Here is a 71,579-nt window from a genome sequence, read left to right as displayed (position 1 = left end):
GATTTTGTTTTACTAATCAAGGATAGGAAGATTTTTCTTCATTTTAGGTTCTGTTTGGGACTTTTCTTGTATTTTTAAAAGTGTTTTTTTATGGGTAAGTTTATTATTTATCTATATCTTTCAGTCTGTCTACCTATCTATCCATCCATCTATTTTTTTTTTTTTTTTTAATGTGTCCGACTCTGGGCATAGGGTTCACAGCCTGTTCCCAAGGCCCAGTAGTCCTCCTACATACCATACACCTCTACATGTCACCACTTCGGCGCCAACACCCACCGTCCAGATCGAATACATGCTAGGGCTGTCTTATACAGGAATGGTGTATTGGTATTAGCGGGGGTATTTTTATGACATGTCGGCGGGTCTCCTGGTAGAACAGTGAGCCTGCTGTTATGAAATTCAAATCCTTAAACTGTTCCCTGCCCCAGCGGGGATTCGAACCTGGGTTCGGTAGGACTGCAGGCCACCTCATTCATCAGGCCATTCATTCATCAATACCTATTGTCCCGGAAAATGCTACAATTTGCCTTGACCTGGAGTATTTAATACCAGGTAAACGCAGTACACGTATATACATGTTATATTCGGTATAAAAATAATTTACGTGTACCGGTAACGTGTATGTTTAAAATCCATGTTCATTGTATTCACATGAGAATTGATGGTGAGTATGAATATGTATCGCAACAAACCGAAGACGTTTTAAGTAGATTTTTCTCACGCGTCAAGCAGAATGTCTTCTTAACGATGCAGGGATTTTAATAGCTTTGACGGTAATTCCTTTTAAAGCTTCCAGTTCACCATCAGAAGAGTTTGCCCAGAAAAAGACATCTTCCAAATTCGACGGGGGGGGGGGGGAAGGGGGTGGCTGCCATCCCCCATCCCCTCGCCTCGTACTCCTAGGCTCAGTCCAGATATTTAAAGCAAGGGTGACCAGCCTTACTTATCCTTGAGTAGCGTTATATGAGCAATAAACCCCAACATCCCTCAGATGAAAACCCTTACAGGCTCCATCCTGGGTCATTTGATTATATGTTTACCACCAGCGTTGTAAATGATTTTCGGTGTTACAGGAAACCACATGGGTTGTCACTCAGTGTGGCATCACCTAAAGACAGCACTGCGTCGAAAGGAAGATGGAGGGAGGGAGAGAAGGTAGGTGGAGGGAGGGAAGGAAGATGAAGGGAGAGATGGATGATAGAGGGAGTTGGCAGGAGACAGGAAGAGGGAGGGAGGGAAGGAAAGTAGATGCAGGGAGGGAAGGAAGATGAAGGGAGAGAAGGAAGATTGGAGGGAGGGAAGGGAGATGGAGGAAGGGAAAGAAGATGGAGGGAGGGAAGGAAGATGGAGGGAGGGAAGGGAGATGGAGGGAGGGAAGGAAGATGGAGGGAGGGAAGGGAGATGGAGGAAGGGAAAGAAGATGGAGGGAGGGAAGGAAGGTGGAGGGAGGGAAGGAAGATGGAGGGAGGGAAGGAAGGTGGAGGGAGGGAAGGGAGATGGAGGGAGGGAAGGGAGATGGAGGGAGGGAAGGAAGATGGAGGGAGGGAAGGAAGATGGAGGGAGATAGGGAAGATGGAAAGAGGGAAGGAAGATGGAGTGAGGAAAGGTAGATAGAGGGAGGAGAGGAAAATGGAGGGAAGAAAGAAGATAGAGGGAAGAACGGTAAAAAGAGAGAGAGAGAGAGAGAGAGAGAGAGAGAGAGAGAGAGAGAGAAAGTAGATGGAGGGAGGAGTGGAAAATGGAGGGAAGAAGATATAGGGAAGAACGGTAAAAGAAGAGAGAGAGAGAGAGAGAGAGAGAGAGAGAGAGAGAGAGAGAGAAGGGCTGAGGAGAGGGGGGGGGGAGCTGGGGATAAAACCTGGTGGGCGGGCCCGTGGGGGGTGGGGGAAGACCGCGCTCTCCAAGGTGGTGTTAAGAGGGAGGGAAATTGGATCGTAGAGTAATTCCCTCTATGATTGCATAATGGATTTCTGTAGAGAATATATGAAAGGAAGTAGGAATAGTTACATCTGACCCATGAGAACAAAGCTGTATAACATTAATTTTACTGTACAGAGTTGTGTATTACTGTATTATTATGTCATACTGAAGGGGCCGAGGCAAATAGGCTAAAGAACCTCTCACCCGCCGTCTGCCTTTGTTTTAACATCTTACAGACTTATCATCCAGTCACAAATGCAAGTACAGAAACATACATACTAAATATTATTTCTTACATTTTACGTAATATGCTATTATCATTTCCCTGTAGTTATTATCGTTAGTTATTGTGTAGATCAGATATTCATTCTTAGATCTTTAGTTGAAAAGTTTCTGGAGAAGGGAAAGAAGTTGCATGCGGCCTTCATGGATTTGGAAAAAGCATACGACAGCGTGGATAGACAAGGACTGTGGAAAGTATTGAGAATATATAGAGTAGATGGGAAGTTGTTGAAGGCCGTGGAGAGTATGTATGAGGGTGCTAAGGCTGCAGTGCGTGTGGATAGTGAACTGAGTGAATTTTTCTATTTGAAGTATGGATTGAAACAAGGACGTGTCATGTCTCCGTGGTTGTTCAGTCCGTGTATGGATGGAGTTATAAAAGGGATACAAGGTAAGGTAGATGATGTTGGAGCGGCTCTAATGAGAGAGGGCACTGTTTAGAAGCTCCTTGTACTGTTGTGTGCAGATGATACTGTGTTGTTAAGTGAAGACGAAGGGGAGCTGCAAGGGTTGGTGGATGAGTTTGGGAGTGTGTGTAAGAAACGGAATCTAAAGGTGGATGTAAGGAAGAGTAAAGTTTTGGTCTTTGAGAGAAGTCAGTGAATGTAGAGTGAGGTTGGATGAGGAGGAAATGGAAAATGTGAGTGCGTTTAAGTACTTGGGTAGTGTGATGAGTAAGGATGGAAGTTTAGAGGGTGAAGTGCTTGAAAGGGTACAACAGGGAAGAAAGGTTGCTGGTTCCTTGAAAGCAGTGATAAGAAACAGAGAAGTGAGCGTGGAAGTGAAAGTTACTATTTGACAGTATTGTGATACCAACTCTAACGCATGGAAGTGAAGCTTGGACCTTGTTGGAGGGACAGAAGTCAAGAGCGAGAGCAGTGGAAATGAGTTATTTGAGAGGAGCATGTGAAGTCATACGGAGAGACAGACTGACAAATGAGGAAGTGAAGGAACGTTGTGGTGTGGATGTGGATGTGGTATGCCAGAGTCACACTGCAGGTACGACTTGTCGCAAACTTGAAAATCGCGAAACCAGTCCCCGACCACAGATGTCTCCGAGCAGTCATGCCACTGATCGGTTATCGGTGGTCGCCCAGTGTCCGTCCAGTGGGCGGCCGAATGGCGACCATGGCCAGGTACACACAGGTCAAGACACCGACGGGTGGCCGGCCGATCGTCGGCAGGCCGCCGACGAACAGCGGCCAGTCTGCATCCTTTTGCAGTTTAGACCGCGAGCTCTAGGCCGCCACTAGACTGACACTGTCCGCGGATTGGCAGGCGGCTTGTCTTGATCCAGCCCACCAACTGTCACTCGATCAATCGCCGGCTGGATGGTGACCAGACTTCAACAACCACCCGGATAGGAGGCTTGCAGACAGCGAACTCCGCAGTCCAGTCGTTGCCTTGATGGAGTGTGAAAAGCCACCGCACAGAGCGGGTGGAGACTGGCCTCTGTCCGGATGGCAACCACCACTTGAAAATCAGGTGTCACCGACCAGTCGCAGTCCGTAAGCCAGCCAGACGCAGTCCAGCTGCCCACCGGGCGGCTTCCGTGCCACGACATTGATCGTCACGGGGAGGTTTTTCGTGCAGCACGAAAAACCTTGCGACGATTTTTTGGTCGCCATGGTGGCCTGTAGCTAGACCGTGACATATGAAGACCGGTCGTAAACCTCACCAAAACCACCCACGACTTGCAGGTCGCGGGTGGTTTGCGATAAAGTCGTACTTGCAGTGTGACTGGGGCCATAGGAAGCGTTAAGAGAAACACGTTGAGGTGGTTGGGCCATGTGGAGAGGATGGAGAGTGAGAGACTGACGAAGAGAGTGTATGCTGTTGAGGTGGAGGGGGGGAGAGGGAGGGGGAGGCCAAGGATGAGATGGAGGGATGGAGTGGAGAGTATATGAGGGGTGTGTGAGCTGGGAGCAGGGCAATGAAATGGCAGGGGACAGGGCGACGTGGAGGCAATTTGTTTGTGGCCACCTCTTACGGGATTAAGGCGTCTGGCAATAGATAGATCGACAGACACACCAAGGAGACTCAATCGTACCCCGCAGAGGAAAAATCTAAGTAGGAAAATTTGATGTATTTTTAGCGTTCATGTTTTCTTAGAGACACTTGCGTTATGTGTTGTCTTCCCATTTTAACATTAATTTTCTTTGTTGCAGATTGTACAACTGGCCTGCAGGTGCAATGGATGAAGTTTAGGAGTAAGTACCCTCTCTGCTCTGTCTTTCTCTCTCTCTCTCTCTCTCTCTCTCTCACACACACACACACACACACACACACACACACACACACACACACACACACACACACACACACACACACACACACACACCTGGAAAATGAAAAGAAAACATCAGCAGCTGACATATGTTTATTTTGTTGCTCCAAATTATTTAGTTTGATGCAGAAATTTTGCCTTTGCAATTAATGTACAAAATAATAATAAAAATAACAATAATAATAATAATGATGATGATGATGATAATGATGATGATGATGGTGATAATAATAATAATAATAATAATAATAATAATAATATCAATCAGTAACAGAAATCTCAACATTCTATACTCTTTTCACTTTAACAAGGTGTAAAACTGGCATCTCTTCACTTGCATGCTCGGCTAAAACAAGGAAGTAACCATAAAATATGGTGCTAGTCATGAAGAAGTGCTGTGGAAAGGATGTAGAGCCATACTATTTTTCTACTGTGTTCACTTTAACTAGGCATAAAGTTGGTGTCTTTCTGTCTTGGTCACCTAATGCTGGCATTTGCATGTGGGATGTTGTATACCCAGGCAGCTCCTCTGCCTGGGTATATTGGTGCCACCACGTGAAAGCTTCCCTCTCCAGCAGTGCCATCTAGATTCTGGGGGTTTAATTAGGCTGGATTAAACAATACTGTTGATTATTTGGTCATATGGTTATCACCCAGCATTGCAATAAGTTTCCTGGGTTACAGGAAACCTTCAGGCTTGTCACTTACTGTAGAGCCAACCTAAAGGGGAAAGAAGAGTACTATAATTATAAATAGTGACGGGAAGAACAGACACAGAAAAAGAAAGATAAAAATGAGGAAAGAAGTATGCAGCACTACATCAAGTGAGTGCATGTATCTGGGCTGCACCACTGTCTCATCACAGTGGTGCCACCACATTAAGGCATCCCTCTCCAGCACCATCATCAAGCTTCAAGGAACTATTTAGGCTAGATTTAAGCTAGATGGTATATCAGAACAGATAAATGATCGCTACAGCTGCATCAACATCAGTCAACAATGTCTTCGTATACTAAGGAGGTATGCATGTGGAATGTGGATACAACCGTACATTTATCTCTTATTTGCTGTGATTGAGTGTGCCTTTTTTACTGTTTTTTCGTGGTTTGGTCAGGTGGAGGGGATGGAGAATGAGAGATTGACCAAGAAAGTGTAGGTGAGTGAGGTGGAGAGGGAAGAACATTGGGCTACGTGTGTCGTCAGAAGAGGCCTAATTTGCGAGTGATTATTGTCTTAGACCAACAGGTTAGCTATTTATTAATTTAAGAGCCTAAGGTCATATACTTTCTGAACAGACCTCATACATGTTATAATGAACAGGTGGAAACCCTCACTGGCTCTGTCCAGTTGCAGTGCCTTAATCCTCCATACCACCAGGCATCTTTGGTTGCCACACAATGTAATAACTAGTTTTCAGGGTTGCCAGGAGCCATTTGGCTTGTCACTCAGAGCAGCCACCTAAAGGCAGCACTACATAAAGTGAGTAGATGATAAGTGTTGTTTAGTTAATACAGTTATAACCCAGCATAGTACTGGTAAATGGTTTCTGTTACTGCCTGTAACCCAAGAAACCATCTGACAAGCCAGATGGCTCCTGTAACTTACGGGAAACCATTTGGCTTGTCACTCTGTGTAGTCATCAAGAGAGAGAGAGAGAGAGAGAGAGAGAGAGAGAGAGAGAGAGAGAGAGAGAGAGAGAGCACAATGCATCAAGTGAGTGAATGGTGATGGGTGCTGGCACACCTCAACAGTTAAAATGCCACACTCAAACCAGCAAGCAGAGATAAGCAATTAATTCTGATATCTTACACAAAAGGTTTCTCCTGTCCTTATCTTATCATTAATTACGTATACTGTCTCAGGCATCAGTTATGGTTTGTGTGGTTCAGCTAACAACTACATGAATCGTGACATGAAGACTTAAAAGCTAATTGGGGTGATTTAATAGCTGTGTGTTGAAAACGTAAATATTGGAAACACGGAGTCAGGATTCCAGGGGCTTGAATGATAAGTGTGTGTTTGGCCCATTTCATTAGTCATGCTGTTGATTAATTCTTCCGCTGCTGTATTCTTTCCAGGATTCCAGAGGCTTGAATGATGAGTGAGTGAGTGAGTGTATGACCCATTTCACCGTGCATACTGTGGATTAGTTCCATTGTTGTATTCTTTCCTTTTCATACCTCTCTGTATCTTATCTCACCCCACCTGCATCTTGGAAAAAGGAAGATATGAAGTGTGTAGGGGTCCAGGACTAGGCTACTCAGTCCCATCATTTAACTCTGAGTAACTCTGAGTGGAATTTTGGGAGCAGTAAACCCTAATCATCCCTTGCATGTAGACCTCTGGGGGTCACATTCACTTGCTGCACCATAACCAACAAGACCACCAGGTGTAATTTGCTTATATAGCTACTATCCATTGTAGTAAATGGGTTCCTGGATTACAAGAAATAATTTGGTCTGTCACTCAGTGTAATCAACTAGAAAGATGTTTTATCTGTTATACTGTTATATATATATATATATGTACTGTATACGGTATATATGTACAGCATGTATTTTATCCTTGTTCTGCTTTTATTGTTGTGTACAGTGGCAATGACCTCATTGCTATGCTGCCATGATCTTTTTAATGTAATCAATAAATCAACCTAAATGGAGTACTACATCAAGTGAGTGGATGGTGGGCATTAAAAATTTGGTAGCTGCCTGTCCCTCAGCCATTTACGGTTTAAACACACAGCCATAAGGAACATACACATCGGCTAGAGAGCACTTGCAAGTGCATCGAAACATCGGCAAAAGCGTTTTCACAGTTGCAATATAGTGGGTGTAGTTTCATCTGACAGAGATCCGTAGTACCAGTAGCTAATACAGAGGTAGCTACCATGGACCATGGGAGGTACTACTATGAGTGAAAATTGGCAACAAGCTTGTTAACTAGCCACACAATCGTCTGTCTCAGGCAGGGAACATTCAGCCACAAGTACAGCCACTTGGTGATCTTTCTTCCGAGTGACTGTTCATAGAGTCAAAGTCCAAGCTGAGACTCTCACATTGTTAAAATTATTACACATCTCAAACTTTTTTTTCCCCAACAGTAATTAGCTGGTTTTGGCACTTAGTTTAGCCTTCAATCTATAGAAAACATCAATTGTACTGTGGCCAACCCGAATATGGGGACTTCCCAAGAGGAAATATGGCATAATTTTTAGATTAGATTAGAACATTAGAATTCCCTTTCAACTCAGCTGATCACAAGGTACAGTCAGACTGAAGGACAGATTTGACAAGTAACCAGGGAGTTGTATTCGTATGTCACACTTAAGGCCCATCGAATTTTACATAATTACAATGTAATACAGTATTCAAATTGTGGGAGTGGTTCCATCATATGGTCATATTACACTGTTGGCTTGTGTTATCTCAGCCACTACATGCTAAAATAATTTCATAGTACAGTGATACATTTTTGTTCCTACTTTATTTAGATGATGTGGAGTAATTGTAATCTCCAACTCCTTCAGTATGGTGACATATCTCTCTCTCATTCTTCTTTTTTTTCTTTCCTTCTTTTTTTATTTCCAGATAGTCTCATCTTAAATGTCAGGACCAACTTTCTAGCCTCGGGCTCCTACGCTCCTCATGGGGCAATGTAGGATTGGATGATGGATGAATGGATGGTTTTATCCATGTTTGGGGAAATTTTTTTGAACTGGAAGGGTTGGGTCAAGCCTTAATTAATTTTGTCTGTTGTTATAATTACTTAACCCCAGTCTGTCTGGCTGAGCAGACCCTTCACCCACAAGCAGGCAGCTGTTTCTGTGGGGCTCTTATACATTTACAATACAGTACATACATTAAGTAGGGATACAATACAGTACATACATTATGTGGGGATCCAACACTCCCTTGTAGTGCACAGAGCCTCACCAGGGTCAGACAAGGGTCCTTCCCATAGTGGGGCACAAGGAAATATGAGTAGCTAGGTTTGGCTAACTGGTGGACACTGCAGCTGCTCCATCCAGGGCACACAGCACTACATGCAGGCTCCCCTTCAGTGCCTCAGTTTTTTCATTAGTATAGTTAAAGAAAATCAACCCTGGGATGTACTGCCACAAGTGATATGTGGCTATAAGCTTGGTTAATAGCCACACAATGGTCACTCTCAGCCATTAGTACACTGAGTCAGAATCCAAGCTGAGACCCTCACATTGTTACACATCTTATTACAAATCTTAGATTCTTTTCTCCTAGTATTTTCCAGTAATTAGCTAGTTTTGGCACTTGCTTTCATTCCAGTCCATAGAAGATGTAACTAGTACAGGGCCAACCCCAACATAAGGATTTTTTTTTAAATAGGAAACACAGCATAATTTTCAAGTTATGACCAACCTTGCTTATCCATGAGTGGCATTTTGTTAGCAATAAACCTTAGATTTAAACCATTTAATCCAGCTGGAGCACTTTGACCCACTAAACCACCAGGAAATCAACGAATAAAAACATCTAATGGACCGGTAGCATGAATAAGATGAAGAACAAGTCACCAGTGTGAAGGAGTTAAGTGCACACATTTTTCATACCACAGAAGAATGCAAAACGCATAAAATTCAGCAAAATATATATACAGTATGAAGGAGAAGCATGTTTCATGATTGTTTAGTGATATTTCAGTGGATACAATTGCTGGTAAGATCACAATTACTCCACAGTATCACAACAATCTTATTCTACAAGTTCACCCTGGTATTACAATTGTCCACTATGCAATCATTGGTCACCCGTGTTTTACAGATTGATCACTGCGTGACTGTTTATTGATACGATCTTGACATTTTAGTACCCTACCTTCTTTTGATATAACAGTGGTATTTTTTTTTTTTTTTAATATAACCGCTATCCCATACAAAACACTATTTTTCAATACCTGTATATGATTGCCAGTTTCACTTATGCTGGAAATCCTCTCTGATATATCAAACTATGTAAAACTGAATTTTGTCTATTTGGGCCAGCTTGACCCTACTGAACAACTTTGTTATGATACAGTGGGGGGGTCATAACTTCTAGTGAATTTTTTTTATTTTTTTATTAATGACTAAAGACATATAATATTTATCTATATAGCATCAAGGTACACAGTATTAACCAACACAATATTGAAATAACACTGTAACATGCATAATTCTGTTAGGTATCCACCGAGTTCAATATAACTGACCCTACCGAACACTGGCTATACTGAACTACAGTATATTGGATATACCATCAGCTTCGTTCCCCAGTTGTTTCAGTACAGTGAAGCTTCATTGTACAGTCACTGCATCTGCCATATGATCAATTTTTATTTGATCTTTATCCATGAACATAACATGTTCTTACAGTGAGGGTGACTTATAGACATTAAATTAATGCCAATCCTATTTTACCCCCTCTAGAGAACAGGGTCTGAAGTCCAGGCTGCCATAGTCCAAAACATTTAAATAACCATCACATTCTTTTTAATATATTTATATATTAGGGATGTATTGGATATCAGAATTTAAACATCCACAGATGTGGATGTGAATGTGGATATCATGTTTCTGTATCTTGCGGATGCGGATGCCTGTTTCTGAACACTGCGGATGCGGATGCAGATGTGGATGTGAAACTATGACATCCTTGCGGATGCGAATGCGGATGTTTTCAGGATATATTGTTGCATAATCATTTAACTAAAGCTTGGCCCTTGGAGACAGCTGCCTGTCCCTTATCCTGGCCTTGGGAACTGATTTTTTCCTACTTTTAAAATATTCATAATGAACTCAGCTACTGTAAAAAATACAGTGTTTTCAGACAGTCATACTTTCAGCACCTTTCTTTAACTTACTGTGACACTTCCCTAGCCATAGTCTCCATAACATACACACCACACAGCCATACACACTAATATAAATGCATTTTGACTTCTATTAACCCTGTTCGAAATGACAAAGTACCAAGGTAAGCATATTACCCATACGACTCTTATCGACTTGGTGGAGTTTGTCACAGCACTTTGGTCTTGTGCAGACCAAAGCACGACAGAATAACTACAAAATTATCGCCCTTATGACCGCCTACCATGGTAAACAGTAAACACAGCAAGCAAGTCGCATCATGGAAAAACACTAATCTTTTTGTTTATAATGAAGGCATTGTATTTTGTATATCCACTACATCTGCTTTATGTCTTGTTCAGATGCGGATGCAGATGAGGATGTTTATTAAAATGCGGATACGGATGCTGATGTATATTTTTACATAAGCCCGGATGCGGATGCAGATGTCGAAATGGATGCGGATATCCGATACATCCCTAATATACATATACAGGATATATATATATATATATATATATATATATATATATATATATATATATATATATATATATATATATATATATATATATATATATTCAAACTAGCTACTTAATTTTCATCCTGTTCTTTCTCTCCTGGATTTTATTTGCCTATTTTCTCTTTGTCTTCTTTCCTTCCATGTCTTTACCCACATATTCCTTTTTCCTCCTTCCTTCTCTTCTTCACACTGTCAGGTTTTATCTTTCATCCATGTCTGTGTTTTTAATCAATTTTTTCTTTTTCTTTCTAAATTCTTGTCCTTTTCTCTATTTACTTTCACTCTTTTGCTCTTCTCTTCTTCACGCTCACAAGTTTTACGTTTTCATTTATAACTGTTACTTCTATTCTACATTTTTCTTTTGTATTCCTTTCATTTTCATTTTCCTCTTCCCTACTCTTCTACTTCATCCTTTCAAATTTCAATTGTATTTAGTGTTTTTAATTATTTTTATATTTTCATTCCTTCTCCATCCATTATCCTCTTCTTTAACATCTTTCTCTCCCTTCCTTTTCCCTTCTCTTCATCATATTCTCAAATTTTTATCTTTTCACTTATGGTATATATCTCTTTACTCCACATTTTTTTTTTTATACATCTTTCCTTTCAGTATTATCTTTTTATCTCTTTTTCATCACTTCTTTGCACTCTTATTTTTTCTCCTCTTTTATTCCTTTTCCTTTATCTGTTCTTTATTCTCTTTCTTTTCTCCCTTTTTAGTTTCCTTTCTCCATGAACTTTCATTTTCCTATTTGTCTTCCCCAGTTTTTATCATATAATCTCTCTCTCTCTCTCTTTCTCTCTCCAGTTAAAATTCTCGGTTACTTCTGTTTCTCCTTTCTAACTTTCTTCCTTTTCTGTTTATATCTCCTCGTCATCATTCTTATCTCTCCACCATTTCCTCACTTCTTCTTCCATCTCTCCTTCTCTCCACTCTTCCTCTTCTTCCTCCTCCTCTCCCTCTCCCCTAAACCTCCTTCCTTCTTCTCCTCCTCTCCCTCTCCCCTAAACCTCCTCCCTTCTCCTCCTCCTCTCCCTCTCCCCTAAACCTCCTTCCTCCTTCCCACTGTTTCAATCTCAAAGTTGAAGTTCATTGTTCCGTCGAGAGGCTGGAATGTGACGGAATATTTGAGTGTTGATGGCAGGTCTGGTCCGATGATGTAGGGGTTGCGGAAGAGGTAGACCCCCTGGCGGCTATATATGTCCCATTCAACCTGGAATACATGGGAGGATGTTAAATGGACCATACAGACTTTGAGGTACCTAGGAATGCATCAGAGAAGAAAGAGGAAGAAAAAGAGATCAGATTCAGATTTTTTTAGAGGAATATCAAGGGGGAGAGAGAGAGAGAGAGAGAGAGAGAGAGAGAGAGAGAATACACTCACATTGTCATCCACTACAACTGGCTGGATTGGACCAGTAGTAATAACATCCCCATCATTCTCCGTAATCTGCCAATCAACCCAGAGAGCCATTCCATTCACCAGCCCTTCTGTTGTCAATGGAATGGAGCCCCCCCGGCAGACGGGAGCATCAGGGATAGGAGTGGACAGGTCGAGGGTCATGAGGTGGATGGGGGTGGACTTTGCTCTGGCTGGGTACTCCCACAGTGGCTGCGGCTCCACACGCTCGTCTGCTTCCGCACAGGCTGTTTCTATCAGCTGTGGAGAGAGAAACAGGAACTCAGTGGACTGCAGCTGAAGTTGCCTTCCTCCTCCAGTTCAACAGCTTGCTATTAATCTTCCCCTACAACACAGGTGGAAAGGGGTGGACTTTGCTCTGGCTGGGTACCCTTATTGCTATAGCCCATCTGGATATGAACTCTGTAGACTGCAGGTTGAAGTTTGCCTCCTCCTGCAAAATTAAACCCTCCTAATATTTCCCTACAGGTGGATGGGGGCAGACTTTACTCTGGCTGGATATTTCAATGGCAGCTGAGGCTTCACGTGCGTGTCAGCCTCCATGTATGCCATCTCTATTAGCTATAAGGAAAGAGAGGTGGTTGCATACTGTAATTATACTGTGCCATAAAAAGGATCCCCATCTGAACATTATACACAAATATAATAATGCACAAATTCTCCAAAAGTCCCTCTGTACAAAGACAGACAGGCACACAGATAGCTAGGTAGTCAGATACGCAGATAAACCTCACCTTGTCAAACACACCCATCTTGAACCCACAACATTGCTGCAGAGGTGCACGAATTTTCCAAAGGTCCCTATAGGCAACTGGAAGTGCCCAAATTGACACAGATGATGGAATTCTTGTGGCCTGGGGCAAGAGGAGGTGCTCACATGAATTACGCATGTACCAGCAGTAGAGCGAGTGCCATGGTAGGAGGGAGGTGGAAAAGAAGGGTTCACTGAAGATGATGGTGACCTACAATTAAGAGATAAGCTTTAGGATAAGGTTCATCATTATGATCAACATCATCATCATAACCCTATTCAACAGTACATACTGATCTATGTGTCAACAATACTGGGATTTCTAGGGGATGACTGAGGTCAAGAAGAAACGATCATTGAAGTAGATAGTGCCCTGAAATTCTGGTTAAGTTTCAGAGTAAGGTTCATAATCATCACCATCAGTATCTTAACCCTATTTCATGTACCAACACTGCAGCTGAGCAAATACCGAGGGAGAAGGAAGGTGACAAAGAAGTGTTTGCTGATGAGTGATCTGTAAGAACATCATCATCATCACTGTTGTTGTCAACATCATTATCATTTTCATAATCCTACAGTATTCACAGTATTTCAACAATACTGGGACTTCTAGTGGAGAAGTTAGGCTGGGAAGAAGGGTTCACTAATGACAATGGTGACCTGAGATACTGTATCATATTCTTAACCCTATTTCTGTCTTTCTGTATCCAGATACCTTCATCCCATAAGGGAGGGTCACAAACAAATCACCTGCAAGTTGCCTTGTCCTCTGTCATTTGGCTGCCTTCCCTCCAACTCATACCAATCTCTCTCATCTACTCCACTTCATCTTTTCATCTCATCCTCAATCTACCCCTCCCTTCCCCTATCCCCCCCCACTACACACACACACACACACACACACACACACAGTGAAGGAGATGTCCATAAACAAAATACACTACCTCTTTGTCATCCTGTCCATCAGTCTACCCTCCCTCCAGCTCATGCAAATGCCACAATACATAATGGTGCAAGACACACATAGATGGATGGACAGAAAAACAGACAGATAGAGAGTAAAATAACAATAAACAAATAGACAGAAATGTAAAGACTGATAAATATACAGAGAGACAAAAAGAGATGGACTGCTAGATGAAGAGACAGAAAGATACATAGACAGGGTGACAGACGGATAGACAGAATAGCCTCATATTATAAAAGACACAGCATACATACAGGTGCAACCAACTGCTGCAACGTGGTGTCGCTAACATCCTCAGGCAAGAGAGTAACTTTGTGCTGAACACTGTTGGCTGCAATGAATTCCTTCGCTACACGTCGATTGGGGTCACTACCCTCTGTCATGTATACGTGGCGTGCACCTGGCAAGAGATACAGATGATAATGATGATGGTGAAGCTGCAGCTGATGATGAAGACTGAGATGACGATGATGCTGATGATGAAGCCTGAGATGAAGCTGAAAATGATTCTGCCCGCATCGTACCCAGCTGGTACCCACAATCACCATCAAGCAGCCATCTCTCAGTGGCAAACAAACACTGCTGGGTTGAATCAGCCTCACTGTATCCTCCCTTTTTTCTCCTTATTACTTCCTACCTCTCATTCTTCTCTTCTGCCTTCCCACCCATCCCTCTCTTTCCTTCTGTCCTTATTCCTTCTTTCTGTACATCTTCCCTTCTTCTTTCCTTTCCCCCTTCTCTCTGTCTATCTGTCTGTCTCTGTCTCTGTCTCTCTCTCTCCCTTCTTTCTCTCTCTCTTCATTTCTCCTGTTCTTCTCTCTTTTTTTCTTTCTATGAGGATGATGTGGAGGTTTGTCAGATCAAATGAGTGTGGTATGCAACATCAAACTGAGAGAAGTGCTGTGGACAAGAGAGAGAGAGAGAGAGAGAGAGAGAGAGAGAGAGAGAGAGAGAGAGAGAGAGAGAGAGAGAGAGAGAGAGAGAGAGAGAGAAGCTGCAGGGAGTGACTGAAAGTCAAGAAGCTGAGGACCAAAGAAATGGCAGATGAATACAGGGCCAAAGCAGGGGAGGAGTTAGAATCAATGAATTGGAATGAAATGGATCTGGAGTGTTTGTGGAATGTACAGAGGGATTGCTGAGTTAGGAATGCTAATGCGGTGTGTGGTGTGGCAAGTATAACAACAAAGAAGAAAGGTACGGCATGGTGGGATGAAGAGGTTAAGAAAGCAGTGGAGGAAAAGAGGAAGAAGTGGCTAGAATGGTTACAGGACAGGGATTCAGTTCAAATAAGAAATGAATATACTGAGATCAAGAAGCACATAAAGAGACTTGTGAAGAGGAAAAAGGAGGTAAATGATGATCTATGAAGAAAAGTGAGTGCAAATTACTCTGAAAATAGGAAGTTATTCTTGAATGAGGTGCAAAAATGTAGAAGTGACAGTGGAAAGAAATGTGAATGTGTAAAGGATGTAAGTGGTATGAATGATGATATATCTTCTTTCCCTATCCATTCTGTCTTCTTTCCTTCTCCTCTTCCTTTCTCCTGTCCCTTCCTTCCTTCTTTCTGTATATCTTTCCTTCCTCCATTTTCCACTCCCTTGCTTCTTTCCTTTCTTTCCTCTCCTTCCCTTCCTTTCATTTCCTCCCTCCTGCCCCCAACTCACCCAGCCTCGCAGCCACAATTGCCATCAAGCAACCATCTCCCAGTGCCAGACAAACGCTATCGGGTCGAATCAGCGTTTCAAGCACTCGCGTGTACACCTCTATTCGCCGTGGGTCATTCAGCTGGCCTAGCCGTGTGCGTGAATTGACGATGTGTATCCTGCACTCGCACACGGGACGCTCAATAGACACGCAGTCACTGAAAGAGGATACAGAATTTGAGTAAGCAAAAGAATGAATGACTTTCTCATTTTGCATCTGGATACCAGTGGCATAGTTATGGGAGGAGACCTGGGTCCCATTGTCAGATTGCTGGCCCCTCCCTTAGAAATTTTAATTACAACAGACCCTTATTTTACAACTGACCATTGTATGTTCATTTGCTTATATGATCAGAGCATTTTAGCACTAATCTTTCATTTGATAATTATTTTTTCATTTATACGATCAATACAATGCTCAATTTCTCGTTATACAATATTTTTCTTGCTTATATGATTCCTATGACAGTAAAATCATTATATGATCATTACTCAAAAACACATCCTAGTTGTAAAACGAGGGTGCGCCATAGTTAATGTGTACAGCAGAAGAACCCCCTAGAATGGGCTGACCCCTACCCTGGCTCCCTCATTTGTGAAATGTTATGCTAATGCATGTGAATGACTGAATGAACAACATTTTTCTTTTACCTGTACAAGATCAACCATAGGCTGTACTGGTATACAGTATCCAATGATGGATGGATGAATAGATAGACAGACAGATGAATGAGTGGATGGACATACTGTATAGGTAGATGAATGGATGGATGAATGAATGAACAACTTTTTTTCTCTTACCTCGCATCCCTCTTCAAGTTGAACCATAGACTGTACTCATCATGTGAGGAAAGGAGGGTGGCTGTCGAGTCTTTGTTTACGTGTCGTGTTTGTGGTAAATAATAAACAGCCTGCATCCAGTGGTCTCTCCATGGGATGTCCTCACTACTACCTTTCCAACCGACGTCTGAAATAAAATTCATCATTATTATCATTACCATCATTCATCCAGATCTCCTTTTTCACCCAAGGGTTGGTTGGGTTAGGGTCCAAAAAGCCAGAAAACTGGACAGAATGAGCTACTCCCAAAGCTTGTGCATGTGAATAAGTCACTCTTAATAACAATTCTTTCATTCATCATCTAATCCAGTGCTGCCCCATGAGGAGTGTAGAAGCCCGAAGCTAGGCAAGTTGGTTCTGACATTTAAGATGAGAGTGACCAGCCTCAAACATCCCTGAGTGGCATGACGTGAGCAATAAACCCCAACCACCTCTTTGATATAAACTTGCACAGGCTCAGTCTGATTGGAGTGCCTTAGTTACCCACTAAACCGCCAGGCGACAAAATTTGGTTATGTGGTTACCACCCAGCGTAGTAAATTGTTTCCTGGTGTACAGGAAACCATTTGGCATGTCATATAGTGTATGGTAGAGTCACCCATAGACAGAAGGAAGAGGAAAGAATGAAGGAAAGAAAGACGATGAAGGAAGGAAGAGAGGAAAGGGCAGGCACCCGAGAGCAGCATTACATCGAGCAAGTGGATGGTAAGCACTCCCACCTACCACAAATAATAATCATCATCATCATCATCATCATCCAGCACCTTATCTCACCTGTTAAGTCAGGATGTGCCCAGTATGGAGCACAGCTGAGCACCACATCCCCTTCTTGGTCCATTTTAATTTCCCACCACATAAGCACAGCATCGCACAGGCCAGAGGTTAGGGGGCGGAATGTGGTGAGAGTTGTTCGCTCGCATGGTAGGTCTGCACTGCGCCCACTCCAATCAAATCTGAAAATGAGTAATTTCATCATCATGGCCATTGCTAACAAATTACAGTATGCTGAGGCAGCACAACTGATGGGTTTTATAACCACATAGGATGAATTCCCATCCTAAATCTCCTTGTGTTGTTGTTGCTTAACCCCGGTCTGTGTGGCTGAGCAGACCCACTGACCATGGGTAAGCAACTGCTTCTGTGGGGCCCTTCTACAGGTACAGTACAGTACATATACCATGTAGTAATCCCATGCCCTCTTGTGGTAGAAAGTGCCTCATCAGGGGTCTTTCCCATGGGGAGGTGCAGTGAAATATGAGCAGATTTGGCTCCCAAGTGCATGCCACAGCTGCTACACCCATAGTGAAAAGAGCCACCCACCATGTGTAGACTCCCCTTCAGTACCATACCATATATAACTTAACATACCTCAACACAGGCAGAGGGTTGGAGAGTGGTGTAATCCAGTGTCGTGGCACTTGTGACAACTGCAGGTCATGGACAGCTGCAGCACCATCACATTCAGACACCACACTTGGCACTGACAGCAACACCTGGGAAAGAATCATCATCATCGTCATCATCACACTCCAGCATCACACTTGGCACTGACAGCAACACCTGGGGGAAAACCATCATCATCATATTTTAATACTGTACTTGAATTATCATCATCACACACACTGATACACTTTTTACTCACAGCAACACTGGGCATATGAGAGAGAGAGAATCATCATCACATTCTGATACCATATCACAGTACCACTGTCACTGTGTTTATTGCCACTGTTATTATCATCATTATCAACATATCACTTCCATCATTACTATCAGTATTATTATTATTAGCCATCACCATCATCATCATCACTGTCACCACTGTTACTGGCCTTCATCACTATCATCAACACACAACTCCAAGGCTGCACATCAAGTCCTCACCCTCTCTCCCATCATCATCATTCATTCATTCATTCCTTATCTCTTCCTTCGTACCACCGTCACTACCACCCCCACCAAGTCCTCACCTCCTCCTTGCCGTGCTTTGATCGTACGATGGGTGAAATTTTGTTCCAGCGCTGTAGCATTTTCGAAGACACCACTTGTGCATAAACAGTCCCTTCAGATGGTACCAACAAGGCATCATCCTGCAATGATGATGACAGTAGTAACACATTCAGGCTCCTATGACTCACACTCAGCTGACTAAAAGTGTCCAGCATTAGCTAGAATAGAACACTGCAGTAAAGTATTAAAGTTGCACCTTTACTGAACCAAAGTCTTAATAGTGTATCTGTCTACAGTATATACAGTGGAATCTCATAAATCATGCATTTCTAAACAGCAGATCCATAATACATGGCAGCTTCATACAACAGCTTGCAGTGTCAATAATTCACAAATTATACATAAAGCTGGATTGCAGCTTTGAAAGTGAAGGTTTTCTGATACGTTTTTGAACGTCTGCTATGCTGTGTTTGCACAAATGATGGTTTCTTAATAAGTAAAGCTGTATAAAAATTAGATTTTCCTCTCTGTATCAGGTAGACTAATTTTGAACCATATAAATATCTAAGATGTGTTGCCAGATGATGCCAGATTGATTAACACCCAAATCCAAATTCTTTTCCACCCATAATTTGAAATTGCCGCGCGGTGCCGAACAGCTGTTTACACCATGGCCCCTTCACCCCTTCCTTCCTCCCCCCTCCCCTGTCAGGGTTGCCATTTGGTATTTTTCATTACCAAATATGGGCCAATCTAGTAATGAAAAATTCATTTGGTAATGAATCAGAATAATGCATTACCAAACGGATTTTTCACATGTATGAGGATACACAGGATGGAGATGGTGGATCGTTTGCTCTCTCTGATTAACCTGCTAGCCTACATAGCATGAAAATAATCAACATGCTGTTAATTATAAGGAGAGTGATTACATGTATTTCCACTTGCATACATAATTAGTGAAGAATAAGTGCCAGCTTTACGAATTTGGTAATGAAAAGTTAAATTTGGTAATGAAAATTGAAGAGTTTGGTAATGTGGCCATTGGGATCTGGCAACTCTGTTTCCCGTCATCAACAGTTACTGCCTAACACTGATTGTGAGTAGGTGCTTATCGCAATGGAAGCCACATGTTCTTGTTTTTTGTGAATAAATAGTGAATAAACTGCAATACCTCGCCACTAGAAGACATGGGAATTTACAGTGTAATGAAATTTGAACTTAGAGTGCAAAGGATCAACTGTGGAGTGCAAATTGGTTGTTGAGCCTTCGTCGACTACCGTAGGACTTGTGGAGACTTCTGAAGTTGGGTAACGAAGTCTCCACTTTACACTTCCCAACATCCCGTAATATGATTACCACAGCCTGATATTATCACTAGAAACACTATGATTTTCAAGTAGTTTGGAATCCATACACCAAAAAAAAAAACACTGTGAAAGCAATTTAAGTTACGAGCGCGTACCAGCTTCCCACCAGTGTTTGTTCCCCGCTGGTATCACTAGAAACACTATGATTTGCAAGTAGTTTGGAATCCATACACCAAAAAAAAAAACCCACTGTGAAAGCAATGTAAATTACGAGCGCGTACCAGCTTCCCACCAGCATTTGTTCCCCGCTGGTATTCTGTCATTTATTATTCATAAACACACTCACACTTTATATTCCTAGTACTTTATTACACTTTATATATATATATATATATATATATATATATATACAGTATAGCGCACCATTTAAAAAACTGCCTGCACATTGCTCCACTCCGACTGTGACGTATATCCCTTCAAGCCAATGAGAACTAACTCTTCTGGCCTCGAGTTGGGTGATCTGGCCACTTTGGGGGCAGGGGGGTCACCCCCCCTCTCGGCTCACCCATTGCCTGAATGTTTCGTCATCTGTCACATAATAATCCCCTCTGAAGACCCTCCCACCCCTCTGTATGCCCCAGTAGGACGTTGTTAGTCGAAGTTTACCCCTCCCCCAACCACGAGGCCCATTCCATCCCCCTCCAACCCCCCCCACCTTCCCCCCCTACCTTGTATACCCCAACCTACCCTACCCCCTCCCTTCCTTTTGGCCCCGTACTATCCTCCTACCCCCAATAAGCCATCGTGTGATAGCGAGCACGCAGCTTGGCTTGCTCTCCCCCCCCCATGCCTCCCCTCCCCCCACCCCCAACACATATACATGTGCTTTATCTGTATTGCCTCGGTTTTTTTTTTTTTCCTGTGCCTTTTCATACCTGATGATAACAAATGCTTCTCTGTATACTATTCTATACATGCAAACACGTGCAATCACAAGCATCTGAGCTCCAGCCCCCCCCACCACCACCCAGCCCCCTCCCCCCCACCACCACCCATTCACCTCGATGTAGTAAAGACAGTTACATTTTTCCTTTTCCCTTGCATGCATCTGGAACAATATTGAACAATATTCTATTTTCCTTCATGGCAATATAAACATTTGGTGTTTCTGATAGTTTCTGAAGTACTATGAGGCACTTCAGCCTTCAAGATTACTACCCATACGTGAATTATCTCCCCATACCTGCAAACACACCTGCTTGCATAGATTTTGTTTGCTTCAGCTAGCCAAATTGGTTGTTATACCAAGGTTCAATGTACTCGTTGTGGGCCTTCTCCCTGATCGAATTTTATCTCCCCACACGTACATACACATCTGTTTTCATAGTAGTTGGTCAAGAACAAACTAAAGTGCTCTACTTTGATGAGAAAAGATGGTTTTATCCAACCTCCATACCTACAAACATTCTCCCCACAGGGTACTTTATCTCCCCCAAAGCAAGTAATCTCCCCACACCCCAGAACACGTGTTCTCGGGCTTGGTATGACATATGATATTGCAATGACCTATTTCAGTAATAGAAATAGTTAGTTATCAAAACTATGGGGACTTTAGAAAATTTTGGGGGGTAGCTATTTTTTTTTTTTTTTCAACTTTGACCCTCAATTGTGTGGTAACCATTAGGCCTAGGGGGGTGCCGATTGCACTGTCAGGTGCATAAATTCTTCCTCTTTAGCCAGAACATATTGATTTTCCCCTCAGTGAGAGTTGAAAAAACACCCCCTAATTGCGGCTCCAGTGGCAGACAAGCCAGATCAAATTGCGGTATGTAGGGGTCAATGGCGGAATTAGCGGATTAACTTTAACAGAGCTACTTAACGGATTAACGGTTAATGAAGCTGACATTTTTCATTAACTTCCCCACCACTGGTTTGGGCCACAGGTGGGAAGAACATTGTCATTTTGAGGTACAGTTTGCTATGCTTGATTTTTTCCAAACTCATATTTGACGATTTTCAGATTTTATTTTTGGTTTTAGTGAGTGGTTTACAAGTGTTAGCTTTAGGTTAGCTTCTTTTATAACTGTTAGGCCATTTAGATTGGCTTTAAATTTGTTTTTGGGCTCATTTGGTTGGGTTTTGGAATTGGGAGGGAAACCCAGGGCTGAAAAAGACATCCCATTACTTTACATGTTAAATCTGCCCTGATATACGATACCCTGCCTAACAGTGGGTTTTTATCTAACCAATTGCATCGTTAAACTGGAGTATACATGTATATATATTAGGGTGGCCCCCCCAAAAGAAAGTAGAAACTGTCAACAAAAAATGCCTTGCACATCTGTTCATAGCAATCTCACCTTCCCAGATCATCACCACCACCATCATCAACTCACCGTCAGCAAAAACTCTCTTGCGTGTCTGTAGGTATCAATTGCTCCTTCGCCAATCAACTCTGTATCAAACAGTTCTGCTACAAGCAAGTTTGCCTTCCGCTCTAGATCTTTGCCTGGTCCCACATCCAGCTCTGTCGATCGTTTGGCAATCAGTTTCACCCGGTGTGCTAAGCTGTTTTCTGCCAGACCCTTCCGTGCACATTCTGCCATGGGGTGGAATGCCTGGGTGCAGAAATTGAGCGTAAATGGAGTATGACTGTAAATGTACATGTATACACTTCATGTACTGTATACATAAATACAGTAGTCTACATATATACACACACAAAGGGAAGTGTAAACTGAGGATGATATCAAAACCTGCTACACACACACAGGACAAACAAGAAACAAAAAAGACGAAAAAATATGTATTGTCTCTCCTCACAAGCAGTAATGACATTCGCCCCACATGTGACAGTCTATCTATCTATCTATCTATAGCCCGACGCCCTAATCCCGCAAAGGGTGGCCGCAGACAAAACGCCTCCAAGTCACTCTGTCACCCACCATTTGACTCCCCTCCCCCCAACTCACCCCCCCCTCCCTCATATACCTCTCAACTCCATCCCTCCACCTCATCCTTGGTCTACCCCTCCTTCTCCCTCCCTCCACCTCACCTACATACACCCTCTTAGTCAGTCTTTCATTCTCCATTCTCTCCACATGTCCAAACCACCTCAGTGTATTTCTCCTAATCTTTTCAACCACATCCACATCTACCCCACAACGTTCCTTCACTTCTTCATTCGTCAACCTGTCCCTCCATGTCACTCCACATGCTCCTCTCAAGTAACTCATTTCCACTGCTCTCACTCTTGACTTGTTCCCCTCTTGCAATGTCCACGCCTCGCTTCCATACGTCAGGGTAGGGATCACAATACCATCATGCAGTGACTTCTTAACTTCCATACTCACCTCCCTATTTCTCATCACTGTTTTCAGTGAACCAACAACCTTCCTTCCCTGCTGTACCCTTTCACGTAATTCATCCCCCAAAGTTCCATCCTTACTCATCACACTACCCAAGTACTTGAATGCACTCACATTCTCCATATCCTCACCATCCAACCTCACTGCACACTCTGTGACTTCATTCCTCTCAAACACCATAACTTTACTTTTGTTTACATTAACTTTCAGCTTCCTCCTCCTACACACTGTCCCAAATTCATTCACCAAACCTTGCAACTCCCATTCATCTTCACTCAACAATACTGTATCATCAGCAAACAGCAACACCGGAAGCTTCCAAATCTCACCCTCATTCATTAGGGCCACCCCCACATCCACTGCCCTCCCCTGTACCTCCTTTACAACCCCATCCATATATATATTAAACAGCCATGGAGACATTACACACCCCTGTTTCAGTCCCACATTGAGATCAAAGAACTCACTCAGCTCACCATCCACGCACCGTAGCCCTAGCTCGTTTCGTTTCGTTTCGTTTTTAAAGGCTCCAACATGCTTGCATGTGTCGGCCTTGGTCACCTAATGGCGGCTCTCCACGCTGCACGATCCATTGCAGCCTCCCTGTTCAGTCCCTTAACCCTAAGGTCACACTTAATGACCTCGTCCCATGTCTTTCTCGGTCTACCCCTCACAACCCCACCCCCAATATTAACACTTCTCACCTTCCTCACCCAATTATCATCCCCCATCCTCTCCACATGTCCAAACCACCTCAATCTACCTCTCCTCATCACAACACCAATACACTCCAGTTCCATCCTACCTCTCAACTCTTCCATTGTAAACCCAACACCTCCAGGCCTTGGACGCAGGGACGCACTGCACATCCACCTAATCATTGTCATTTCAGTACGTCTGAGCCGGCGAATGTCTTCCTCCTTCACTGCCCAGGTCTCACTACCATACAGCATTACACTCCTAACACATGCTGCATACAAAGACCCCTTAGGACGTAGGGAGAGCCCTCTCAATGTCAGGAGAGGCAAGAGCTCCCTGAACTTCTTCCAACCACTTCTCACCCTAGCCACAGAGCTAGCTCCAGCCCCACCTCCAGCACACAACATGTCTCCCAAATAACAAAGCTCTTCCACACACTCAAGAGATTCACCAGCAAGTTCAATCCTTTCACGTCTGACGATCTCCACCTGCTCACCCCGGCATGCCGTACACATAAAATCAGCATTATCTCGCAGTCTACCTCTGATACCACTACATCTCTTATGCACCCATTTATCACACACACTGCACAAGATGGAATTACTTCCCACGCCCTTGTGGCAAACTGCACATGGCCACTCTCCCTCGTCTTTGACAGTACTGCCACCAACCCTAGATATCATCAATTTTGTTTTATCTGCATTTACCCTTAAACCCTTTTGCCCCATACCATCTCTCCACTTCCTAAACCTTTCCTCCGCCTCCCTTTCATTCTCTGCAATCAACACCAAATCATCAGCATACAACAACTCCCACGGGGAGTCCGTTTCTAAAGTCACGTGAAAGGGCTTCAAGTACCATGATAAACAACACGGGACTCAAGACTGACCCCTGATGCACACCAACATTCACGGAAAACTCATCACTCAAATCTCCATTCACTCTCACCTGGGTGTGAGCACCCACATACATGGCCATAACCACCCTAACCAGCCACTCCTCCAAGCCAAGCTTTCTCATTGCCCACTTCACCACCTCTCTAGGGACCCTGTCAAAGGCCTTTTCCAAATCAACAAAAACAAAATAAAGATCCCTTCTCCTACCAATATATTTTTCCTGAAGCTGTCGAACAATGAATATGGCATCAGTGGTCCCCCTACCAGTGGTCCCTCGTGCAAACTCTTCACAGCACTCAACAATTTCCCCTCCACTCCATATATTCTCAATACCTTCCACATACCTTGCCTATCTATTCTGTCATAAGCTTTCTCCAAGTCCATGAAGGCAGCATACACTTTCCTTCCCTTCTCTAGATACTTCTCCACTAAACATCTTAGAACAAATATCTGATCTACACACCCTTTTCCCTTCCTAAATCCCCCTTGTTCTTCTCCAACTAGCTCCTCTGTCATATGCCTAACCCTATCAATGAGTATTCTACCATATATTTTACCAGTCACACTAAGAAGGCAAATACCCCTATGGTTACCACACACTTCTCTCTCCCCTTTTCCTTTGTACAGAGGAACAATTATACCTGACTTCCAGTCCTCTGGAACCCTTCTCTCTTCCCAAGCCAATCTACACAACTTCCATATCCACTCCACAACAATCTCACCCCCATACCTAAGCATTTCACCACACACTCCATCAATTCCTGGGGCCTTTCCCAGCTTAATCTTCTTCATCGCTTCCACTACTTCCGACCTACTGATCTCTTCCTCCCTCCTCTCATCTCTTCTTCTCCCAGCCATTCCCCAACCACTTATACTCACACTGCTCTCACTCTCTACATTTAACAAATCCTCAAAGTGCTCCTTCCATCTCCTCAATTTCTCTCTCTTCTCCACCAACAATCTATTATTCCTATCTTTCACTCCCCTACTATTTCCCCTTTCACACTGCCTTACTTTCTTTACCTCCTTCCAAAACAATTTCTTACTCTCCCTCCATTTCACACTCAGATTCCTCCCAAATTCTTCATCCACTTTCTTCTTACTCTCCTTCACCAGTCTCTTAACCTCCCTTCTCCTGCTCACATATACCTCTCTCTTCTCTCTCTCATCTTCTCCCCTACCTCTACTACTTCAACCATTCACCATATGCCTTCTTCTTTTGTTCCACAGCTCGTTTCACCTCATCATTCCACCATGCTGTCCCTTGCACACCCTTGCATCTCCTCCTCACTCCACAAACCGCCTCACACGCTGCGCTTATCTCTTCCGTGAATATCTTACATACTTCTTCCACCCCTTCCATCTGCTCTAGCTCATACCTTCCCAATCTTTCTTCCACTATGCTCTTATACTCTGTCCTTTTCTCACTATCTTGCAATTTCTCCACTCTTCTCACAGGAGCTGCTTCCTCCTGTCTTCCCCTTCGCCTCCTCAACCACTTTCTTTGCAGCTCTACCTTGGCCATCACTAAGTGATGGTCCGAGACTCCATTCCCCCATCCTCTCCACACCCTTGCATCCAACACTTGTCTCCTCATTCGCTCATCCACACACACGTAGTCTATCATTGCCTTTCGTTCAAAAAGTTCACCATCCATCCTCCTCATTACTCTCCATGTATACCGGTGGATCATCTTATGACGGAAGTAGGTGTTGGCTATTGCCAACCCATTACCAACACAGATGTTCACCAAAGCACTACCATTCCCGTCTACATCAGCTGGCACACCCCACTGACCAACCACTCTATCTACTCGTACATTCCCGACTTTGCCATTCATGTCTCCAATCAACAGCACTCTCTCGCTCCTCTCAAACTTGTCCATACATGCTTCTACTCTCGCCCAAAACTCATCTTTCACTCTTGCCACTCGATCCTCTGTTGGAGCATACACACATACAATCGCCCATGCTTGTATACCTACTTTCATCCTCACCCATACAATCCTTGCACAGACATGGAAAAAAAAACAGGATGCACACAAACACACACGCACGCATGCACACACACACACACACACACACACAGGAAAAACAAGACATAAAAAAAAAAAAAGCACAGATTCTCACCTCACAAGCTGTAACAACATCGGCCCCACAGGTGACAGCCATCATTGAGAGCAGTCCTGTTCCTGTGCCGATGTCCAGCACTCGAACCTCCTCCCCACGGCCTTTTATTTGTGCCACTGCTCGCTTCAAACCCTCGTAGTATTTTTCATTCTGCACCAAGGAAAAATTTATCATTATGATGATTACCACCACCACCACCATCATTATTACTGTCATTACTGTTACCGCTTTCATTGTCATCTTCATCATCATGCCTCCTCTTGATCTGTGACAGTGCTTACTTCAGACCCTCATAGTGTTTCTTGTTCTGTGTGATCTGTGTGAAGGAAACATTATCAGAGTCATTGTTATCGTTATCAATATCATGATCATTGCCATCATTGTCATTGCCATCCTCATAGTCATCATCATCATCTCCCTTCTTGATCTGTACCACTGCTCGCCTCAGATCCTCATTGTATCTTTCATTCTGTGGGGGCAAGACTACTTTTCTTTCACCTTAACTTGGCCTAGACTTTTGGCTTTTGCAGCTTTATCTGTCTCAATGGATAAAAATACAATGCTGCAGCTGTATGTTCATTTTGTTTAATTTTTGAAGGCTCCAACATGAGTGCATGCATTGACCTTGGTCACCTGATAGTGGCTCTCCAAGCTGCTCGATCTCTGCCAGCTTCCCTATTCAGTCCCATACCCCTGAAGTCACACTCAGTGCCTTTGCCCCAGGTCTTTTTTGGTCTGCCTCTCACAACCCTGCCCCTAACATTATCACTTCTCACTTTCTGCACCCAGTTATCATCCCCCATCCTCTCCACATGCCCAAACTACCTCAATCTACCACTCCTCATCACAGCACCAATACCCTCCAGTCCCATCCTATCTCTCAACTCTTCCATCATACACCTAGCCCCCCCCCAGGCCTCTCACTCAAGGACACACTGCACATACACCTAATCATTGCCATTACTGTACATCTGAGCCTGCAAATATCCTCTTCCTTTTCTGCCCAGGTCTCACTACCATACAGTATTATACTCCTAACAGATGCCCCATACAAAGATCCCTAAGCATGGAGGGAGAGCCCTTTTAGTGTTAGGTGAGGCAACAGCTGCCTGCATTTCTTCCAACCACTCCTCACTCTAGCCACAGAGCTAGCTCCTGCCCCACCTCCAGCACATAACATGTCACCCAAATAACAAAACTCTTCCACATGCTCAAGAGACTCATTATACCCTATTTGACTGACCTGTGCAGCTGAGATGTATGGGTCAAGTAGGGTGTGTTTGAACCACGGCTGCTGATTGGCTGCTGATGATTTAAATCTACACCACATCTTATTTTAACACACACATATTTATATTTTAAAATTGCCTTCAATACAAAGAGCCAGATTAAATGTGGAATAATTTCCGAAGCTAAAGAGGTCAAAATTACCTTTACAAGTTTACTGGTGTCAAAGAAAATTAAACTTGATTATAAAATTTTGTAAAATGATTAGTGATGTTTGAAGCAAATTATCCACCCATGGCATACACCCACATCCGCATGTTGCGCTGCATCCACCCATTTTTCCACTTCCTAAATCTTTCCTCTGCCTCTCTTTCATTCTTTGCAACCAACTCCAAATCATTTGCATACATCTCCCACAGGAGCCCATTTTTGAAGTCACATGAGAGGGCTTCAAGTACCATGACAAACAACAAGAGGCTCAAGACTGACCCCTGGTGCACACCAACATTCATGGAAAACTCATCACTCAAATCTCCATTCGCCCTGTACCTGGGTGTGAGCACCCACATATATGGACATAACGACCCTAACCAGTCACTCCTCCATCCCACGGATTCTCATTGCCCACCTCACAACCTTTCTAGGGACTCTGCCTTCTCCAAATCAACCAAAACAAAGTACAGTTCCCCTTTCTTTCCTATATATTGTTCCTGAAACTGTTGAACAGTGAATTGGTGGCCCCTTTGCCTGGCATAAACCCAAACTGCATCTCATCAGTATTCACTGTTTCTCAAATCATACCTTCTAGAACTCTCTCCATTACTTTCATTATCTGGTCTAAAAGCTTTATGTCTCTATAATTTCCTCTTTCCAGTGCACCACCCTTCCCCTTGAACACATTTACAATTACACTCTTCAGCCATTCATCTAGGACAACACACTCATATATAATCGTATTCATCAGGTCAGTGACTAACCTCACTACTACTGTATATCTCCTTAGACTTTCAACATTTCAGCAGCCAACCCAGACACACCTGCTGCCTTCCCCACCTGCATCCTGCCTATTGCCCTGCTCACAGTAGCAGAGTCGATCAAAGGCCAAGGGCCAAACACTGGATCTGCTGGCTCCAAACCTTCCCTGACCCAGTTAAACTCCGCATGCAACAACCGGCTGTAATGTTCTCTCCACGCGTCTTTAATATCCCCACTGTTCACCACAACCCTTCCATCATCATTCTTTACACACTGCTTACCTACAATATCCCTATTTTCCCTCTTCATCTGATTTGCCACCTTAAATATCATATTCTTCCTTTCCAAATGATTTAGGTTATCAGGCAAAGTCTCTGTGACTCAGACTTCGCCTTGTAAACCTCTTTTCTAGCCCTGTGCTTGGCAGCCAAGTATTCCTCTTTGTTATCATCCTTTTTTCATTTCTAGAAAAGCCTTCTTTTCTCCTAACAGCAGCTTCTACCCCCTCATTCCACTGCTGAGTTACTTTATGTCTTGGGGGGGCCCCTTGTCCATCCACACACTGAATCAGTAACTCTCTCTGTTGAGGACTGTACTGTTCATTAACACTTCTGCCAACACCCCCTGTTCAGCTACCACTCTCCTCATCACACTATAGAAGGATTCCCTTACTGCTTGTTTTTTCAGCTTCCATATTCTCCTCCTAGGTGCATAGGTCCTCTTTTTCATCACTTGCTCCTTAAGCATCATGTCACATTTCAATAACTTGTGTTGCTACAGACATTCCTTGCTCCCTATAACTTTAATATCCCTCATTAGCTTCCTACCAACCCTCCTGACCAGGAAATAGTCAGTCTGGTTGCAATTTCCCCCAGACTGATATGTAATCAACCAACTCTCTCTGTTCCTAAAATATGTGTTTCACACAATTATTTTCATTGCCTCCCCAAACTCGAGTATCCTTTCCCCTTCCTCATTTCTTGTACCATATGCACATTCCCATGTACTCCTTCATAATCTTTTGCTGCTTCACCTACATAACCATTAAGTCCCCTCCAAAAATTGTAATCTCATCATCCCCCATACCACTTACTCCATGTACAAGTATTGAGACATTCCAAAATTTAGCCTTCTCTACCTCATCCAAGCCTGCCTGTGGGGCATGTGCCAATGTAAATGCAAACATAATCCTACGGAAAAAATTTTTCACAACTATTATTCTATCATTTACTCTTATAACATTCATGACATATTCCTCTCATTTCTCCCCAGTCAATGCACCCACACCACCATATCCACATGTCCCACCCTGCCAAAACAACTTATAATAACAATCCCTTCCAGCAGTCATTCTGGCTGATATTCCCCTATACCCAACTTCCTGCACACATCCCACATCCACCCACCTCCTAGTGAATGCCTCAACCACTTCCCCTGCTCCACCCCTCAAACTTCCTACATTCCAAGATGCCACTCTGATCCCCCTGGGTGATTTAGTGTTCTCAGGCTTGCTTTGAATTTCATTCTTTAACTTGATCATTCGGTAAAACAGTCAAGGGGAGAGACATGCCACAGGCCCCACCTACTGCACAGTCACAGGTCCAGGCAATGGATCTTGGACCCCAAGCCCACCAGCCTTGACCAGTGGCTGTGGTAGTGGCCTTGGGACACCCTGCCAGGAAAGATACAGGGACATCCTCCAAGTGTGCCTTGGCACTGTAGCTGCCCCGCCATTATACACCCATTGATAGGGCAGCCTCCAGGGGTGCTACTCCCAGGTTCGGGCCCCTTTCTATTGGGCAGATGCGGCATCTTGGGAACCGCAATGCCCTGTACCCTCTAGCACAGGTTCGAGCCCCATCCTATCCTGGCCTCACGATCTATGCTGGTGGAGCTCTCATCACGCCTCCCCTCAAAAGCTCCGGGACTAGGTAGCAGGGGCAAAGTTTTCTGGCCGAAAGCCCGTGTGATGTAGTGAGATACATTGTGTGATAGGTAAAGCACATGTGGTGCAGTGTATGAGTTAGAGGAAGAGTTTGAGAGAGTATGCTGGTCTGTTCTCCATGTTAGTGTCACACTGAGAAGGTCATCAAAGGGGGATGATTAGGTAGCTAGTGAAACAGGAGCTCATGCTTTCTCTATCACCAGCATTCCCATTCCCCTCGGGAGTACCACCCTGAGTGGCTGTACAGCCTTTCAATAGTGCCTCTTCATGACTAACATCATACTCTTGTGTTAATCTGCTGTTACATGGAGAGGTGGTAATTTTAGGCCCAAGTCAGAATAGAGAGTATAATCACAGCATTCTTATCATCTTGAAAAAGTTCCCCAGCACCCTTTTCTTTCCCATCAAGGTGGACATTTGGCCCCCTTCTTACAAAGCTCCCAAGCACCTCTTTCCATCAGGGGGACCGTCTTTCCCAGTTAGTATTTCCCACTGCTTATAATCACCAGTCTTTTAGATAGTGCTGCTACTACAACTACCAGCAGCACCTTCCACCACCACAACCACCACCACCATCATTTCTACTCTTACTCCATCAACAGCAACAACAACAACAGCAACTGCTACCTACTACTAACTACTAACTACTGCTACTGCTACTACTACGGTACCAGTATCGCTACTCACCCTTTCCTGGTCGTGTAGCATATCAGCATACGCGGATCTTGCCACCTCTTGTTTATAGTCGTAATCTTCTGGCTGGATGCCCCATTCTAGGCGCCCTGTTATGGGGTTCAGTTGCTGGGTAAAGACACTCATCTTTTTTGCCCTGATGAGAGCTGATCTGGGGAGTAAACTGGGGAGGTAAACATCATCATTATTATTATTGTTGTTGATGATGATGATCACTACTGTATTAGCTTTATCATCTGTACCAGCCTCATCATTTTCATTATCAACATTATCATCATTATCATCTTTGTAATTATTCTTAATACATCTTCATAATTTTTCACCATCATCTTCATTACTACCATCATTAGCAACATTGTCTTTAACTTGCTTTATCATCATCTTTATTATCATCATTGAAATCAACAGTATCTAGTGAGTAATATACATATATACTGTAAATAAATTTCATTTAGAAGTGGTAAATAGCTGACATGAGACAGAGAGGTGTGTATTGGTATAGATTCGGCAGCACCGTGGGTCAGAGAATTCCCGTGAGGAACAACGCCCTAATGATCTTGATATTTTGGAATGACTATAGCTTTGGGCTCCTACGCTCCTCACGGGGCAATGTAGGATTGGATGAATGAATCATCTTTTTCATTTTCATCATTATCATCATCAATCCTGTCATATCATTCATTAATATCAGGTTGTCCTACATTTTAAACTATACAGGTAGCGTTAGCCAGAGTCTCTTGTGCTCCACCTCCTACTAATGCCCTGCCCTCTTCCAGCTCTACTTGTTGCTGATTGGCTGAGATAATTATTCTTCTTATTGAGGGAATAATGATCCTTACCACAAAATAGTATCATATTATTTACTTCAACTTTGAATTCATATCTGTATGACAAAGGAAGCACTAAAATTTGCCAACTGAATCAAAATCAGTTTGAAAGAACCAACCCTCCTCCTCCCACGACTGCAGCTGACTTTTCGTGCCAAGGAAGTTCCGAGCTTGGCAAAAGCACATCGCAGCTGTGCCACTGTTACTATTAAACATGTTAAGTCATCTGTCTGTCATGTCTGGTAAGTTACCAAACTATCATAAGCGTATTGTGTTTTTTCTTATTTATTTCCTTCATTAATTTCCATAAAATTAGCGATAGCATCTGACACGCTTACCTAACGCTGGCACAGCCAAGACTGGCTTCCCTTAAAAGTTACTCAGGCCGATGGGTGAGTGGGCGGGGCCAAGGGGGCAGGGCACAAGAGACTGTGGCTAGCACCACCCGTATAGTTGAAGAGAGTGAGTGACTGAGAGGTGAAAGACAGTGAGAGAGTCAGTGCGTTGTCCTACAGGTACAATACAGTGCTTAGGGATCCAGTGTCCCCTTGTGGTAGGCAGTGCTTTAATTAACCAGGTTTCCTTCATATAGTTCAATATAGTGAGGGTCTGCTACTTTCAAATGTCATTGTAATTAGAGATATTGCAGATTTTACAATGGTTAAAGAGATAGAACAGTACGTAGTAGTATTATGGTACTTACCGAGATATTAAAGGATGATACAAACCCCAATGTGCTGGTCTAGAAAGGTACAGAGGTGTGAGGGTGTGTGTGGGCAGCAGTGGGGGTATTGTTTTGCTCACTGCTAGACACCATTGCCGCATCAAGCAGTCATCAGCACCCCTCCTGTAGGCATAACACTATCATTATTTGCATCATCATCATCAGCCAATCCTTGTTTCCTCCTTCTCATTTTCATCATCATCATTATTATCACCATTCAATCCTTTTTGCCCATCATCAGGGCATGAAGTGAGAAATGGCTACCATCCTTCAATAAGGACAAGCTTAAAAGTCAAGCATATAAGGAAGAGGAACCCTCTCTGCAATTACCATATAGACAAGAGTCCCTTGCATGTAATGATTAAGGAAAAAGCTTTTGGGGTCAGTGTAATCCCTAACCTCTCACCATCAGTAGCCAAAGCTAACTCCACACTGGGGAGAATTAGGAGAACATTTTACTTATGTGGACTCAGAAATGTTCCTGGCCCTTTACCCAGTACTGGTCAGATCCCACATGGAGTACTGTATACTGTACAGACATGGTCCTCATAAAAGATGGGACATTGATAAGCCAGAAGAAGTTCAAAGGAGAGGTACAAATGTAGCCCCTGAACTACAAGAGCTGCCCTGTCACGAAAGACCTCATTTGAAGAAAGGAAAATACGAGGCGACATGATAGTTGTGTACAAAATCCTGTGTGGCTACGAGAATGTCAACAGCAGACAGGTCTTCATGCTGGTGGAGAGACTCATACTTGGAGACAAGGGGTCAACAGCCAGAAACTAAAGCCAAGGTTTAGGACCATGAAAGGGAATAACTTCTTTGATGGGAGAGTGATTGACAAATAGAATTGTGGTACAGTGTCTAAAGCCTTTTCAAAATCAAAATAAATGAAATCAAATGGCTGATTTTCAACATGCATATCTGTCCAGTCACTTAATTGTTCTAGTAAATTAGTTAGGCAAGATCTGCCACTTCGAAAGCCATTTTGATTTTCACACAGTATATTTCTTTCCTCTATATAAACTACAATTTTGTCTCATATAATGTCTTCAGATATTTTGCAAATTGCACATTTGAGGCTCACTGGTCTGTAATTTCCAACTTGTGATCTGTTTCCTTTCCTGTACCGTATGTAGGTGAAACAGTTGCTTCTTTCCAACTCTGAGGTGCAGTTGCAGTCATTATTGAATGCTCATATAGCATAGTCTGTGGTTCACAGAGTTCATTGGCAAGTTGTTTAAGCACCTTTGAGTGGATGCTGGCAGGTCCTGGTGCTTTATACTCATTTTATCTCGTACATTTGCGTTTCACTAGAGACTTCTCAACACAGATATTTGTTAATTCTTCTTCATTTTCTCTGCATTGGAGTCAAAGGCATCCTGTACTTCAATGCCATAAATTAGATAACTGAAATAATTTAGCATTAATTCAGCTTGATCATCCTCTTGAGTAAATACCATATTGATTTTAGCTTGTGGTGTGTTAACAATAAAACTTCCTATTGATTGTCATATTTGCTTACTGACACTTTTAAGCCCACCTCTTAAACTACCTCTCCATCTTTTAGTGCATCTACATTAAAACCTAACCCAATTTTAACATAACAGATGGATACAACTGGACACCCCCCCCCCTTCCAGTTTACTACTAAATACTGAAAACTGCACTTGCCATGAATGTGTATAGAAGAGAAACTACTTTAAATTGCCTTAAGTAATTTCTGAACATATTCATTTCTGTCTCCATTAGGTGGTTGTAACCCAAAATTAGTACCAGTTAATGTACTGTTGTTTGCAGATGATACTGTATTGCTAAGTGAAAATGAAGGGAAACTGCAAGGCTTGGTGAATGAGTTTGGGAGTGTAAGAAATGGAATCTAAAGGTGAATGTAGGGAAGAGTAAGGTTATGGTCTTGGAGAGAAATGAAGCCACTGAATGCACAGTGAGGCTGGACAGGAAGGAAATGGAAAATGTGAGTGCATTTAAGCACTTGAGGTAGTGTGATAAATAAGGATGGAAGTTTAGAGGGTGAAGTGCTTGAAAGGGTAGAACAGGGAAGAAAGGTTGCTGGCTCTTTGAAAGCAGTGATAAGAAACAGGGAAGTAAGCATGGAAGGAAAAAAGGTCACTGCATGATAGTATTGTGATACCAATCTTAACATATCGAAGTAAAGCTTGGACCTTGTTGGAAGGACACAAATCAAGAGTGAGAGCAGTGGAAATTAGTTGAGTGGAGTATAAGTGGAGTTACATGGAGACAAAGTGACAAATGAAGAATTGAAGGAGCACGGTGATGTGGATGTGGATGATAGAAAGGGATAAATCCCCGAGCTAGACCTCATCAGCTCATATAGCCCTGCAAGGGTTACAGGAGAGCACTATCCCTCCCAGCACAGCAGGCACCGGGCAGGGCATGAACTCACAACCTCACGATTACAAGCCCGACACCCTCCCACCGAGCTACCGGATAATAGAAAGCGTTAGGAGAAATACACTGAGGTGGTTTGGCCACGTGGAGAGGATGGAGAGTGAGAGACTAATGAGGAGTGTATGTGAATGAGGTTGAAGGGGGGAGAGGGAGGCCAAGGACGAGATGGAAGAATGGAGTGGAGAGGTGTATGGCAGAGAGAGGGGGGGGGGAGGATGTGAGCTGGGAGCAGGGCAGTGAAATGGCATTGGACAGGGCGACATTGAGGCAATTTGTTTGTGGCCACCCCTTACGGGATCGAGGCGTCTGGCAATAGACAGCTAGATAGAATGTTCTTCCATTTAAGATGGGTTTGTTTATTGTTTTGATGACTCGGACTGTCTTGCTAGTTGGTCACTCCCCCAACATAATGGCTTTGCTAGCGAGAGGACGGCAAGCAAAGTGATCATGGTAGCCTAACATAGGGCTTGCTGGCCGTTCACCCGCGATTATGTTAGCCTTGTTTGGGAAAGATGAGCGGAGTCTAGTCTTGGTCAATTCGCCATCAGTATCTACCATAGATTTTCTGCCTGTTAAAAAAAAATACTGTGAATTATAAATGGAAATTATTTCAAGAGGAGTACTAACTACACTGGTAGTCATATCAGGGATGAATATTTTGAAAATTTACGAGAAATAAGGAAAACTACGTCGACAACTTTGCCAATTCGCCGTGCATTAATATTTATATTTCAAGCCTTCTTGAAATATGTTACGAGTAATTATACATGAAAATTGTCAAAATATGATGCATAACTGTAATGGTCATCCCTTTAGAGGTAAACAAAACTAAATAAAAGAGATCATGGAATTCCTAGGCGCTCACCTTCACGTGTTAGCAGAAGCCATCCCAGAATTTTGCCAATATCTAAAGTCTTTAAAAATGAACCTGGTTATGGAATATATTAGGATTTCGAGGAATGATTGACAGGATTCAATTACATAAAAAAAAAAAAAAATAGTGATACGATGGCTGATATATGATAGGGAAACTCTGTTGTAGAATTTTTAAGGCTCTGATGACTCATTGTTTATAATAATGGTGCCTATGAATGACTTTCAAGTATTGTATTCGTGATTTTGGATTCCTTACTGGCTTTTTCAATATAGATCAACTACGGGAACACCTAGATGTATGCATTGATATCTTAAGCTAGGCCAGATTATGTCATATATATTTATTTCCATGCTGGTAATTTTCGTTTATACATTATTAGTGGCAGTAATAAGAAATTTGTAACTTACAGAATCATCGAGAAATAAACATAAACATTGGAAAAAATATTGTTGGAACTTAAACCAATGTTGTCCCGTTAGCGTTTTTTCCGCTAGATTTAGAAACACCTGCTTACATTTAGTTGGCATTATTTACGTCTGGATATGAGGATTTCAGCATTGTATTGCAATATTTTATATAGATTTAGGGAAAAAATTTTATATTTCAATAGGTTTATATGAAGTTTTTTGAGTATATATTAATTTTGCGTGAATCTAGCGGTTTTACAGAGGGTGTAAGGACATTGGTGACACTGACCCAAGGTATTGGAAGGCTAGCAAGGCCGGCCTCTTTCTCGGCTTCAATTAATATTCCTGTTTATCTCCCAGCTTTGTGTCGTAGGTGATCAGAAGAGGAATTACTGAGACGAGACGAATTAGGGCACTGGATTAAAGCCGGGGAGGAGCGAAGTGGGTGGAATTAAAAGAAATAGACGCTAATATGGCGGGGCCCAACACAGGTAAATAGTGGGAAAATGGTAGCTAAAATTTCAATATTTTCTCCCTCTTTATCGTTATTTCACAGGTGGTTATCACCGTTCTTGCTCAGTATTTATTTTTATAGGTTATGTACATGAGTTCCATTTTTAGTTGACCAGTATGAGGCAGTAAATCAAGAGGGGCTGAGTTTGACATTTGAGATTATTTTATCCTTAGGTATTTGTTTTTTATTATACATTATTGCATACTGGGTGAGGGCAGTCATTTATTAATTGTTAAATATCACAGCTCAGTGAAACTAATATTGGCCAGACATATTACATGATGCCATGCCTCTGACAGATTCTGGGTTACATAGTGTCAATATATACTGTCAAGGTTTTGGTTATATATCTGATAGGGGGCCCATAAGTCTAAGGATTGTAGTTACAGAAATTCTCCCAAATGCCTCAACTGCTCTTCCTTAAGGCATCAAGAAGCTTAATACTACTTTACAGTCAGCTGCCCATTTTGTATCTAGTAGAGTCTGTCCAATTATGATTTCTTGTAGGAATAGATTGATTGAAAACACCAATTTTGACCATTCAAAAAACTCACTATGCCCCTTTTGGACCAATTAAGGATGGGTCTTTTAAATATTCGTTCCATCTGTAATAAGATACCAGTAGACAATAATAATGAAACTCTAAATCAGCACAAGCTTGACATTTGGTGCTCAACTGAAACCTGGTTGTATGAGTCTGATATTAATATGATTCGTAGGGTTTGCCTAAGACACATTCTGGTATAAGTATTCCCAGGGCTGCTGCTGACTGTCCAGAAGGAAGCGTAGCACTCCTCTACTTGGTAGCACTTGCAAACGTTTCTCTCATAGACTCAAACCTTACAGATACAGACATCCTTCTGGAAGAGACTCAGTGAGCCTGTTACTCCAGACCTTGAACCACAACACTTCTTATGCGATGGCTTTGTGTGGTAGACATAATTTGTGCTTTGTAGTTATAGAACTGATCCTGGTTTTTCCAATATTTATCCAAATTTCTTTCAAAAATTTCAACTGAATCTGAGTCTATCACCCATTCAGGCAACCCATTCCAGTTATCTATTACTCTACAAGGGAATGAATATTTCCTTATATTCAGTCTTATCCTGGGGTTGAATATCTTCTTAGAGTTCCCCTGTGTTGTACTCTTCTCTCTCATCTGAAAGATATCCATGCTGCGGTCCTCATCATACTTTCCACATAGAATTTTGTAGGTTTCAATTAAGTCCCCTCGTGATCTTCTGTCTGTCAGAGTTGGTAAATTTAATGCCCTTAATCTTTCCTTATATGACAGTTCCTTCATTTGTGACAGAAGTTTGGTAGCTCTTCTCTGAGCGTTTTCTATTGCTTCTATATCCTTATTCAAGTGTGGGTTCCGTACCTGGTTGGCATATTCCAGATGAGGTCTTGCAAGAGCAATATACAGGGCTTTAACATATGATCTTCTAGTTAATCCCACTATGTTATTTGCCTTATTAGTTTTTTCAGAAAGATGTGCTGAAAAGGTCAACCTGTCGTCAACTAATACTCCAATATCTTTCTCAACTGTGGATCTGTCAGTGTAGTTGTTCAAATAATAGCCTTCATCTTCAACATTCGTTTTTCCAATCCTCATGTATGTGCTCTTTTCGGGATGAAAACTTAACAGCCATTTTTCAGTCCATGATTTCATTTTATTCAAGTCCTTTTGCAGCTTATCACAGTCGTCTTTAGTTGTTATTTTTCTTTAGATCTTAGTGTCATCTACGTACAAATATATTTCACTCTGATTCTTTATACAATCTGGCAAGTCATTTATAAATATGACAAACAGCAGAGGACCAAGTCATTTATAAATATGACAAACAGCAGAGGACCCAAAACTGACCCTTGTGGTACCTTGCTAGATGCTTCATTTTGTTAATGATCAAATCTCGGCCAGGACAATGTGATTAGTTTAAGTTTTGTTTCCAGGAAGACAAAGGATGAGATGGAGGCATGGAGTAGAGAGGGGGGTGTAAGTTGGGGGGAGGGCAGCAAATTGGGAGGGGTCGAGGTGACTTGGAAGAGATTTATTTGTAGCCACCCTGTATGGAAATGAGGTGTTTTGCTATAGATAGATACAGTATTCACTTTTCAGAATATTCCATTTTCTGTAAAGTCTTAGAACCAGACTTTTTGGATTTGGGAGTTTGTACTTCTAGGGACAAATGTATGTCAATGCAGTTTCCTTCTTTGTCTGTTTTCCCGCAAAAAGCAGTGGTGCCGCGCAACTTCCGCCTGTTGGAGGAGCTGGAGGCTGGGCAGAAAGGAGTGGGAGACGGGACCATCTCTTGGGGCCTCGAGGATGACTCTGACATGACCCTCAGCACGTGGACTGGCATGATCATTGGGCCACCTAGGGTTTGTAGATCTGTTTGTTTATTGGTTTTGCTCTTGATGGTTTTGAGCTTGATTTAATAAGAGGCTGCCTGCCTATTGATTCTGTGGCTCTCTCTCTCTCTCTCACTGCCCTACTCTGCCTTTCCCTACCCTGTCTTGTCTTGTCGAGGCCTAATGTACCTTGCCCAGTCCAGTACTCTTCAGGAGAGTCTTGGTTAGGTAAGTTCAGCCTGCAGTCCACAGGATTCATGTTAAATAAGCCTGAGGTTGCAGTTCCTGCTTATTCAGTATTAGCCCAGGAAAAACATAATTTTGTGTGTGTGTGTGTGTGTGTGTGTGTGTGTGTGTGTGCAATCCATTTACTCACTCTTGCCTCCTATCTGCAGACAAACTATGAGACTTGGATATATTCACGGAAGGTTGAGTCTGGCAACCTCAGCATGTAGTTCATTGGTTTCTGTGTCCATCATCATCATCATCATCGTCATCCACTCTGACCCCTTTCATCTTCTACTGATAAACTGGGAATCATATATACTTACTGAAGGTGGAGTGTAGTAGCAAGTATTCATTTCTTATCAATTAATCTTTTCCTGCTTTCATTCAGGTGGTGGAGAAGATTGCCTTCACATGGTGGCACTTGAGATAAGTGGGTGGCTCTGGCTCCACTGCCTGGTTGTGGAAATGTCCCTCAACTACCTTCGCACACTCTCTAGTGGAAGATGGTAAACTGCAGGGGGAGGGCATCCTTAGGCAGCTGTCTACTGGGTTCACATCCAGTTGAGCGTGGGACTGCAATAACAACATTGGCTTATTAATTTTTAGAGTTTGTACAGTGTTCCTGTTTTTTTATTCACCAGTATTTCTCTCACCGATCTTCATAGTTCATGTCCGCATGATTGTGGGTCCACATCATCATCATCATCATCCAGTCTGACCTCCTCCATCTCCCTCAGACAAACTATGAGAATCGGATGTACTCGCTGAAGGTGGAGTGTGGCAACAAATATCCGGATGACCCACCCAGCATTCGCTTCATCAGCCGCATCAACATGCAGGGTGTCAACAGTCAGACTGGAGTGGTGAGTGATGCTTATGTTTAGTGTTATTTTTTATTTAATTTTTTTTTCTTAGGCAGAACAGGGCCACATCTTGAATCTTTTTTTTTTTTTTTTTCAATGAGGAAGAAGGAACCAAAATCTAGAAGCCTGCAAACTGTTCTTTCCAAGAAAAAAACAAAATACAAAAGAGAGCCAAATTCAAGATCCGTTCATTTCAGGACTTCTGGACATACTGTGTTTGAAAGTCTGGAGATCATAGGAAGTAGGAAATACAGACAGAGGGAGACAGTTCCAGAGGATGGAGGGTGAGAGACTAACAAGGAGAGTGTATGTGAGTGAGGTGGAGAGGGGGAGAGGGAGGGGGAGACCAAGGATGAAATGAAGGGATGGAGTGGAGAGGTATATGAGAGGGGTGTCTGAGCTGGGGGGAGGGCAGTGAAATGGCGGGGGACCAGGTGACATGGAGGCGATTTGTTTGTGGCCACCAGTTACGGGATTAAGGTGTCTGGCAGTAGATAGATAGATAGAATTAATGAGTATCTGCAGATTTCACGAGAGTTTAACTCGCTTTTTATAGCAATATCTTCTACGTGGAACACAGATTCACCATAATAATGCATAATTCACTTCTTGACATATTCATGGAGGTAGAGCTTACAATATACCGTATGTTCAAATTATAGGAGGTGCACAAAAACATAAAATCTGACCTGCATTGAAGAGTGTGGTGTTTGTAGCTTGGAGGTTCTGTGTGGTTGAAGCAAACAAACAGTCTCACCTTTACGCAAGACCTCGTGGCCTTAGGTCCCAGTTGTTTCCTAGGAAATGCATTATCCGTACCATCCCACTGTCCAAACCATCAGTGCTCTCCCTTACTGTAGTGGCCTTTTACAGTGGCTTTCAAGGTTAGATTATGTAAGAAGGGGGCCAGGTAAGAAGTCCAGTATCGGGATGGATCCACTTTCCAGGCATGCCTGTGGCTCTTTTATGTCAGATAATCCAGGGATTACTGTAATGTGTATCTGTACAAATTGATCATTATGTGTCAGTGTTAAACTAGTGGCAGAGTAACTTTGCCATGAAGATGGCTCTCTGCTTTCTTCACCTGATTCATATACACTCACCTAGTCAGTCTCTCATTCACCTTTTTGTCTAGAGGTTGATCATTGTCACGTGTTTCTGCTAAGCTGATGGCAGAGGAATAACTTGCTTAAGACTGTTCTTTCCATTCCATCCCTCCACCTTACACTCTTATTCTCACTTCTCTCTTAGTCGATCTTTAATTCTCCTTCCTCCTCACAGGTTGATCGTCATCTCATGTCAGTGCCAGACCGATGGCAGAGGAGCTATACAATTAAGATAATGTCTCTGCCTCACCATCAGTTTCCCTCTCCACTTTACCAGCTCTCCTAGTCAGTCTCTAAGCCTCCCTTACTCCTGACAGGTTGATCGTTATCGTGTGTGTGTGCTAAACCAATGGGAGAGGACCTACACGAATAAGACCATTCTGCAGGAGCTGTGATGTGTCACTCATGTACACTCTCCATTTTTTCTTGTAGTCAATCTCATTCCTTCTCTCCTAGTCGGTCACTAGTCCTCTCCTTTTCCCACAGGTTGATCGTCGTCATGTCTCTGTGCTAAACCGATGGCAAAGAAACTACACAATTAAGACTGTTCTGCAGGAGCTGCGGCGCCTCATGACCCAGAAAGAAAACATGAAACTAACACAGCCACCCGAAGGATCCAACTATTGAATTTCACTCCATCCCAGTGTTTTTACCCTTCCTTCTTCGTGTTTCATCCTGTTTTTCTTTCTTCTCTCTCTCTCTCCTCTATTTTTCTTCTGTTATCTCGTCGAATACAACCACTTCATCCTGGCATTTTCCCCCCCCCCCTCCCTCCTGCATGTTTTGTCATGTTTCTCTGTTATTTTTCATTTTATTTTTTTTTCCTGCATCCCCCCCCCTCTCTCTCTCTCTCTCTCTCTCTCTCTCTCACTTCCTACAAAATTCCTGTAGCCGTCCTAAAATCTTTAGTGTGAGATACTCATCATTTTGTTGTTTCCTTGTTACCACAATTGGAGCCCTCACAAACTGGAAAAAGATGCCACAGCTTGCCAGATAACTTAAAGTAAAATGCAAAAGTGTGGTCAACTTGAATTACCCTTTATTATCCAGTTTTTGTGATACTCTACTGAAAACAGGATATTTATTAATTTATCTACAATACATATGATACTGAAAAAAAAAATTATCAGAATATAATAGAAATGGAAGGTTGTCAATTGTGTCTGTCTCATTTTAGGGACAGTCTACATGCAGTTATTAATATGTTGCTTGAGTATTGATCGTTGTTATGTTTTTAGGTGTTGGATGTACATCTGTAAGGAAAAATCGTAAATGGGTATAGCGAAATTGTATCTTACATAACAAATGAAGGAAATGTGGTACTTAAACAATCGAAGATCGTATGAACCCACTGAGCTCATATGGAGGGGCTTTCTCATAGGTAGCACTGCGTAGTTTGTGTGCCTGCCGCCGGGGGCCCAGGGCAGCACTGGTACACCACACCTGATGCCCATGCCTTTTGAAGTCAGCTGATGAATCCAGAAAATATAGTACCATGGTTCACTGCACAGTTAGTTAACATGTGGATAAATGGACTGTAGGAGAACTGGGACATTTCCTCAAAGCTAGAGGAATACCATGCCATTAAAAATTCGGGTCACTGAGCACAGCCCGGTGCAATTCCAGCCGTACAATTCGTAATATTATTAAGTGTATTATGGATAGAATCATGTCAGGGTTTGTCAAGTGAAAGATCACGATCCTTGGAAACTGTATGATAAGTTTTTCCAGCAATTGAGATTCATAACACTTGGTAAAAAAAAAGTGCCAAATGCAAATGCACACAATAAGCTTTCATGGCTTTTTGCAAACTCTATGAAATTTTCAGCATAAATCTCATTTAATGCATCAGTAAAATACCTAAGGTGAATATAATTCAACCACCCATCCATCATCCAATCCTATGTTGCCCCATGAGGAGCGTAGGAGCCTGGGGCTAGGCAAGTTCCTGACATTTAAGATGATAGTGAAGGTGAACATAATACTGATATAATACCTTATGCATGAGTAACAATCCCGATAGGAATTTTTACAAAGGAAGGTATACCAGCTTTGAGTGGGTAGTGACCCCACACTATTTAGTGATCTGGCAAACATTGGCAACTTTCAGGGGCTTGTGGGGGCTGTAATTACTACCAGCAGACTACCACAACTACTACCAATTCTCAATCCCCACGACAGCTACACCTATACTTAGGCTAACATAACCTACTACGATTACTATCAGCAAACGACCACAGCAACCATCATCCCATGTTCCTACCAAACTACAGCTGTTAGATGTTTGTGCTACCACCATCTAAACTACCACAACTATCACCACTACCACCATCCACTACCACAAATATCATCATCACTGCCATAACTACCACCATCAGTACTACATTTGCTATCACTTTTACCACAACTGCCACAATCACTATTTATCTGGCCTTGGAGGTTACTTAACATCTGTTTGTTGATGATTTATTCCTTAGTATCTCAAATTTTTTAAATCTCGTCCTCAGTGATGTAGTCCATAATGCCTGTTCGTCAGTGATTTACTCAGTCACTTCTCTTTCTTTCTGGACCCTGCCTCACCTCATTCATAGGTGGGAAATGAGGTTGTATAACTGTGGAAGAGGGAGGGTTTTAGTTTCTCTCTCTCTCTGCCGAGGAGTTGATACATCTGTCTAGGAGGTTGTGTTTTACCCTGTGTAGGTGTGTTTGTTATTAGCAGGATTACTCCCAAAAATTATGAATGGATTTTGATGAAATTTTGTGGAAGGGTGGGCCATGGACCAAGGAAGAAGTGATTAAATTTTGGGCCAGATCTGGATCTGGAGTATCCTGCACAATGTCTCCAAATGTTCTCAGTGAATTTCAGTGAAATTTTGTGTAGAGATGGGCTGTGGACCAAGAAAGAATTGATTACATTTTGGGGTGGATCGGAATCTGGATCCTTTTTAATGGCAGTGACATTGGCCGAGGTACCGTATGTGCTCTATGAGCACTTTATAGCTTTATAATGAAATTACTGTGAGAGATGTTGTAGTGGTTGAACACAGTAATCATGTTTTTTTGGGGAAGTAGGTTGCTCATGCTCACTTCAGTGTACCCATTTTTGTGTGGGGGGGGAAAAAAAAAAAAAAAAAAAAGTCCAACAGAGTGTATTATGCTGAAGGACATGCATATGTTCAGTCCCCACTGGACATTTACTACTATTACAAGTACTACTACCCCTGCTGCTGCCACCATCACCACCACCACCACTGCCACCACTTCTGCCATTAGTCCTACTACTGTTATTAGTGTCTTAATTTCATTCATTTATTCATCATCTAATCCAGTGTTGCTCCATCAGGAGCATAGGAGCTTGGGGGTAGGCAATTTGGTCCTGACATTTAAGATGAGAGTAACCAGCCGCCCATCCCAGAGTGGCATTACGTGAGAAATAAACACCAACCACCTCTTAAGATATAAACCTGCATTGGCTCAATCCGATTGGAACACCTTAATTACCCACAAAACCATGTGTTTTTATTATTACTGTATTTTTATTTACAGTATTTTATCCATCCATCCATCATCCAATCCTGTGTCGCCCCATGAGGAGCGTAGGAACCTGGGGCTTGACAATTTGGTCCTGACACTTAAGATGAGATTGACCAGCCTTACTCATTCCTGAATGGCATTACATGAGCAGTAAACCCCAACCACCCCATGGATATAAACGTACTCAGGGTCAATCCGATTGGAGCACCTTAATTACCCACTAAACCACCAGGCGCCATAACTTGGTCATATGGTTACCACCCTGCTTAGTAAATGGTTTCCTGGTGTGCAGGAAGCCATTTGGCTTGTCACTCAGTGTAGAGTTACCCATAGACAGAAGAAAGAGGAAAGAATGAAGGAAAGAAAGAAGAGGGAGTGTAAAGTCACCCATAGGCAGAAGAAAGAGTGAAGGAAAGAAAGACAGAAGAGGAAGGATGGAAGAGAGGAAAGGACAGACACCCAAAGCTAAGGAAGTTAGGTTCTGTAAGGGTGCACAGTATTTTATTATTCATATTATTCCATCCATCATCCAATCCTATGTTGCCCCATGAAGCGTAGGAGCCTGGGGCTAGGCAAGTTGATCCCGGCATTCAAGATGTGAGTGACTAGCCTCACTCATCCCTGAGTGGCATTACATGAGCATTAAACCCCAGCCATCCCCAGACACAAACCTACACAGCCTCAATCTGATTGGAGCACCCCAATCACTCACCAAACCACCAGGTACCATAATTTGGTTATATGGTTACCACCCAGCTTAGTAAATGGTTTCCTGGTTTACAGGAAACAATTTGGTTTGTCACTCAGTGTCGAGTCACTCATAGGCAGAAGGAAGAGGAAAGAATGAAGGAAAGAAAGACCGAAGAGGGAGTGTAAAGTCACTCTCGGGTAGAGGGAAGAGGAAAGAATGAAGGAAAGACAGAAGAGAAAGGAAGGGAGACAGGAAAGGGCAGACATCCAAAGAAGCACTACACTGAGTGAGTGGATGGTGGGCGTCCCCACCTACCACCATTATTATTATTATTATTATTATGTATTATCATTAGGGGAAGTAGGCTGGTAATTACCCACTAAACCACCGGGTGCCAAAATTTGGTTATATGGTTACCACCCAGCATATTAAATGGTTTCCTGGCATACAGGAAACCACTGGGCTTGTCACTCAGTGTAGAGTCACCCGTAGGCAAAAGGATGAGGAAAGAATGAAGGAAAGAAAGACAGAAAAGGATGGATGGAAAGGAGGAGGGAGGAGAGGAAAGGGCAGACCCCCGATTGCAGTACTACATCGAGTGAGTGGATGGAAAGTGAGGTATACAGTATATGTATAAAACTGAAGTGGGAAATAGTGAGTGGTCCATAAACAAATCTGCACAAGAAACTCCTCTGGCTGCTTATCTTCTGTGTTATGGGGATAGCTCAGTCTGCTGGTGTGGGTGTGGCGTGGAAGTAGGAAATGTTTAATGATTCAGCTCTCCATGATGCCTGATCTCTGGCAGCCTCCCTGTTCAGTGCCTGAGGATTATTGATTACCATAGTTGAACGTGATGTGTAACTTCTACATGTCTAGCATTATAGACTGATTTCTTGCTATGGCTTAGTGATGTGATGGAGAGAAAGAAGTTTCAGGGCAAGTTAGAGTGAAAAGAGTATAGGTAGTGGCTTAGCTTAATGAAGGCTACCCCAATTCATGTGGCTGTGAACCCAGTGGACTGCAGTTTGAAGTTGCCCGTTTCCTGCAGTCCACCATTCTCTTGTGGAAGATAGAGGAGTAGTCAAAGGATGTTTGCACAGCCATGGAGAGGAGCTGCCTAGTTATATCTGTGCTACTCACATGAAGGCATCCGTCTCCAGCATTTGGTGGTAGTAATTATAGAATACAAAATGTTACGGTACTCTAGTTGTGTCTGAAGTTAGTATCTTTTGGTAGGGAAAAAAAAAAGAATATAATGAAGTGTGAGAAGGCAACTGTATTGTTATTATTATTATTATTATTGATGTTTTTTTGATCTTAATTTAGTTAGATGGTGGTAAATGTGTTTTGTGATTATTATACTCTATATTATTATAGAGTTAAATGCTGGTGTAGTGTTTGGTCCCCCCAAGGTGGGGTGATGGCTCTCTTTGATCTCCTTGGTTTTTAGATTATTTAATTCCATGAATGGGAGTAGGCTAGTCGTCTACCCCTAAATTGATGGTATTGTTCAATCTCCTTGATTTTTAGATTAATACATGAAGGGGAGTAGGTTTGTTATCTACTCCTAAAGAATATTCACTTGTTTGATCTTGGTTTTTAGATTACAGTATTGAAAACTGACGAGGAGTAGGATGGTTGCCTACCCTTAAATAATATAGTACCAGTATGCTATCAAGCCTAATTGCAGGACACAGCCTAAAAGTATGGTACTGTATTGGCTTGTTAACATTTTCAGCTTCCATGTTTACCATAAGTTTGTGTGTGTGTGTGTGTGTGTGTGTGTGTGTGTGTGTGTGTGTGTGTGTGTGACAAGGATAAACATGAATCATAATGCTTTTTTCATTATTATTATAGACCTAAAGAATAGTTTTTCTTTTACATATTGAATTTGTGGACAAAATTTTTTTGTAAAGGACAATAAAACCAGAAATACTGGGACATACAGTGTGTGTATATATATATATATATATATATATATATATATATATATATAGATATATATATTTTTTAAGTATTATTAACCCATTTGATTCAGTGTTATATATTCTGTTTTTTATTCTACCTTTGTTATCATTTTCATCTGATGGCTCATCTTATGTCAGGACCGACTTGCCTAGCCCCGGACTCCTACGCCCCTCGTGGGGCAATGTAGGATTGGATGATGGATGGATGGATAGAACTAAATGACTCCAAAAATTGAATAGATTTTTTTTTTCCATTTATTCTTGCCACTGTAAGACAATTGTATGTCAGTTTTCACCAGAGGGAAGTGTGTCACTCCCACAACTTTAATACAGAGTTGTAGTTGCATGAAAATTGATGAGCCTTAGTTAGAGAGTATGGTATTCATCTTTGTTATCATCCATACCTCCTTTCCTGCTTCATACATAAAATGAGGTACCAACCGAAGTTTTCCCAGTTCGGTGTGCATCATTCCTATTCACACACCATTCAAGCCCCCAGGAATCCTGGCTCAGCGCAATAGGTAAAAAACAAACATTCTTCACATAGCATCACTATCACCAGTTCGACAGTCAATCTGATGACAATAGTTGAAGACAGATATTTATAATCATGTTAGGAGATTAGCTGGGCATGCTTAAGCATCAGATAGTCTGACTTAAGGCTAAGGAGAGGTTGAAAAAGTTCAGGGAGTTGTTGTTTCTGACACTGAGAAGGTTCTTTCCCAGTGCTAAGGGGTCCTAGTATGCCGCATGTTTTAGGAGTGTAATGCTGTATGTTAGTGAGACCTGGGCAGTGAAGGAAGAGGATAATCATATGGTTAGATGTACGGAGATGATAGATAGATGTGTAGTGCATCGCTGAATGAGAGGCTTGGGGGGGGTGGGGTAGGATTATGAAGAGTTGAGGGGATGGATGGGACTTAATGTATAGTTATGTGATGGAAAGGGGTAGATTGAGATGGTTTGGGCATGTGGAGAGGATGAAAGTTGAGAAGTGTGAACATTGAGGGTAGGATTGCAAGAGGTATAGAAATCTTGGGAGGTCATACAGTGTGACCTCAGGGATAAGGGACTGAGTCGAGGCTGCTAGAGGTGCAGTAAGCAGCTTGGAGAGCTACCATTAAATGATCAAGGCTGACACATGCAAGCATATTGGAGCCTTTATAGATGAACGATCACTGACCTAAAATTGCCACCTCAACTCTTGGATTTTTTTGGGCAGGGTGGCTCAGTGGTAGAGCGTCGAACTTGGGACCGGGGGGGTTGTGAATTCGAACCACGCCTGGTAGATGCCATGCTGGGAGGGGTATTGCCCTCCTGTCACCTAGCAGGGGTATAAGATCTAACAAGGTCTAGCTTGGGGGAACATTTCCCTTTCCTCCTTGGATTCTGATCTGTAACGGATTAACAATGGAATACGAAGTTAGTCACAAAGAAGTGCCATGGAAAGGAAGTAGAGCCATAGCATTGTACATTCCAACTACTGATCTATGTGAAATAACCAACCATATTTACACTCCTCATGGTGGTACAGGTAGTGATGACGGTGATGATGATTTACAGATATTGTATTCTGATGATTATTTACAAAGGTGATGGTGATGATGGTGGCAATTTACAGAAATGGTAGTTTACAGCAATAATAGTGATAGTGGTTTGCAGTAATAATGATGCTGGATAAAAATAATGATTAGGATGATTAACAGTGATGATGATAGTGATTGTGGTTTACAAAAATGGTGATTATTATTATGTTCATTGATTAGAATACTGATTATGGTGATGATAGTGAATGTGGTATGTAGTGATATGCAGTGTTCATAAGATTGATGATGATAGTGATTGTGGTAAAGATTATTGTAGGGATATATAAAGATGATGATCATTAACAAAACTTCATTTTTAATTGCATTTTTCCTTTAGGCAGGATACAATTTTTGGCATTTCCTTGGGGGAAGCAGCCTAGGTATATAGATAGATAGATTAATTTTATGATCAAGAATTTATATGACTTTCCAATAGGCTAACAACTTGGGTCAGTAGGTATAAGTATTTGTGTGTGTGTGTGTGTGTGTGTGTGTGTGTGTGTGTGTGTGTGTAAGCCTGCCCTGTCTCTCTCTCTCTCTCTCTCTCTCTCTCTCTCTCTCATTAGATATAGTTACTAAAAGACAAATTACGTACACTATGTTCTCATTCCCCAACCCCCCCCCCTTTTTTTTGTTTTTGTTTTAGTGTAAGATATAAGGAATGTACTTTTATCTTGACAATTGAAGCATGTTTTGTTCGTTTCCCACACCATAACCTTAATCACAAGTGGTCCAGGGCCACAAATGGATTCACTTTCAATTTTAGTGTTATAAGTTTTTCTATGTATCTCGTGCTGGTAATTTTTCTGCACCTCAGTATCCTCTTCCTTGAGCTGGAGAGAGGGCAGCATGATGACAAGAGGACAGGGTGACATAGAGATGATTCATTTGTGGCTACACCTGAGATTAGGATGTCTGGCCATAGATAGATAGCAGGCAACAAGATTAAGATATCCAGCCATAGGTAGATCGGAGGTGGTTAATGTGTGGCCACCCATTCCAGGATTAATATGTCTGGCAACAGATAGGTAGATAAATAGATAGATTAGATTTTATTTGTGGCCACCCCTTCCAAACTTGAGGTGTATGGCAATTGATGAGTAGAGTGTTACTGATGCAAGCTGTGACAATATGTAAGTATATAAAAAGCCTACAAGAGAATGTTAAAATGTGTTATGCAATATACGGGGATGGCCCTGATATGGCGCCTGACTAGAAACTCGTTTGGTGGTATCATTTGTATTTTGTTGGCTCAGTCTGCTGGTGTGGGTGTGGCATAGGGAGTAGGAGATAAGAAAATGGTGCAGGATATGGATAACACTGAGTTGTCCCAGCCACATAAGAGGAATCACCTGGTAGTGTTAGAGGCGTGTTATAGATGGGCTGTCCTATATATTGCTAAGGAAAAGTGCTTACTGAGCAATGCTATGCTTTGATTTAGTTCTAAATAAGGATAAAAATCTGCAGTTTCTCAAAATGTCATGTGAAAGCAGTTTTGACATTGTCAAGTACATGTTGAACAGTGTTTTTGTTTGATTTAGCCATAAATAAGAAAATAATATCATGTGAAACAGATTTGACATAATATCAAATAATTCTGACTAGTGATATGCTTTGATTTAACCACAAGAAAAATATTAAACAGTTTCTCATATACTGTTCTGTTAAGAGATGGACAGTCATCAGTATCATTCTTTCCCTACTTATGGCAAAATCAAGGCATTGTTTAGCAAGTATTTCATATTATGTGAAAGCTTTTTTCACACAGAGTTTTTGTATATTATGCACTGTTTGTGCTGTTGCTACAAAATTATTAATGCCAATATTTTCAGATTTTTGTAGCCCAAAACTTGCAGGTGATCAGTGTCATTTTGATTTTGAAGATAGATTGGAAGTTTGTGGATCAAGGAAGTGGTTAAATTTAAGTATAATGTGTAAAATGATACTAGATTATTTTTCCCATTTGTTAATAGGAACGGTGATCCATTCCTTGGTCCTTGATACACCAGTTATTGTTAGTGTTAAATGTATGTTTAGTCTTTATGATCCCATTTTAATTTTTTTAATTTTTCAAATTTTTAGAAAAATTCATCCAGCTTTTGGAAATTTTAATGAAGAGGGGGATTGATTGGAGAGTAATGCCTTTGTGTGGCAGCACTTATATAGTAGGGCAGTTCCACTGTCCTGTTATACTAATGTCCCTCAGTTCTCTCCCAGTCCCTGAAAAAGATGATGGTGGACTGTGGGAGGACAGCATCAGCCTGCAGTCCACTGGGTTTATGTTCCAGTTGAACTTGGGGCCACAATTGCTACTACTACTACTACTATCACCACCACCACCACTGCAACTACAATGGAAAAACTACCACCACCACTACCATCATCACTGCTACTACTACTACTACTGTGACTACAATGGAAAAACTTTTCCAAAAGCTGAATAAATTGGTCTGGAAATAACAGTAATTCAGCACAATGAAAAAAAATATGTTGTAAGATTCTGTTTTTTTGTGGTAGGTGGGGGCACTCACCATCCACTCACTTGATGTAGTCACTCTCAGGTGTCTGCCCTTTCCTCTCCTCTGTCCTTCTTTCCTTCCATCCTCTTCTGTCTTTCATTCCTTCATTCTTTCCTCTTCCTTTTGCCTGTGGGTGACTCTACACTGAGTGACAAGCCAAATGGTTTCCTGTACAACAGGAAACCATTTACTATGCTGGGTGGTAACCATATAACCAAATTATGGCACCTGTTGGTTTAGTGGGTAATTAAGGCGCTTCAATCGGATTGAGCCAGTGAAGGTTTATATCCAAGGGGTGGTTGGGGTTTATTGCTCATGTGATGCCATTCAGGGATGAGTGAGGCTGGTCACTCTCATCTTAAATGTCAGGACCATCTTGCCTAGCCCTGGGCTCCCACACTTCTCATGGGGTGAAGTAGGACTGGATGATGGATGGATTCTGTTTTTTTGGTGTGTGATATTTGGAAGATTCTTAATTCCTCATACTAAGTGATTCATTCTACTCATTGCACCTCAATATCTGCCTGTAAGTTATTGATGCAAACTATGTACAGTAATTAAAATTATATATGGGGCATCACAGGGAGGGATGGAGTGGAGAGGTATATGAGAGAGGGGTGTGTGAGCTGGGAACAGGGCAATGAAATGGCGGGGGACAGCGCGACATGGAGGCGATTTGTTTGTGGCCACCCCTTATGGGATTAAGACGTCTGGCAATAGATAGATTAATAGCATCCCAGGGATTTTACCTATCTGTTTCCGGGCTTTTTAATTCCATGAGGGGTGACCAGAAACAAATTGCTGCCATTTAGCTACCCACCCTCCAGTTCACACCCCCCTTTCTCTCCCTCGTATATCTCTCCACACCATCCCTCAATCTCATCCTTGGTTGATATTAAATTGATATAAGTAACATGCAGAAGGATGCTAAGGCAAAAGCAGAAAAATAAGTTGTTTAGGAAGTGGTGCTAAGAAGCATGCAAAGCCACGTAGATATATAGACCTATAGGAGCTAGAAATCCATTTGTACACCCATTCATCCATCTATCCCATATGTGTCTATAGTCTGATGATGCATTGTGTTATTCTTGCTGTGTTGGATGGAGATGCCTTCATGTGGTGGCACCAATATTGCCTGGTGGTGGAGCTGCATGGCTTTACAAATAATTTCATTCCCTCTTTTTAGAAGGTATGGAAGGAGGTGAGAGATGTTTGTATAACTGGGCAGTGGATCAGCTTGGCTGTATTGGTGCGACACCACATGTAGGCATGCCTCTTCAGCACTGACCAGGCATAAAACTGCCATCTATCCATCCTGAATTCCGAGATGTAATGAGATTAACACTTGATTATGATCCTACTCATGAAAAAGTTTTGTGGAAAGGATGTGCAGCTGCAATGTTGAGTTACGGAGAATTACTCGCAGAAGTATGAAAATTTCCACCTATGGTAATTAGAATGAATGAATAGGAGCAGCAAGAATGAAGTGCTATATTTATATCATTGAACTGTGGACTTTAACTTCCCTTGGCAGACTTATCCATCCATCCACAGATGTTGCAAGTGGAAATAAGCTGCAATTGTCTTTTAAGTCTCAAGCATTATTGCTTAAGCTCATTTTTTTCTTTTTTATAATACACATTGTCTGTTGATTTTTTGGGAAACTACTTTTATGCTGTGGTTGATTTGGAGAAAAAAATGCTGTCCAATTCTCAGCTGTTCTGCCTATGACCACCAGTCTTTCAAGTGCAAAGTATTCAGACATCTCAGATTGAAGGGATATTATTATTATTATTTCTTTTTTTTATAACAATTTTGTGGGTTTCTAGCTTTTGATTCTTTCTTCCTTGCATTAAATTGACCCCCTCCTGCAGTTCAAATACTTTTTTTGGGGGATCAGGAAGTAATTGAGGTATGTTCGTATAACCAGGCAGTTGTACTGCCTGGTTATATCAGTACTGCCACATGAAAGCATCTCTCTCCAGCATAATAAATTACTAAGGAATGACTTTTACAAAATCTTCAAAGCCATGTAGAATCTGACATTGAGTTGTAAAACTCAAAGTAAGTAGCGAAGGAGGAGGTGCTAAGAGCCTCCCACGTCACTTAAGATGCAGTTGTAAGTCCGGGCAAATTTTACTCTAATTTTTTAACGATCATTTTTATTTATTCTTTTCCTTGTTGTCTTGTTTGTTGTGTCTTGCCCACTCACATATGTTGATTCACTGTTGTATGCAAAGGAAGCTACTGTGAAGTATATTAATAAAGCATTTCTACTCAGTGCAAGTCTCACTCAGGGTGGCTGCCACCATCCACTCGCCTGGTGTAGTGCTGCATAAAGATGACTACACTGAGCATTTGTACTGAGTTTGAGACTCATTTGTGGGTGTCTCGCCATCCACACACTCCATGTAGTGCTGCCTGCAGCTAACTACGCTGAATTACATGCATAGTGATTACTGTAGCCCAGAAAACCATTCACTACATTGGATGAGAACTGTAATTATGTGGGTGCTTGCTGTCTAGTAGATTTAAGTACTCCGTCTAGATGTGTCCCTTGAGGTTTGTTGTTACTTAGCCCTGGTTTGTCTGGCTGAGCAGATCCATCAACCACAAGTAAGCAGCTGCTTCTTTGGGGTTGTCCAGCAGGCAAAGTACAATATGTACGTGATAAGCTGACTCCTTACCTTCTTTATACACATGTTTTATTCACCCCTGTGTAGAATACAACTCTCGTGTGGGGAGGCTTCCCGTATACAACTCAACCAGATGGAGTCAAAGGCTTTTTGTCTCATTAACTCTCCTCCTCTTACTGGCTCCCTTCAACCTCAGTCTCTGCCGCACTGTTGCTGCTGTATCTCTTTTCTGTTGCTACTTCAATGGTTACTGCTCCTCCGAACCATCTGCTCGAACCCCTCCACCATTATGACTGGTGTATAGCACCTGTCTAGCAACAAACTCTCATCCCTTTTCTGTCCAACTTTAACGCAAGTGTTAATTGTTACTCCCAGTCATTGTCCTTTATTTATGCAACAGGTCAACTTTGGAATGCTTCCTCTGTATTTCCTACTTACTATGATCTCCAGTCTTGCCAGCGCAGTGTGTCCAGGCATCTCGAAATGATTGGATCTTGAATTTGGCTCTCTGCTGTTTTTTTTTTTTTTTTTTTTTTTTTTTGAGGGAACAGCTTGTGGTTTCCTTGCCTTCGGTTCCTTCTTCCTTGTATGAAAAAAAAAAGTACACCATGTAAGGATCCAGCGTCCCCTTTTGGTAAACCGTGCCTCGCCAGGATTGGTCCAGGGTCCTTCCTACAGCAAGGTGCAGGGCCATACATGTTTGGCCCGTGGGTGGATGCTGCATGTGCTCCATCCAGGGTACACCGTGGCACGACATGTACCGGGTCCTCATCAGCGCTGAGTGATAAGGATATTTATGAAAGTATATGAAGGTCAGAGAACTCTTGGAAGGATGACCTTGCATAGATTTGATCCCAAAGAGGTGACTGGAGGTATTTTGATCTTGTGATGACTTCACGACAGACTGAGTAGAAGACTATGTGATTGAGAGGGAAATTGGAGGGGAGGGGGGGTAGAGATCCAGGATGAGCTGGAGGGATGGAGAGTAAGAGACTAGGTAGAAGAATGTGCTGTATTTGAATGAGGAGGAGGGAGGAGACCAAGAATGATGTTGAGGGAAAGGGTGGAGAGGATTGAGATTGAGCTGACTAGAAGAGTATGCGATTGAGGTGGAGGGAAAGGGAAGGGGAGACCAAGGATAAGAATGAGGTACTGAGTGGAGAGAGACATGAGAGGAGGATGTGAGAAAGGCGGTCAAATGGCAGAGGACAGGGTGATACGGAGGCAGTTTGATTGTGGTCATCCCTTATGGTAATAAGGCCTCTGGTAATAGATATGCTACATGTTCAAAGGCCAACTTCTTGTTCACTGAACATGAGCGACTGATCTAGGGTTCCCTTCGAGACTGGGTCCAGAGCATGCAACTAGAGCAACAGGGCATAAAAATTCGGGTCAACTAACCTTACACGTATATTGCCCTAGTAACAACATAGTACTGAACACAATATTAACACTACACTGTACTGGTAAAAGGCACAATATGACAGGTGGACTCTGGTCTGGGCTGCTGGGAACTTGGTCTTCTCACAGGTGTGGGAGGGGTCTCGTCAGGTGTGCCCTCCCGCAGGAGGCACAGGACCATTGCCAAGGGGGCAGGTTGTCCAGAATGGGCTGCTGGGCAGCATGGAGGGAGGCCCTTCCCTAGTGGGGCCTTGGTGGGGAGGGCGGTCCTCAGGGCTGGGGCCAAACAGAGCGAGCAGGCGCGCTTGCTTGTGCCGGCTCCTGGAGGAGGACTGCTTGCCAATGGAGCTGGGGAGGTCATGCCCCGGAGTCCTGAGGGCACCCCTGGGTGACTGGGGCTGCACTCTCGCTCAGGTCGAGTCGCCATCAGGGGCTGCTTGCGACGTCCTCCTGGAGTCTGACCAAGGGGCGTCGTCGGGGTGCTGTCTGCGGGGCACGGATCTCCAGACTTACCACAGGGCCTCGCCAGATCTCCTCCAGCTGCAACTCCGCTGGAGAACTGCCTCTGTGGGAAGAGAGAGAGAAGGGTGTCCCGCTCGGCCTCTGGATGGGTGATGAGGCAAGCAAGGGATGTTCTCCGTGAGGGGAGCCACAGGGGCAGCAGATGAGGGATGTAGGGTGGACGATCCCTCCCCGGCGCGAAGTGAGACTGTCTCCGTGGTTCTACTAACTCCTGGGACAGAAGGTGAAGGGTGCGTATGGTGACCAACCCTTCCCCAGCGCAGATGGTGGCTGTTGCCATGGTCCTACTTCCTGAGGAGGTGGCAGACGAAGGATGGGTGGTGGCCAATCCTTCCCTGGTGTGGATGGTGGCCATTGCCGCGGTTCTGCCCTTCTCTGGGGTCACAGCCGAGAGATGTACGGTGGCTGATCTCTTCCCAGTGCGGACAGTGGGCGTCACCTCGGTGCTGTTCCCAACTGAGGGTGGAGGTGAAGGGCGTATGGTGACCGACCCTTCCCTGGTAAAGACGGTGGCCGTCGCCGTGGTTCTGCAGGGGGCAGTAGTTGAGAGGCGTATGGCGGCTGACTTTCCCCGACGCGGATTGTGGCTGTTGTCGGGTGCAACCTGGGACTGTACGGCTACAAATCCCACCCCGATCCTGGCGAGTGCCAGTCTGGCTAAAGAGTAGTGTACCAGCATGCCGTACCTCTCGATGGTCTTCTTGAGGGGAAGAGGGGCGCATGATGGAGGGGGACATAGGACAGTGAGCTCGTGCTCTCTACATGCTTTACGCGCCTCCCTGTGGTCTCTCCTTGAGGTGGGTGTTTCACCACCCTGTCTGTGGCCTCCCCTTGGGGTGGGTATTTCAAGATATATAGTAGTAGTTACAGTAGTAATTGCAATATCTGTCTAAATTACCCCTGGGGAGGTAGTGGGGAGAATACGGTACTTTCCTAGTATCCCTGCTTGTCGTAAGAGGCGACAGAGGGGCCTCTGTCTTTCTGTCCTTATTGTCCTCTGCCCTTCTGCCCTATCTCTCTTCTTGATATTTCTGTGTTTCTTCGGGCCTTTATTTTCCTTATTCTCCTACAGTGCCATAATGGTTTCGTGCTAGTTCTTCATTATTCCATCCTCTCTCTCTCTCTCTCTCTCTCTCTCTCTCTGGGGGCGCGGTAGCACAGTGGTAGCGCGCCGGACTCGTAATCGGGGGATTGCGAGTTCGAGCCTCGCCCGGGCTGCCGTGCCGGGAGTGGTAGCTCGCTCCTGTAACCCTAGCGGGGCTAAATAGTCCAATACAGGGCTTAGCTCGGGGGAACTCCATTTCTCCCATTTTTTTTTTCTCTCTCTCTAATATGATTTTGATTAAAAAGAACTACTTGGATTGAAATTATTTAACTTATATAAAGTAAAAATAATAGGAAAACAAATTGAGCCCGAAGACGAAATCTCCAAAACATGAAAACAGACTACTTGGGGTTGATCATGGGCGACTGATTATAGCATACACATAGTAAGAGAAGAGGAGGTGTGACCACAGAAAGACATATAAGAAAGAGAAAAGAGAAAGAAGGAAATCGTTTAGAGGTGCCGTTGTAAAGGCAATACCTCAACAGCATCACATCACATCACATGACGGTGGGTGACCTCTTGTTACTTCAGCGGCTTCAGCCAGAATTTCATACTCTTTTCACCCTACTTCCCCACGCTTTCTCTGCCGAATTTCCCTATTATAGGAAAAAGTTAAAGGTATGCTTTACTTGAAACAGAAGGACCGTACCAATGCAGTTCATATTTCTCCAGCTCGTTTTCTGTATGTTTATAATTTCAGAGTGTTAAATTCCTTTTTCTTACGGTAGCTGGAATATGTCTGTTCTATTATCGGTTCAGCCTCTAACGGAATTCATTATTTTTCTCTTCCCCAATGGAGAGTTCTCCCAACGACAAGAGTTTTGAGTACCAGTTACTTCAGTTAATACCGCACAGCCTCATAGATTGGGTTGGTTTGGTTAGGGTAGAAAAAAAAAAGAAAGTGAGGTTAGGGGCTTAAATAATAATTTTACCAAAATTTCGTAGTTTTTATCATCACGTTCCGTAAGCCGTACCTACGACTGTTTGTTGACAGTGTAAGTAGAACATAAAAATGAATAAAACTACAAAAAGCGGAAATGTACGTAAATTAGATAACATCCATAACCTCACGAAGTTTTAACTGAGTGAAAATAGGAAAAGTATTTGGAAAAATTTGGCCCTGGCAAGTATACTGCACACAACAGAAGCAATGTTTATCAGTAAAGGCGAAATCAACAGACTTCAAATAATAGAAAACAAGGCTTATAAAAGAATATTTCGAGCACCAAGTTATACCCCAGGTTATGCACTTTGAGCTAGAAACATACAAAGTAAATTATCATATGTCAGATACATTTTGAGTGACCAAAGCAATAAGCTAGTAAAAGCTGTATTTTTTGACCAGTATGAAAACCAAAGCATAAGTTGGGCTAAATTAATAAAATGCTGTCAACACAAAGTAAATCTAAATTTGGAAGGACTTGCAAAAGAAAGGAAATTGAAATTAAAAGTGAATACCATTGACACAAATATAGAAAGCAGAAATACTTGGCAAGACCACACTAGAATACTACAGGCAATGGAAGTATGAAGTTAAAGAAGAAGATACACTGTATGAAAATGGCTGGGATTCGTCAGTACTGTTCAGAGCACGAACAAACCCACTAAACTTAAACTGGAGGAAAAAACACAACAATGAAGAAACAGTGTGTCTGATATGCCAATATGAAAATGAAACATTAGAACATTTTCTGCTAGATTGTGAAGGGTTAAGTGTAGTGAGGGTCAAAAATAACCTATTGCAACAGCCCTTTCCAGAGAACAGAACAGATTTAATCAACACTCTACTTCTGTTTCGCAGATATAAAGAAAAACAAGTGAAGGAAAACAGGAAGACAATATATGAGTCGTGGAAACTAAGAGAAAAGAAAATAAGTGATCGGCACACGGCTTAACAAAAAAAGAATAAAAAGGATAAGGAGCGGGCGCCGATACAAAGGCTATGCCCCACCTACTACGATGGTACTACTACTACTACTACTACTCAGCGTACTGAAAGGTAGATTTTGTTTCCCAACTGGATGCTAGGTTAGGTTAAGTTAGGTTGTGTTGTTAGGTTAAATTATTACTACAGTTAAGCAAGGTTAGGTTAGATTTAGTTAAATACAGTACTTAGGTTAGGACAGTTCTTCTGCCATTATAGCTGACCAGTCATGTGAGTTGACACAGTGGAACATAGCTAAAAACAACGGGGAAAAGAAATTTTGCAAGTAACGTTTATTTACCATCTCAGAAATAATCAGAAAAATTTAAGACTTAGGAAGAAGAAGAACTGATTTGGTAAGGTGCTTCTACTGCATTAAATAAAGCATACCATTACTACCTATGGTATCTATCTATATATTGCCAGATGACTCAATCCTGTAAAGTGTGGCCACAAACAAATCACCTCCACATCGCCCTGTCCAACGCCACATCACTGCCTTGCTCCCAGCTCAGACCCCCCTCTCTCATACACCTCTCCACTCCATCCCTCCATCTCATCCTTGGCCTCCACCTCACACACATACATTCTCCTTATCAGTCTCTCATTCTCCATCCTCTCCCCATGGCCAAACCATCTCAGTGTGTTTCTCCCAATGCTTCCTAGCACTTCCACAGCCAGACCACAATTCTTCTTCATTTCCTCATTTGTCAGTCTGTCTCTCCATGTTACTCTACATGCTCCTCCCAAACAACTCATTTCCACTGCTATCACTCTTGACTTCTGTCTCTCCAACAAGGTCCATTCCTTCACTTCCATACGTTAGAGTGGTATCACAGTACTGTCATGTGGTAACTTCTTCACTTCCACGCTCACTTCTTTGTTTCTTATCACTGCTTTCAAGGAACCAGCGACCTTTCTTCCTTGTTGCACCTTTTCAAGCTCTTCACCCTCTATACTTCCAGCCATACTCATCACACTACCAAAGTACCTAAATTCACTCACATTTTCCATTTCCTCCTATTCCAACCAAATTGTACATTCACTGACTTCACTTCTCTCAAAGACCATAACTTTACTCTTCCATACATTCACCTTTAAATGCCGTTTCTTACACATTCTCCCAAATTAATCCACCAAGCCTTGCAGCTCCCCATCGTCTTCACTTAACAACACAGTATCATCTGCAAGCAACAGTACATGGAGTTTCCAAACACAGCCCTCTCTCATTAGGGCCACTCCAGCATCCACTGCCCTACCTTGAATATCTTCTATATCCCCATCCTTATACAGAGACATGACACATCCCTGTTTCAATCCAACTTTCAAATAGAAAAATTCACTCAGTTCACTATCCACACGCACTGCAGCCTTAGCACCCTCATACATACTCTTCACAGCATTCAACAACTTCCCATCTACTCAATATATTCTTAATACTTTCCACAATTCTTGTCTATCCACCCTGTCATATGCTTTCTACAAATCCATGGAGCCTGCATACAACTTCTTTCCCTTCTCTAGAAACTTTTCCATTAAAGATTTGAGAATATCTGGTCTACACAACCTTTTCCCTTCCTAAAACCTCCCAGTTCCTCTCCAACTAATTCCTCTGTTATTTCCCTAACTCTTTCAGTAAGTATCCTACCATATACTTTTCCCATTAAAGTAAGAAGACAAATGCAATTTTGACTACCACACAGTTCTTTTTCCCCTTTTCTTTTGTACAGGGGAGTAATTATACCTGACTGTCAATCCTCCTGGACTCTACCTTCCTCCCAGGAAGAGCAAGGCCTACCTGACTAAATTCCTATATATCGGGAAAAGTCCATGAAAGCCAGAAGCAGTCCGGAGGGCCTGACCACTTCAGCTATCACACCACAATAAGGTAAATAAAAGACATGTTTATCAGTGTACAGTACAGGATTATTATGTAAAGTCATAAGAAAAACTATCGTTACCCTTCAGAGCTGTGCAATACGACACAACGACGAAGTGTTTTGGAATGATGGGACAGGAAAGGTTGTACCTCAAACCCATCAATGTCGGTTATGTGAGACAGATATTAGAACTTGTGCTAGAGGTAATAAAAACTAATTAAATCGTTTGGCCTGGGTGCATAGAGACAATGTGCTTTATTATCCAGCACCGAATTCATTAAATGAAAGTGCACCCATGCCAGACATGTGATAGTACTACTGCCGATACGAACCAAGTTAGTAAATTTCAGAGTAATAATGAAATGTAATGCTTTCTACATATAATAAATGTTGAATAGAAGGAAAATAATAATACATGTTCAGTTTCACATTGCTTTAATATTTTGTATACCCACCCCGTGTCCAAAACAGCCTCTAGATGTCTGAAGCATCCATCTGAAGCATTTAACCACCCATCTAAAATAAACAAATGAACTCGTGCACCTCTGCTAGACTATCATTAAAAAAAAAAAGAAAACAGTCAATGCTTATAGATTTATTACCCTCCAAAATAATTTATTTTTGTATTTTATAGATAATATGCGTTGAATAGTAGGAAAATAATAAACGTGCCGAGTTTCATTATCAATCCCCGGCTGGGCGCTCAGGGTAACGTTAACGTCCTATATATTTCTCCGCCATATGGCTCATTCTTCCTCATTATTCCAACTCTTGTAATGGGATTGTGATATGGCAACTCTAGATAGGGGAGGGACGAACAGCAAGGACCCACCCACATAGCCCAGCTAACGTTCGTTTAGCATCGAGCATTCCTGGGGTAACGATACTTTTTCTTATGACTTTACAGTATACAGTATTATACCATTTGATTACTGGGGTGAATGTACCATATCATACAGTACTGGTACAGTACTGCAATGGTAGTGAACAGTTTAAAAACTGTGGGTGCTATCTGGACAAATGTCAGTTATATCGGAAAAAGTCTGGGTTAGCAGGTGGAAGTCCAGATGTCGCTTTTATCGGAAATTCGTTTTTTCGGAATGGTTTGGGCCCCAATTAGTCCTTTATAGTGAAATTTGATTGTATTCATAAATCCTGCCTTTCAGTTCCCAAAGTTTATCAGGTGAAAAAACATCCCCATTACTAAACTTTATAAAAAAACTTGTGTACAGTAGTTTCAGGGGTTCATTTAAGCAGTTCTTCCTCTGATCCTTGTCCCCGACTCGGTATCCTCTTCTCCAGCAATCCCTATGATCATTGGCCTGATCTCGGTTTCCTCCTTTCCAGCAATCCTCCCCCAGATCTTTGCCCTCATCTCATTCTCCTCTTCTTTAGTCTCCCTCTGCTTCCTTTGCACCTGCACCAGATGTCAGTCCCAAGGTTCTCCCCTTACCACATAAAAATTTCGTGATTCAATTTCAGTCTTTCATTTGTATTTTTTGCTTCTTCTCTTAATGTAATTTTTGTTTGGCTTCTTTTCGTAATTCTTTGTCTCTTTGTCTGTCTTCCATGTTTATGTCCTGGGAGATAATGATCTTTTAAAGCACTTCATCCAGTACTTAGTAGTGAAACGACAGAGCTACCATGAATATATAGTAATTTATTTATTTATTTGCTAAATTGCCTATCATAGTGATGGATGTAAAGAGTTGCAGATAATAATGCATAATTTATAAAATATCTAATGTACCATACATCCCCATCAGTTTTACATGCCAACTGTGACCAAAAGGGGACCAGCTAAGTTGAGCTTTCAGATTGATTCAGTTCCATGGTTAATTCATTGCTGATGATTTTGTTCCTGCTAACCTAACCTAATTTAACCTGCCCTACCCTAACACAGTTTAAGCTAATCAAACCTAATTTAATTTAACCTAACCAACCAGGATGATTGAGTGCAAATGAGTTCCAGCTCTGAATCAACCAATTGACCTGTGTAGGATACTACTGTTGGTGTCAACAAACTTGACTTGGGTGCTCCTAGTAACATCAATGTTATTTCCATGAAATCTGGTTGTCATAAATTACTTATATAATTATGAATGTTAATCCCTGTCATAACATTTTCATCTTTCTTGGTACCGTAGATGGGGGTGTCCATCATCCACTCACTCATTGTTGGAATGCCTTATGGTCTCTACACTGAGTGACAAGCCAAATGGTTTCCTGTACCCAGGAAACCATTTACTATGCTGGGTGGTAACTATATAACTTGGGTTTTTGGCCAGGTTGTGTTCCCACAGATTCCCCCACTCTCTCCTTTCACCCCCACTCCCCCTAATCCATACCTGGAGGTGAGTTGTTTGTGGCCACCCCTCTCAGGGAGTGAGGCATCTGGCTATAAAGTTTTGTTTTCATACAGGCTGCGATAGGAGAGTGGCAGTGCCTCAGGATGGGAAGGCAGAGAAGTACTGTACATGGTGAGGACCTAGCCATGTGGAGAGAATGAAGATGAGATTGCCCTGGAGAATTTATGTGTGTAAGGCGGAGGAGGTCCTCCACCTCACTAACGTAGCTATATACATTTTTTTTCTTACAGGTTGTGACGGGATATCAGCAGTACTTCAGGATGGGGAAAGCAGAGAAGGGTACTCCAAAGGACTTGGCTAATCGCATGAAGGCCAAAGGTCTCCAGAAGCTACGATGGTACTGTCAGATGTGTCAGAAGCAGTGCCGGGATGAAAATGGGTTCAAGTGCCACACCATGAGTGAGAGCCACCAGCGACAGCTCCTGCTCTTTGCTGAAAACCCAGATAAATTTTTAGATAGCTTTTCAGAGGAGTTCCTGGAGGGCTATCTGAGTCTGCTTCGCAGGAGGTTTGGGACAAAGCGCGTACATGCCAATAATGTGTACCAGGAGTATATTCAGGACCGTGACCATGTGCATATGAATGCCACTCAGTGGGAGACACTCACAGACTTTGTGAAGTGGCTGGGGAGGGAAGGAAAGTGCTTAGTTGATGAAACGGAGAAGGGGTGGTATGTTGCCTACATAGATCGTGACCCGGAGACCCTCAGGAGACAGGAACAGCTGAAGAGACGGGAGAAGTTTGAAAAGGACGAGGAGGAGCGGTTCCAAGAGTTCATCAATAAACAAATTGAACTTGGGAGGTTGAAGACTGGTGACATGGAGGAAAAGGAGTACTCGAAACTACAGAGAGACGAGGGGGAGACGATCACCTTGAATATGAAGATTTCTGGAGCCAAGCAGATGTCCAAGAAGGTTGAAAAGGCAAGTAATGTCCTCCTTTCTGCATCAACAAGCAAGGTGAAATCAGAGGAGAAGCAGAGGAGGGAAGGCAAGAAACGCTCAGCCCTGGCAGACATCATGGAGGAAGAGATGCACGGGAAGAAAATGAAGGAAACATTGAAAAAACAGAAAGGGGAGGAAAGGATGGAGAAGGAGGATGTGGAGGGAAGGCTGCAGAACTCCGACCCTCCATGGCTGGCACAGAACATCATCGTAAAGGTGGTGACCAAGGACCTGGGCTCAAGGTTCTACAAGCAGAAGGGGATAGTGAGGGAAGTCATTGATAAGTATGTAGCTGTCATCAAACTCCTTGACTGTGGCATGAAGATGAAACTAGACCAAGCACACCTTGAGACAGTCATTCCAGCCCCCAGTCGTAAGGTGCTGATCTTAAGTGGCCGGCATAAGGGCAAAGAAGCCACTTTAAAGAGTATACAGGAGGAATTGTTCAGTGCCTCATTGGAACTGGAAGATGGTATGGTAGTTAAGGATGTGCCATATGAACACTTTAGTAAATTACATGTGTCTTGATTATGTGACTGTCCTGTACTGTATTTTTATTGTCTGATGGAAGTGGGCCAGGCACCCTCATGTTGGTAAACAGGGGAAAGAGGCGTAGAGGAGAGTGTAGAGAAATTTTAATTATCACATTACAGCTGCAGGATCCCACTTTCACCATTTAAATGCCCCTAATATGGTGCTCCCTTAAAATCCATGGAGGTTAAGTAACAGAGACACCTGTGTATGTTAAAAATCCTCGGATATCTGCTTCCCCCCCAAAAAAAAAAAAAAAAACCTGGACCCCCCTTATACCTTTGGCTGCAGCAGCTGTGATGACAATGTACTAACTGTGCTCACTGCGGAGAAATAGAAAAAAATTGTGTGTTTTCAGCTTGTGTTTTAACCCACTTATCGTTAATGTATCTTGAATACAGTACATGGCTGTAATGTTTGTTTTCACTTGACAGACCTGGGTTAGGCTTCTTCATCTTGGTAAGCAGGGCCCAAAGTTGCATGAAATACTGAAACTTGTGACTGGGAAATCATGTCTGGCAAGGATGCTAGCTCTAGTGGAAAGTGTGATGCTGCTGAAGACACTGAGGGCAAGTTTCGTTTCGTTTTTAAAGGCTCCAGCATGCTTGCATGCGTCAGCCTTGGTCACCTCATGGGGCTTTCCACGCTGCACGATCCATTGCAGCCTCCCTGTTCAGTCCCTTAACCCTGAGGTCACACTTAATGACCTCGTCCCATGTCTTTTTCAGTCTACCCCTCATAACCCCACCCCCAATATTAAGATGAGAGTGACCAGCCTCACTCATCCCTGAGTGGCATTACATGAGCAATCAGCCCCAACCACCCCTTGGATATAAACCTTCACCAGCTCAATCCGACTGGAGTGCAATAATTACCCACTAAACCACCAGGTGCCAAAATTTGGTTGTATGGTTACCACCCAGCGTAGTAAATGGTTTCCTGGTGTACAGGAAACCATTTGGCTTGTCACTCAGTGTAGAGTCACCCACAGGCAGAAGGAGAAGGAAAGAATGAAGGGAAAAAAAGACAGAAGAGGGAGTGTAAAGTCACCTGTAGGCAGAAGGACAAGGAAAGAATGAAGGATAGAAAGACAGAAGAGGATGGAAGAGAGGAGAGGGCAGACACCCGAGAGCAGTAATACATCGAGTGAGTGGATGGTGAGTGCCCCCACCTACCACTTTCATACTGTATCATGTTAGGCAATATATCACTTCAGCCCTTCACTATATTCAACTGGATCGCTCACAGACCTCAAATACCATGCCATGGTTGGATGAAATTAGATAAGCCTTGGTTATGCAGTTGGAACGAGTTTCCTTGATTACTTGTTAAATTCATTCTCCAATCTGACAGCATCTGGCCATCAACTATGGTAAAGAGAGTTAGGGATCTTTACCAAAAGAAAATAAATAGACTATGCAATCATTAATTTGTATTCTTTCTACAATTAAGCAGGTTTTGAGATGAGATATAGCAACAGCCAATATCATACTATAAACTTCACCTGACAAAGATCTCCTATCAGTTCAGCTGATGGCCATATGTTGTCAGACTGGAGGGCTGATCTGATTAGTAACCAAGAAGACTCAGTCCTACCTCACAACTATGGCTTACCGAATTCCATGCAACCCTGACTTAGTTTATGAGATGTGGGAGTGGCCTAGCTCCTTCAGATGAAAACAAAGAACTATAAGTGCTTAAGGCTAGGCTACTCCAGTTTCTGATTTTCCTTGTTCAGTTGTAAGAAGCTCCATGGTCACTCAAATATTATCCATCTATCTAGAGCCAGACACCTTCATCCCATTAAGGGTGGCCTCAAACAAATCGCCTCCATGTCGCCCTGTCCCCTGCCAGTTCACTGCCTTCCCCCAACAGGGTATATAAATATTTAAATACAGGTAATGCAGTGCACTAAAACACTCAGATAAAATGTACAGGTCAAGGGAAGAGAGTTCAATGTGCTCTCATGTATAATGAATCTGAAGAAAACGGAAAAAATGAAAATGAAACTAAATTCATACTGATAAATGCACAAGAGAGTCTTTTGAGAATGATTATGTATCTCATGTGCAGTAACAGGCCAGGGTGAAAGGACACCTTTGTATTTCCACCAAAAGCAAAGTAAAGAGCAGTTAAAGGCAGCAACGTGAAAGTTCTGCTAGCATCTACCACACGAGCAACCAGAGACTTGATAGCTTAATAAAATTTCCCTTCTCATTTTCTCAAATCAATAGTCATGCCATGGTAAGTGATTAGGTTAAGTGAAAATTCACTGCATAACAATTTATCATGTACCGAGGTCAATAAAACACTGCTTCAGTGGGGATATGTTGAGTCAAGAGCCACTTAACCTATAATCTCAAAAAACCTTACCCACTACGTTACAGGGGTTGGCGCCACCAAGGGCATGCGGCCAGAAAACTTTCCCCCCGCTACCTAGTGGCGGACTTCTGGGGGGAGGCGTGAAGGGGGTTCCGCCGGCACAGATCATGGGTCCAGGGCGAGATGGGGCTCGGGCCTGTGCTAGAGGGTACAGGGCATTGCGGTTCCCAGGCTGCCTCTTCCGCCCAATAGAGAGGGGCCCGAACCTGGGAGTAGCACCCCAGGAGGTTGCCCTATCAGTGGGTGTGTAATGGCGGGATAGCTGCAGTGCCAAAGCGCGCTTGGAGGGTGTCCCTGCAGCTGTTCTGGCAGGGCGCCACAAGGCCGCTACCACAGCCACTGGTAAGCTGGTGGGCTAGGGGTCCCAGATCCATTGCCTGGACCTGGGACTGTGCAGTGAGTGGGGCCTGTGGTATGTCTATCCCCCTTTATTAATCCTGACTATGACAGAACACAAGAATAAGTTTCAAAGCAAGCCTGAGGACAGTAAATCGCCCAGGGGGATGAGGTTGGGTGAGGGGAAGAGCGGGGGAAGTCGTTGAGGCATTCAGTAGGAGGTGGGTGGATGTGGCGTGTTTGCAGGAAGTCCGATACAGGGGTGGATCAGCCAGAAAGATTGTTGGAAAGGACTGTTAATATAAGCTGTTTTGGCAGGGGGGGACAGACGGATATGGGGGTGTTGGTGTGATGGTTGCGGAGAAATGGGTGGAATATGTTATGAATATTATAAGAGTAAGCGATAGGATATTGGTAGTGAAAATTCTATTCAGTAGAAAGATAGCTTCGGCTATATCGGCATATGCTCCACAGGCAGGATTGGATGAATCAGAGAAATGTATATTTTGGGATGATTTAATACGTGTAGTAGGTGGTATGCGGGATGATGAGATAGTGGTTTGGGGAGGGGACTTAAATGGTCATGTAGGTGAAGCAGCACAAGGTTATGAAGGAGTACATGGGGGATGTGCGTATGGTATAAGGAACGCGGAAGGGGAAAGGATACTTGAGTTTGGGGAGGCAACGGACATGATTGTGTGCAACTCATATTTTAGGAAAAGACAGAGTAGGTTAATTACGTATAAGTCTGGGGGAAATAGCAGTCAGATACATTATTTTCTGGTTAGGAAGGCTGATAGGAGGTTAGTGAGGGATGTTAAAGTTATAGGAAGTGAGGAGTGTGTGCAGCAGCACAAACTATTGATTTGTGATATGGTGCTTAAATGTCGAGACCAACTGCCTAGCCCCGAGCTTCTACGCTCCTCTTGGGGCAATGTAGGATTGGATGATAGATGGATGGATGGATACAGTATGAACCTTGGTCATTTTAAAGGATAAAATATAAGTGGAAGTAACATTACAGAATTCTGTCTATCTGTCTATTGCCAGACGCCTTAATCCCGTAAGGGGTGCCCACAAACAAATCGCCTCCATGTCCCCCTGTGCCCCCCCATTTCACTGCCCTGCTCCCAGCTCACACACCCCCTCTCTCATATACCTCTCCATTCCATCCCTCCATCTCATCCTTGGCCTCCCCCTCCTTCTCCCTCCCTTCGCCTCACTCACATACACTCTCCCCGTCAGTCTCTTGCTCTCCATCCTCTCCACATGACCAAACCACCTCAGTGTGTTTCTCCATATGCTTCCTGTCACATCCACATCCTCCTCTCAAATAACTCATTTCCACTGCACTCACTCTTGTTTCTCTCCAACAAGGTCCAAGCTTCAATTCCATACGTTACAGTTGATATCACAATACTGTCATGCAGATACTTTTCCACTTCCATACTCACTTCCCTGTGTCTTATCACTGCTTTTAAAGAACAGCAACCTTTCTTCCTTGATGTACCCTTTCAAGCTCTTCACCCTCTAAGCTTCCATCCTCACTCATCACACTACCTAAGTACTTCAACTCACTCACATTTGCCATTTCCTCCTCATCCACCCTCGCTGTACATTCAGTGACTTCATTTCTCTTGAAGACCATTACAGAATTAAAAGGTAAAATATGATAAAGCATTGATTGAATGAAATAACTGGATTTTTGTTTTTTTTAATGATGTCTGTTTTGGAAAAGGAATGATAATGTATATAAGTTGGAGTTTCATGTCACTGTAACTCGCTCCGCACACACACACACACACACACACACACACACACACACACACACACACACACACACACACACACATACACACACACACACTCAATCCTCTCTAATGGAAGTTGGTGGTGGAGAAAATTGTGTATGTTACTGTGGTGGTGCTGGGAGGTTGCCATGGTAACACACTGGCCCCCCCGCGCGCGCGCACGCACGCACGCACACACACACACACACACACACACACACACACACACACACACACACACACACACACACACTACAACCACACCAAACCATACACTCCCTAGGTCCCCTCCTCCGGCACGCACAACACCTCCACCCACCCATCGAGACACCCACCGACATTCACACACACACACACACACACACACACACACACACACACACACACACACACACACACACACACACAGAACAGGCAAAACTTTGTGTGTGACTTTCACAGACATGGAAATCTTAAAGAATGAATAGCCAATATCAACCTAGGTTAGGTCACTTTAGGCAGGGTTTGGTTGGACTGGGTCATTTATGGTTGGGTTGTGTTCAGGTGGATTAGGTATAGAGAGATTAGGTTAGACTGAGTTAGAATAGGTTTGTTTAGATATGTTTTGGTTGGGTTGTACTAGGTTAGGTTAGGCTGGGTTAGGTTCGGTTGGAATACGTCATTTTAGGCTTGGCTGGGTTGGGTTAGGTTAGGTATGGTCAGGTTAAGTGAGACTGGGTGAGATTAGGTCGCTTTAGGTAGGGTTAGGCTGCGTTTGATTGGGTTTGGTGGTCAGGTTGGGTTGGAATAATATAGGGGAGGTTAGGTGAGATTGTGTGAGGTTATATATAGTTAGACTGGGCTAGGTCACACACACACACACACACACACACACACACACACACACACACACACACACACAGTGCAACCACACGAAACCATACACCCGCCATCTCCCTCCCAACACACACACACATCGACTCAAACTCCCACAGTCCCCCCCCCCACACACACACATACAATACTCTCTAACGGAAGTTGGTGGTGGGGAAGTGTGTATATGTAACTGTGGTAGTGTGGGGAGGTGTCGTGGTAACACACTGGCCCCGCGCACACACACACACACACACACACACACACACACACACACACACACACACACACACACACACACACACACACACACACAGAACAGGCAAAACTTTGTGTGTGAATTTCACAGACATGGAAATCTTAAAGAATGAATAGCCAATATCAACCTAGGTTGGGTCACTTTAGGCAGGGTTTGGTTGGACTGGGTCATTTACGGTTGGGTTGTGTTCAGGTGGATTAGGTATAGAGAGATTAGGTTAGACTGGGTTAGAATAGGTTTGTTTAGATATGTTTTGGTTGGGTTGTACTAG

The 71,579-nt window shown here is 42.9% G+C and overlaps 3 protein-coding genes across 3 annotated transcripts; 2 read left to right on the top strand and 1 right to left on the bottom strand.

The window, feature by feature from the left end:
* Positions 1-11,902: 11,902 nt before the first annotated feature.
* On the bottom strand, positions 11,903-36,614 carry Art7 (arginine methyltransferase 7). Its single transcript, XM_080279085.1, has 14 exons — positions 36,596-36,614; positions 33,280-33,423; positions 31,744-31,900; positions 26,910-27,059; positions 22,214-22,435; positions 18,528-18,647; positions 17,926-18,050; positions 17,332-17,510; positions 16,519-16,684; positions 15,679-15,875; positions 14,269-14,414; positions 13,031-13,258; positions 12,261-12,536; positions 11,903-12,089 (listed from the first exon to the last, which is right to left on the bottom strand). The coding sequence occupies exons 2-14, from the start codon at positions 33,399-33,401 to the stop codon at positions 11,919-11,921; spliced, it is 2,259 nt and encodes a 752-aa protein (XP_080135211.1). The 5' UTR covers positions 33,402-33,423; positions 36,596-36,614; the 3' UTR covers positions 11,903-11,918.
* A 704-nt stretch (positions 36,615-37,318) lies between these two features.
* On the top strand, positions 37,319-42,746 carry LOC145408457 (ubiquitin-conjugating enzyme E2 variant 2-like). The gene is made up of 4 exons (XM_080279186.1): positions 37,319-37,505; positions 39,768-39,910; positions 40,846-40,971; positions 42,564-42,746. The coding sequence occupies exons 1-4, from the start codon at positions 37,487-37,489 to the stop codon at positions 42,702-42,704; spliced, it is 429 nt and encodes a 142-aa protein (XP_080135312.1). The 5' UTR covers positions 37,319-37,486; the 3' UTR covers positions 42,705-42,746.
* A 21,703-nt stretch (positions 42,747-64,449) lies between these two features.
* kin17 (kin17 DNA and RNA binding protein) lies at positions 64,450-66,092 on the top strand. The gene has a single exon (XM_080279081.1). The coding sequence runs from the start codon at positions 64,475-64,477 to the stop codon at positions 65,684-65,686; it is 1,212 nt and encodes a 403-aa protein (XP_080135207.1). The 5' UTR covers positions 64,450-64,474; the 3' UTR covers positions 65,687-66,092.
* The last annotated feature ends 5,487 nt before the right edge of the window (positions 66,093-71,579 follow it).

The sequence above is a fragment of the Coenobita brevimanus genome, chromosome 77 (assembly GCF_032717465.1).
Source record: "Coenobita brevimanus isolate Jiangsu-jjx chromosome 77, ASM3271746v2, whole genome shotgun sequence".
NCBI lineage: Eukaryota > Metazoa > Arthropoda > Malacostraca > Decapoda > Coenobitidae > Coenobita > Coenobita brevimanus.
This window is presented reverse-complemented; position numbering and strand designations above follow the sequence as displayed.

Excerpts from the sequence above, each read along its gene's own strand:
- Art7 (XM_080279085.1), bottom strand. The coding sequence starts at position 33,401 with ATGCGGCAATGGTGTCTAGCAGTGAGCAAAACAATACCCCCACTGCTG. Across the intron at positions 16,685-17,331 it reads GGCACATCCTGACTTAACAG|ACGTCGGTTGGAAAGGTAGT; the intron begins GTGAGATAAGGT and ends ATTTTATTTCAG. Across the intron at positions 12,090-12,260 it reads CAGTTGTAGTGGATGACAAT|GTTGAATGGGACATATATAG; the intron begins GTGAGTGTATTC and ends CATGTATTCCAG.
- LOC145408457 (XM_080279186.1), top strand. Across the intron at positions 39,911-40,845 it reads TGATCATTGGGCCACCTAGG|ACAAACTATGAGAATCGGAT; the intron begins GTTTGTAGATCT and ends CATCTCCCTCAG. Across the intron at positions 40,972-42,563 it reads TCAACAGTCAGACTGGAGTG|GTTGATCGTCGTCATGTCTC; the intron begins GTGAGTGATGCT and ends CTTTTCCCACAG.
- kin17 (XM_080279081.1), top strand. The coding sequence starts at position 64,475 with ATGGGGAAAGCAGAGAAGGGTACTCCAAAGGACTTGGCTAATCGCATG.